At 39.0% G+C, this 72,089-nt stretch overlaps 3 protein-coding genes and 1 long non-coding RNA gene across 4 annotated transcripts; 2 read left to right on the top strand and 2 right to left on the bottom strand.

The window, feature by feature from the left end:
* Positions 1 to 24,644: 24,644 nt before the first annotated feature.
* Positions 24,645 to 26,110, top strand: LOC128359481 (transcription factor Adf-1-like). The gene is made up of 4 exons (XM_053319973.1): positions 24,645 to 24,774; positions 24,918 to 25,190; positions 25,563 to 25,676; positions 25,824 to 26,110. The coding sequence occupies exons 1-4, from the start codon at positions 24,645 to 24,647 to the stop codon at positions 26,108 to 26,110; spliced, it is 804 nt and encodes a 267-aa protein (XP_053175948.1).
* Positions 26,111 to 26,804: 694 nt separating this feature from the next.
* zgc:194221 (uncharacterized protein LOC100191015 homolog) lies at positions 26,805 to 28,376 on the bottom strand. The gene is made up of 2 exons (XM_053319972.1): positions 28,066 to 28,376; positions 26,805 to 27,693 (listed from the first exon to the last, which is right to left on the bottom strand). Exons 1-2 carry the CDS (start codon positions 28,374 to 28,376, stop codon positions 26,805 to 26,807), a joined length of 1,200 nt encoding a protein of 399 aa, XP_053175947.1.
* A 15,451-nt stretch (positions 28,377 to 43,827) lies between these two features.
* Positions 43,828 to 50,076, bottom strand: LOC128358320 (uncharacterized). The gene is made up of 3 exons (XR_008321398.1): positions 50,007 to 50,076; positions 44,110 to 44,306; positions 43,828 to 43,936 (listed from the first exon to the last, which is right to left on the bottom strand). It is a non-coding gene; the product is annotated as an uncharacterized LOC128358320 (long non-coding RNA).
* n4bp1 (nedd4 binding protein 1) lies at positions 49,653 to 68,783 on the top strand. The gene is made up of 12 exons (XM_053318553.1): positions 49,653 to 50,112; positions 54,124 to 54,351; positions 54,582 to 54,755; positions 55,981 to 56,522; positions 56,778 to 57,135; positions 57,589 to 57,921; positions 58,466 to 58,701; positions 64,043 to 64,173; positions 64,652 to 64,748; positions 65,461 to 65,568; positions 67,864 to 67,965; positions 68,158 to 68,783. Exons 1-12 carry the CDS (start codon positions 49,798 to 49,800, stop codon positions 68,534 to 68,536), a joined length of 3,003 nt encoding a protein of 1,000 aa, XP_053174528.1. The 5' UTR covers positions 49,653 to 49,797; the 3' UTR covers positions 68,537 to 68,783.
* Positions 68,784 to 72,089: the final 3,306 nt, after the last annotated feature.

The following is a 72,089-nucleotide window of genomic DNA, read 5'->3' as shown; positions in this document are numbered from 1 at the left end:
TCAGAGTATGTATGCTGTGCTTCTGATGTGGATATCGTGGGAAAACAGAGCGTCACTGAAGGCAGAAAGTGTTACCTCCTAGAGAGTAAAGTGAGTGGACTGATATACAGATCACCTCTTTTTCTCCCAGACACTAATGAGCAATTTTCAAGACTTTGGGCTTTGTCTCAGTTACTCCTGAGCCATAACTTTGGTAGGATTTTGTGTTCCCCTCACAAAATTCTCACCTAAGTTTGTCTTTGCTCCACACTTAACAATGGTAAATGTCACAGTACATTCAGGTGGTTTCCTCATATTGGCTTATGTGTGCCTCTCTTCATATAGATCTCAATTTACCTTTACTCCAAGCTAATCAAGGCTACCTCAAACATTTCTCCAATGTCAGAGTACAGAATTCCCTTCACTTTATAGCATTCCGGTGTAAGTCCTATATGTTTTGACTTAATATTGAAATTTAGAACTAGAACTACTAATTATGAAATTGTTTTATAGTTAGTTTATCTTTTATTTGCAAAAGTGATTTCCTTTATGTACTGTAAGATATTCCAACTATAGCAATATTACACACTTTACACTAGGAGTGTACACCATAAGTGGGCCATAATAACTTCTTATACTAATGCATTGTTCTGCAACAAAAGTGGCTTCTTTCATAGAGTTAGAAATCACCTGTAGAAAAAAGATATCTATTACAAAATTAAATGGAAGAATGGCGGAATTGATTTTACATAAATTATAAAAGCTATTTCATCATGAGGAAAAAAGATCATGTATACAGCATTTTTATCATACAGATGGTAAATGGACTGTACTTATATAGTGCTTTTCTAGTCTTTTCAACCACTCAAAGTGCTTTTACACTACATGTCACATTCACCCATTCACACACATTCATGACATTCACACTGATGGCAGGATCTACCACACAGGGTGCCAGCCTGCTCATCAGGAGGGAACTCACATATTCACACACCGTTGGCACAGCCATCAGGAGCAACCTGGTGTTAAGTATCTCGCCCAAGGACACACTGAAATGTGGACTGGAGGAGCCAGGAATCGAACTGCCGATCATCCGATTAGTGGACAATCCACTCTAACCACTGAGCCACAGCTGCTCTACCACCTGAACAGGAACTACCCGAAGAAGTCAGGAAAACAGATGAGTATTTTATATTATGGTATTTAAAATTGATATTGTTGTACAATTAGGATGTTTTGCTGCATTTTAAGATAAGTAAGTAGAGGTGACAAAACTATTCTAAAAGGTGTTGGTACACCCAGTCATCTTAAACTTGTGGAATTTGGTAATACAGGTTCAGATTCAGCTGTTTAACCACACTGGGAAGTGGAAAAATAAACAAAAAACCCTAAAGTACCAGCCAAAGAGTCAAAAGGAAGGTGAATCCAACCTCTGCACAGAAAAGCTTTAAACTACTTGTGTAAATGTATCCTTCAGTTATTAAAGACAAACATTTGATAATGAGGGACTACTATAGGTAATACTTTGTACTTTGTAACTACTCATTTTTATCTATCACTTTGCTTGAGGAGGTACAAAAAGGTAATTAGAAGGTAATGATGTAGTAATGATGGACTACCTAGGAGCAACTCGAATATAGGAAGTCTGTATTTTTTCACAATTCATCAATTATCAGGTAATTCCTGATTTGTAACCTCACGCATTTCTCAATGAATTACTCATGAACTAAAGTTTAGTGAGAAGTTACTCAAGAAATACCCTTTACCTAATGGTTTACACAAAGTTAGTTCCTCATTTGTTCCCTGGATACTACTCAAAATGTTGTGTACCTATTTGTAAAGCATCCTAACTCAAAAGCCCCATCCTGGGTTTGACACTTCTCCACATCATCATGGAGATATAGGTTCTACAGTCAATGCATGCCTTCTCACCAGCCAACTTCTCCCCCTCCTCTCCACATGCCATCTCTAGCCCGCCTGTCCAGGTACCGGCTTCCAACCCTGCCAATTTACACCCCACCTCTTCAAGTGCTAACAGTCAACATGCTGACAGACATACCACCCACCCACCCAAATCCACAAGTCGCGCCCACCAGCCCATCTTTCCATTACTCCTCAACACTAAGTCTGCCTTTTCATGGTTTAGCCACCCACATATCTTGAGAGCCAAACACCAGTCCATCAATCGACACAAAGGCAACTGGCCCTTCTTCTTTCAGAGCAGCAACCATGCAATCGTTGCAAGAAAGAGGTTGAGAGATTGGGCCAAGTGAAGAGGAAGGTCGACATTTGGTAAGACCTCAAAACAGTTTTAGTTTTGGGTGGACAGATTTTGGCAGACAACTGTAAGAGAAATTATGTCTACTACTACTACTACTACTATATCTACTTTTGTCGATATGTTAGTCAATGTTTGTGCTTGTGTTGTTGGCATTAAGGACTGAATTACAACAAAAAAACAGTTAAATGAAGGGAAAAAATCCCTATCCCCGAATCTTTACTTGAATAAAAAGCAAAATCAAGACAGCAGATGCTTGGTCCAATTCCAGACTAGGATACCACCCACTGACAAAAAAGCACCATTAAGTATGAATACAATGTGGTGCATTGATGACACCTAAACATTTTACCCTTCATGCTTACATTTAAATTCACTCACATTGTGAGCAAGGTGAAGAAACCACAAGGTAGGAGTGAAACATGTTTTTGCATTGAGGTTTTGAATTGTGATTCTGTGTCTCTCTTTTTTTAGATCCCAAACGACTCCAGGAGCTTCAAAATCTGGTGCAACTTGTTGGACAGCCCCAGCAGGAGAAGTGTGACTCAGATGGTGAGCAGTAACTGTTTCTAGACAGTGGCCTGTTCCTTTCAGCTAAAGAAGATACACTTTGTCTCTTCCATCTCCTGTTTGATCACTTCTCTCTCAGTAACAGAATGTCGTAATGCTGTGACCTTCGGCAAACACAGGAAGGTGCCAGAACGAAAGTAAGTTTCGGATTGCAACATGGTTGATGGCACAAGTTTCCACTTTGACACACATCTTTGACATTTTTAATTTATTAGTCTCTTTATCAACTAAACCAAGTTTTGCATTTCACACCATAAACTCATTATACTCAATATAATTTATTAATCAAAAGTGTTAATCCTGAAGAATATGTGCAAATCTATGGTTCATCCTAAGAATTTCAAAAGCTCTGCATCTGCTGAAGGGAAAATAAAGCTTTTAATCTAGTAAAAAAAGAAAAAAAAGATTTTTTTTTCTCATCATATCCAAGGTAGCAACACAGCTCTATGTATTATATTTTAACAATCATGGTTTGTGTTTTTGTTTTTGTCACAGCCACTGTTTGTGCCCTGAAGTGGTCATTGCTGGAAGGTTGAAGGCGAACAGACCAGACAAAGCTTTCATCAATAAATGTAGGAACAGGGCCATGAAAGAGTGACTGTTCAGTGTTTGGTGCTTTCAGATCTGAGGTCCACTTGCTATAATCATTACTCCTTTTCATACTGGCCATGGAGGATCCTTCTAAATAAGTACAAGTGAGAGTTAGTGGGAGATAAAAATCCACAGTACTTGTGGGCAAAACTTGTATTTGAAGACAATAATAAGCTTCAGCAGTCAGAATTAGTAAAATCAAGCTGTCATCTTCCCAAGTTACAGATATTTTGGCACAAAATTCACCCTTACAGCTGGCGGGACAGTAACTTAGTAATTAAATTTGTTCTCCAAAATTCATGCTTGCATACTCACTTAATTAACTGATTCTGATTCTGCACTAAAAAGACACAGAAGGACTTTGGACCACATCACTTACATTGAAAGTGCATTTGAAGGGGCTCTTTAAATGGTTGGGATGATGAACGAGTAGAAAGATTACAGCTAGAAAAAGGTTTTTTGCGTTGTCACATCTTGGGCACTTAAGAAGTTGTTGAGGATCCAGATTGAAGTTTTAAGTAATGCCGTTAATTCAGCTTTTCAAATATTACATTTTTCAAACTTGCACCATTTCTCAGTTGTCACATTACAAAATATGCACAATTTTTATCTTGTGTAAGTCTTGAATGTAGCTCAGTTGTTTCTAATTTTGAAATTATGAGACAGTTCATGCTCTCATTGGTTGCTAAGGGACATCTCAAAATGATCTCAATGAAGACTCCAGTTCAAAGATCTCATATCATGATTACAATTATTCTTATTATTGTTGTATATAGTTCATTTACTTTCATTTGGCTCAGCTCTAGTCAGCTCTATTGCTCTATTTGAAATTATTTAGATAGTCATGAGACAGTAATACAAGCCTCTCATACACTTCTCAAATGTTTCTCAAGGGAGACTCCAGATCTATCTCATTTGTGTCTTTGGGAGAAATGAAACAAACAAAGCTGATCTTATAATGAGAAGGTTCAAATCAGTCTCACAAGAAGATAAAAAACACATTTTTCCCTAAATGTGTCCAAAAACATCAATTCTGTAAGTGTTTCATGTAATAAATGCAGGAACAAGCAGCTCAGTGAAATCTGACTTAAAATTAGAGAAATGTTGCGATGAAAGGAGTAAAATTAGAAATAAGCAAAAAACATATTTCATGTTTAGTCACACTATATCCCGCTGTCACCATCGACACTGACCAGAACAAAAATGGACAACGCCACAAAAAGAATCCACGTTTGATATTAAAATGAACACTATAAATAATCATCTGTATTTAAGAAATCGGTGTCTGCAGTGTGGGCAACTTGCAATGCTTTAATGGTATCATAGATGTCTTCTGTGTAAGAGGCAGGCATTTCAAGTGCTGCTTCTGCAGGTGAAATAACACCTCAAAACACACACACACACACACACACACACTCACACACAGACAAAACACACACACATACTGTATACAATCTGCAAAGACGCAGAAGAAAATATCTGCCAACATTGTTCTCGCTTGCTGACGGCCTCACCACACACAACGTAGAAAATCTCTCAACTTGAGTTATCTGCTACCCAGAAACACTTAAAGGCGGTAAACACACCTGTCCCATCTATTCTCATAAACATTCACACGCAGGACAAACACACACATATACACACACACACACACACACACACACACACAGATTCAGAGCTTGGCCTTGTCTGGTGCAGTCATGGCTGGCTGTGGTCTAACAGAGATATATGAGAGAAGCGTGCTGTGTGGAGAACAACATTTATCTACAGCCCCTTCCTTTTGTATGCAAGGACACCTACCAACAGAAACAATTGGCTTAGCTCTCTTCCAACTTTTTCACTGTCAGTTCAGTTCATGGAAAAGTATTGTCAGGAAAGCAGCAAATGAGTGTACACTGACACTTTTATATGTCTGTCTGTATATCTGTCTGTTAACACTTGGGCCAATGGAGAGCTATGGAGCTATCAGTGGTCAGTGGATGAGTGATTGTTTGGGTGGAAACAGTTTGCAGGCAGAAGCTGCTTGGAAATTACTCACTTAGAAGCACAGACAATAAGGTGAACTTCCTCTGATTCATCAATAGTAATGTGTGCATTGTACCGGACTATTGTGGTGAAGACAGAGCTGAGACAGAAGGCAAACCTCTAAATTTACCAGTCTACGTCCCAATACTCACCTATGGTCATGAGCTTTGGGTAGTGACTGAAAGAATGAGGTTTGAGATCTGAAGCGACCAAAATTAGTGTCCTCCAGAGAGTGTCTGGGCTTAGCATTAGAAATAGGGTGAGGAGCTGAGGAGGTTTGGGCATGTGGTCGAAAGCCTTCTGGACGCCTCCCTGTGGAGGTGTTCTAGGCATGTCGAACTGGTAGGAGACACCAGGGCAGACCCAGAAAACACTGGAGGGACTACATAGCTCTCCTGGCCTGAGAATGCTTTTGGACCCTCCAGGAGAGCATTGCCAAGAAGAAGGATGTCTGGGTTTCCTTACTCAGCCTGATACCGCGACCCGGCCCCAGATAAGCAGCAGAAAATAGATAGATGGATGTTCCTGAAACAGAAAGTGGAGCATCATTTGTGTCTGTTTTTACACACAACTGTTAAATTAACTATTTAAAAACTGTTAATGTCATCTACTCCTTCTCCCTCACTGAAAAATCTATGAATATGCAAAAATTATAAAATGGCTGGATGTTTGAGCTTCACTGTGCAGAGTGTGTTTTCACATTCATCTGCTGCAAGTGGAAAGTTTCTCTGTGCTCAATGAAAATCAGATATTAAAGGATGGGTCTATAAGCATAAGTTGTGACATCACAACTTTTGAAGCCAATCATGGCCCAATATTCAACTTAACGCTAAGCACATAGTGTACAAACACTGAGAATGGACATTACAGGGAAGTAGGAGACATCTTGCGTCCAGCAGTTAAAAATTAAATGTATTTGCATATTCAGAGAGTTTAAATGTTGATGGGGGAGAGCAGATGCCATTTCTCAGAAACGTGTTAGTGTTCAAAAGTACTGGAAGCTTCACATTTGCACATGACACTTGTTTAAGGTGAATACTGGACCATGATTGACTCTAAAATAGTTGTCATGTCACACATCGTGCTCACCTTAAAGGTAGAGTCAGTGAAAGTAGAGGGGTAGAGTCTGAAGAAACTCAACACCCATTGAATGGTGTGGCATGACCAGTTCACATGGAAAGTGCTGTCAAATACGCTTCCATTTTATTAAATATGTCAGTCCACATTGTTCCACACTTTTTTTACACTCCAGGTCTCTCCTGTTAGAGTGTAATCTATTTTGGTAATTTACATCTATGAATTAAGGGGGGGGGGGGCGGAGCTTCCAAAGAGCTCAATCTTTTGAATCTGTCTCGAGTAACAAATAAAGCATCTGTATTAATAATTCTGCATAACTTTCATAGCCATATTCTTTCATAATGGAGTGAAGTTTTGCTTATATCCAAACCACTACTATCACTATTGCTCTGCTTGCTAAGAGTAGATATAGTTATTACTACAACCCACTACAACTAAGAGTCAAAACTGTTTTATATGATGAGTGGGGTTAGTTAGTCCCCCAAATTACATTTTATTGGATAAATAAATATTTAGGCAGAATTAATCATTCTTAATGTTTTAAAATATTGTTTACATATGCCCAGAGAAAACTAACACAGAGACTCAGAAAGGCTTACTCATAGACAAATGAATTAGGGTGCTTCAAATCAGCATCCATTATATTTATGATTAAACTAAACATCACAGTGATAGATGGAAAACTTCCAGAACAGTGGAAACTTGATTAGGAAACACTGGTTTACCATAGAGCATCACTGCTGGTATAAATATCATATTCAATAGCAATTATCAGAGTAGCACAAAAGTATCATCCTTATTGTAATTGCAACTATTGCTTGTTGCATCTCTTTTTGTCCTTTTATAATCCAAATGTATCCCACAAAATACTGCGCAGGTCAAATTTCTTTACCAGCATTTTGTGGAAATGAATAACCAATAACAGGCAATTTCACATCTCAGTATAGCTATCATAACTATTACAGTAAGAACCTCATGCTACCAACAGTGGCGATTCTAGACCAAAATTACCAGGGGGGCCAGAGAGGGGCCGACATGTTTTGAGGGGGGGGGGGGGGGCGTGTACCTTATATTCTTCGACCTACTTTTGCCAAATATCAGCCTTTTTCTAAACCCAGTGTTGCCTTTTTATATCATTGGCTGCTCGGCACAGGGGCCATAGGGGGGGCCAGGACCATTTCTACAGGGGCCCTGGCCCACTCTGGCCCCTGTCTAAAATCGCCCATGGCTACCAAAATCCCATTTTGTGTGATCCCATCGCTGCCATACAAAGCACTGACTGGTTGTATTTCAGTATTTATGACTGAGGAGCTTCTTTAAGCTAAAGTGAAACAAAGACTTGTGAAAGAGCACATCTCTCACAAACACACGATTTACCCAGCATGATGCTGGCCCTGCTTTCATACCCTTATACAACACTGTGTGTGTGTGTGTGTGTGTGTGTGTGCGTGTGTGTGTGTGTGTTTAGACATGCATAGGAAGGTTTAACAAAAACACTTCAACTCCCTTATTCGAGTTCCCTACTGTTCCGCTGTCACTCACACTCACACACACATACACGCACACACACACACACACAGCAGTAGGCTCTCAGTGTGTGAGTGACCCAGACATTTGGCATCTTTCGCGTCAGGGTGCATTTTCTTTCTTTCCTCTCATTCTCCTTGTCCAACAGAGAGAAGAGAAGGATGAAGTAATGAAAGGAGGGAAGCAGAAGGTCAGTGGAAGACAGAGAGATGGATAGGGCATAATGATGATCCCAACAAAAAAAAAAAAAAAATTACAAAGACAAGTGGTGAAGGTGGTGGTGGGAGATGTTGGAAGAGCAATGGAGAATGAAATGAAAGCAGGTTGTGCCGGAAGAAATATGGAGAAGCACTGAAGCAGGTGAAGAAAGAGTTTGATGGAAGACATGTAGAGTAGAAATGTAGAGAACAGAGACAAAGTGAGAGTGTCTGTCCCTTTGTCATCCCTGATGGAGACAAAGATGTTTCCTAGTGGCTCACTTGTGCTGTTGTTCCAAATCCAGACAAGACCCCTATAAATATGTCATCCCTACATTCTCCTGTCTGTCACTATCAGCAAATCAACAATAAATGAATATGTATCATTCCCAAATACAGTAGCAAATGGCTACTTTTCAGAATGTTTTGTTATTAAAAATTAGCTTTTATTGTGTAACTGATTTGTAAATAGTGTTCACATCATCATTCAATTCGTAATTGCGCCAAGGAAACTCTTTTTACTTTTCTGAAAGCACTGATATATCTGAGTTGACACTTCATATTAGAGAATTGCTTGAAAACCATGCAAACATATAGATGCCTCACATCAAATAAAGTCAACCATTCAAGATAATTAAACCTAACTTGCATGAAATAAGCACTTTTTTAAATTCACAGATTTTTTTTACCTTCACATGATCACCGCTGCAATCATGCAACTGTCTTGAGTTGTCTTAATGTGAAGGGTCACTTCCAATCTAACACATACTCATAATAAAATGACTACATAGATCAACTGTACCTACACAGCAGAATAACCCATAGGAGTGTTTTTTAATATGCCACCTCTATTGGTAGTAATAATAAAAATAATGATGTTTTATGATGTGACACCACTGTGGTTAGGTTTAGGCACAAAAACCACTTGGTTGAGGTAAAGATGATTATGGGTGTTAAAATGATCACTTGAAACATGGTGTGGGATAAAGTTACTTTCATATAGTGATACAACCCTCATCATCATGGCAACAGTAAACACCACAACAATTGAAGTTACAATTAATAAAACAAACGGTTGGAAATGGGCAGTGAACAGCGGTCACTTTTGCCATCTGTCATTCTTGTCATCTAGCCAAGGGTCATCATCATTAAACACATAATAAATGTAACTACAGGTCGTTTCTGCCATTTGAATTTTCGACCTGTACTGTCATTTTCCTTGTGAGGGTAGGCTGTTCAGTTTCTAATGAAGAGGAAGAGGATGAGGGCCACATGTAAAAAATTGAGTTCTGAATAACATTGGTTTAATTTGTTCGTTTGTCATCACACAAAGTGATTGATATCAATTGTCCATTGTCCATCCAATAAGAGACGACTCTGGGACATGGTATATAAAATATATACCGTATGGATATAGAGATACATAAAAGCCTGTCTTACAAAATAAGAAAAAAAATCTTAATCTCTAATCTTTTTATAAATTTTAAAAAATAATTATTTGATATTTTTTATAGTATTTGATTTTATTTAGGCGTAGAGAAAAAGACTGCCAGAAAAGGAGACTAATTTCAGTCATTTTTCTTGTGTTTTGTTGATACTTAAGTTCACCTGTCAAAAAATCACCTCTGTCAGACTCTTAATTACAACTAGCATGCTGACATAAATGAGGTTTTCTGGCTCCGCTGCTTGTAAATATGGCTTGACTGATGATATGACATGAACACAGCATCAACATATGCCACTGGCCTCATCTGTAGGCACACAGTCAAAAAAATAATCATGATTTTATCCTTCCAAATATAACAAAACTATCCAGTACAGCACAGTACAGTAGCATATACCCATTTAATTCAGAGCATGAACAGAAAACTCCTGGAATATATTTTAGGGCGAAATTTTCTAAAGAGACAGCCCATCTTATCTCAGAGATAGAGTGAGTGGAGAAGAGGCAGGACTACATCTCTCTTTAATGGAGGATTTTAAGGATTTAGTTCACTGTGTTTTATTCACTTGTTTTTTCAGGGTTGACCCAGATCCTTGTATAATGTAATGGAGAGCCTACAAGTATGCACAGTAGTGTCCTAATTGACAACTGTATGTACTACCAGTGTCCTAGCCTTAGTATGTACAATATGTAATATGTAATGAGGGAAAACCAATGCTTTTACATAGGAAATATAATTACCACCGAGTAGAAAAAAAATCCCCACTGATATACTGTAAACAAAACAAATGGAGTAAATCTCACCCATGGTCACCACAATGCATTTTCTTTTACTTGAAGAGGTGTAAATTTCACACACACACACACACACACACACACACACACACACATACGCACATACAGTATGTGAGGAATGAGGGTTTTAAGAGGGCAACAATTTCCATCTTTGAAGAGAGTTTTTCACAGCTTTCTGACGAGGCAGCAAGTTTATTTGTGCTTCTTAAGTGTGGGAAGAAGAAATTTGGACATTCATTAGAGCTACTTCGAAGCTGCTGCAGTCACACACTCATTTTTAGAATCCAGCTTTCTCTCCATGTACATCATGAATGTGATTATGGCGCCTTGTGGCTGTTAACAGCCCACTGAATAGTGAACTAGTGCTGGGATGATGAAGAGGCTGCATATGAAAACTGCAGCAGAGGAGACATGAAAGGTAGTGGATCCCAGGAAAACTAGCTAATGGGGATCCTAACAAATAAACAAATAAACAAAGGATCACATTGAACTCTCTCTCTCCAACTGACTGGCTTTGAAAGACACATGCATTGTCTTCCTCACATGCTCACACACACAAACAATAAATCCGTGGTGACGTGCTGACTAAACCGCTCCCTGCAGTTGACCAGCTACGGTCTAGGTCAGAACAGAAACACACACGCAAACACACACACACACTGCTGTTTCCTGCCAACTGTTGGCTGTCATTTGCACACATTTGCACACACACGGGTGCACAGCTTCAGGTGACAGAGATTAATAGCCTTACTGACTGACAGAGTAACTTCCACCTCCTTTGTGTCACTGTCAGCCCCTGGCTGCATCCGTGTCTCAGTGAGTGTGTGTATGTGTGTGAAGCCATTATTAGAAGTATAATTGCAGAGACATTTAAAGTGTTTCCCTCAAGGGTTTTGCCGGCATCCAATAAAGTTTTCATACCGCAGGAGAGACAGAGAGGGAGTGGAGAGGGAGTGACAGAGAGGGAGTGTGTTTTCTACTCAAACTTAAAGCAGGAGTCTAGTATTATAGTCTTTTAGTATTTGTAGTCTCTTTTAATTTAGATGTGCATTAGCTCGTATCTTTGGAATGACTGACAGATAATGAGCAGATTACCACAGCAAAGTAGCTGCATAGGTAACTCATGTCCTTCAAAATACATTTACACATTGCTTCTTTATTTCAGCCAATACATCTGGAGGAATATCTGCCTTGAATATAGTCACTAGTATTGTTTTTTTTCCAATACATCAACTGTGACAGAAGTCATAAATCTGCAAAGATACATTTCTGTACAATTAGGTTGTTGTGTGCACTTTTTTATCGTCGTCCAAAACACAATGGAGTTACGAGGTTTCCACCTGACAGAAGCCTTATCCAATCAGAATAAAATGAAAGTTGTAGCATGAACTTCGACAGTGCCCAGGGGCCCCTGGTAGTATGAATGTAACCTATAGGAGGTTTGCAGAGGAGCTTAAGCACACACCTCCAAAATCTTAAGAAAAGGTTGTGTGGTCCTGTATGTCAAACATGCCAGACATCCATCAGGTGTCATTTACACTTTTGTACCAATAAAAAAATTAAAAAAAAACCTAATGATATAACTAATTAATATAACTAATGATTAGTGAGCTTTAAAGGTGCTGGTATGCATATTTTGTTATCTTCAGACACAGCCAGGTTAGCAGTTTGCCCCTATTTCCAGTCTTTATGCTAAGCTAAGCTAAATTAGCTGCTAGCTGTGGATTCATTCTTACTGAGCAGATATTGATCGTCTCATGTGACTCTCACAAGAAAGTGAATAAGCAATGTTACATCTTTAAGGTGCTGATGATGGATAAAGAAATACAAGGAAAACATTTTGCTATGATATATAAATATATATATGTATTTGGGTGCACATTTAAGTGGCACATGTAGAGAGTTGAGAAAAAAATAGTGACAGCTTTATTCATCCATGTTTTACATCAGATTTCAGAAGAAGTGAAAGTTGAGAGATGGAGAGATAAGGTGAAGGCAGAAGGAGTGAGAAAGGGTGATTACTAGCGCTGTGAATCTCTGAGGATGACAAGGTTTTATTAAAAACAGATGAGAAGAATGCATGACAATTACTCTCCCTCTGTGTTTTTCTTTACCCCCCACCCCCCTCTCTTTCTCTTTCCACCCTCATCCCTGCCTCTCAGTCTGCCACCCACCTCTGGGATTTACATGTCATATTGAGACTGGATAGACTGTACCTGAAAAGTTTACTTAACTAAACAGCTCAAAGCACAGCTCGTCCATTTAGATGAGATGGAATGAGAAAAGGAAAGACACACAGCCTCCCTCTGTCTGTCCGACTCTGCCTCTTTCTCTCTCTCTTTCTCTGTTTGACAAAACTCATGACAAAAGATGTGTGAAATATCCCTTTTCAGTCCTTGAAAAACCCAAACCTTTTCAGAAGCCTTGCCCCATTTCCCCACAAACACATTTTAGATATAGATAGTTGAAGCAGGTAATGTAATGGATAAAAGACTATATTTATTATAATGGAGATAGAAAAGTTAATCATAACTAATCTTTAGTGCTTGGACTCCACAGAGACATCATCCCTGCCAGATACATGGAGTCCAGACTCTGGTGGTGTTGGCTAATGACCTCTGATGAGACTGATAATCCTGCAGAGACTGGGTGCGAATTTGGGAAGTGGAGGAGCACATAACAGCTGCATGCTGGACTTTTGCAGAGAGAGGGATATTTAAAAAGTCAGCAACCAGATGGCTAACAATAAAGGTGTGTCGCTGTGCTATTGGATAGATGTGACCTCAGTCTACGCCCTGGCAATGACAACTAAGAAATACCTAGGGTAACTGTGAGAGATGAGAATGGCAGAATGGAATGGGAAATAAACTACAGCCTACCAAGATAGTCTTCCTGACTGAACTTTCATTAAGCTCCATATGATCGATAGATGCTTTATTAATCCCAAAGGCAAATTAAAATGTTACAGGAGCAACAATTTTTCATTGAGGAAAAAAGTTAAAAGAGACAAATGGAATTAAAGGCTACATTGTATACAATTAGAGTACTGTACTGCACAAGTAAGTACATAGTGTACACAGCATACTACACAAAGAAGTATGTGATTTGAGACAGAGTAAGAGTAAGGCTAGGATGACCACATTTGAAGGGACCCTTCCTCCCATTTTACATGTAAAAAAGTGATACAAAGACCATAGGTTTACAGAAATTAGACCCAACCAAAAACCTGACACCATACATAGACATCTACAGATGCTATACTAGCCCTTACACTGATACTCCAATATGAATAATATGGTTATGGTTGTATGGACACAATAATAAAACTTAATTCATTCTTTAGGCAAGAAATTTTTATGTTCACAGACACATGAGGATTTGTCTTTGACTGCCTGTGACTCTTTTAAGTGGAGGTCAAACAGTATCGGCCACACCTATTGGACTATGTGCTGTATGTAGCGATATATTTCCTGTCTTTGATTCTTGTATGGTTTTAATGTTCATTCATACCCAGTGTTTTAATGAGGTCTTTAGACGGAGGTTATTAAAACAAGGTAACAGTAATTAAAGATGTGGTTCCCCTTCAAGATAATTATAATAATACCAAAAACGGTGTGCCTTTTTCATCGGGTCACTGTAATATGTTTAAACATGTTTGATTACAGAAGTGAGCTGAATTATTTATCTGTCATTATGTTTTTAGTGTTGTTTCTCTTGACTGTGGCGGAAAGATAAGTGAATAGTGAATAGATGCAAACTAATTCATACTGGTGGAATTTTCAAATTTCAGAACAAATGAACAGATGTGTAAATTGATGTTACAGAGGTGGTAAATGTAGACTTTTTGCAGACACAGCATTTTTTTTTTCTTCTTTTATTTACATTACGGATCTGTGTATTTTCTATAGAAGTAAATGTATGTGTGGTTACTGGTATGGAATAACTTATTTTCTTTTTTTACATGCTATGGTAATAAGACATGTCAGCAGTTGAATGCATTTAGGTTGTCTGGAAGTAAATTCATCACCTAACTTTTTAGGGTCATTTGATGTCATTTCCTGTTTTCCATAACAACAATGAACAGTACCCTATTATATAGAGCATATAGCATTGAGTTTATGAGTTATAAATGTACCAAATAACATATCAGAAAATGTTTTTACAACCCTAAATGAATATACATACATACAGTCAAGCCCGAAATTATTCATACCCCTGGCAAATTTTGACTTAAAGTTACTTTTATTCAACCAGCAAGTTGTTTTTTGACCGGAAGTGACACAGGCGTCTCCAAGAAGATAAAAAGACGATGTACAAAAGGCATCATTGTGGTAAAAAAAATATTTCAGTCAGCTTTTATTTACATTTGAACAAAAAGTGGCATGTCCAAAAGGGGTATGAATAATTTCGGGCTTGACTGTACATACATACATACACATACACATGAATGTATCAGTGTGTACTTTACTTGTACACTGCAGGCACACAAAAAATGCACAACAAATTGAGAAAAATTAGGCTATATGTAGCAGACCATGATTTAAAGCAGCACCAAAACATGTAGTAAATATAGACTTAAATATGTAGAGATAAGCACATATAATTCATTTTTCCATTACAACATTTGGACTTGCTGTAAAGAGACAGCTAACCTACACCATGTCACATCTTATAATGAAGGACGAACACATTGTGCAAGAGCTTGACATGCATAATGTATAAAAACACAGTAACTTATGGAGTAACATACAGACTATCCAAATCACAGATGGGGCTTAACAGCAGCTACCAATATCAGGTTAACTGCCAGTGTGGCCTTTGGATCTATAGTGATTTAATTTCTGAGCAAAAACAAACTTTTTTTTCACTTTAACTCTGTGTACGCTTTGCAGTGTATTCCTCGAGAATACACATGTAAAGTGTGCTTCGTGTCCTTCCAGTAGATCAGTTTCAATCTGATTTCTTTCTCCGACTCCTGTGTCATCTAATCAAATCTAATCTGCCTCTGCTATCTGCAGTCACTGCTTCTCCTGCACAGTGCGGCAGAGCAGTGTTACACCGGCACCAAGCTCTGATATCTGCTGCTGCCGCTGATCACAGCCTGTCAATTTAAAAGGCAGAAAATGATGTCTGTCATCTGAATTACTGTACAATAAATGCAACGTACACAACACTGCAATGGCAATGAAACACGACTCGACAGCAGCATCAACAAGGCGTGAAACACCAAAACACAATTATGGCTAAGACAGTGCATTGCCACTCTTAATTCAATCAAAAAGAGTGTTAAGATCATAGCGCACCAGCTGTTGAGCTTCATTAAATCACAACAGTTGTAAATCTGAATAATAAAATTAACTATTAGAGTTTCCACACTGTTTCACACTACGATATCTACACTGATTGACACTGTCACAGGCAGAATCACACACAGTGCTGCCTCAAGAAACCCGACACATCTGCTTGACTGGACTTTAAATTTGACAAACTCAAATGGTAAATGATGTAATCTGACACATCAGATGAGCCACGCTGAAAGGTAAGCTGTAACCCTGCATGCTGACCTGTCCAAGGCTGCATTACACTCTGTTTTAGTGCATTTCCTGTTTAAACTGAGGGGATAATTGGATCTAAATATTTCAGTCATAGAAATCCACATTAGAATGACAGCGACATTGAATGGTCAATTGAATTGAATCCTATGAAATCCAGCAAAATTGAGCACCAGTTATTGTCTGTGTTGGGTGGTGTCTCATATATATAGATGTATGTATTGCCTTTTGAAATTGTAATACAAAATTTGTTTAGGAAAGGATCATCTCCTTTTCCATCCCTCTTTCATCCATCTTCAAGCCCCATCGTTCTTTGTAGCCTTCAGTCTTTCTCTCTCTGGTTGCCGGGGTGATAAATTGGTTGACTCCAGACATTTAGGCCAACGATGGAAATATCACACCCAAATATCACACTGACCCTCGGTGGCACCTCTCATTGCCGTTCGTCTTTGTTCTTCGCACACAGAGGACAAGACAGCTATAGAGGAAGGAAAAGAGAGAGGGACAAAGAGAGATCTAAGGAAGGTTTTTTTTTTTTAAAGAGGAAGGAGAGATGGAGAGGGAGGCAGCAGGAGTGGGAGGGGGAGGAATTAAGGCAAAAGATTCTGACACTGAAAGATCAGGTGTTTGGTTATTGCAATTTTCTCTTCCTCTTTTACGCTCTCTGAGGGGTCCAAAACATCATTAAAAGCTCATTTATACTATTCGAAAATCTCCTCCCCCTCCGGATTGATTAGATGTCTCATTGATCCTCCAGTGATTAAAATGATGATGGTGATTCGTTGGCACATTGACCCTCCAATCAACACAGTCGTCTTGACCAGCAAATGTTTCATCCAATCCCTTGTGTTGTGTCACCTTTTTCATCAAATCTAATGTATAAAAACATGTCCATGCAGTTTTTCTTTTAAATTGTTTTTCCTGCAGAAAGTTAGCTGGATCCTCAGAGGTAGAGAAAGGGTAATTAGACTTTATGTACTGGAAGATTCAGTGTTTCTCTTCTTTTGTCCATCAAAAGAAAGGGAATGTTACATTAGGTAATGATAATGTTTAATTAATTAGTTTTAAATGACACCTCACATTTACAAGAAAAGCTTTCCTAAGTGTCCCACATGACAACAGTTATGATAGTGTATACTGATTAAACTAATTTCAGATAGTTTTTTTAAAGAATAACTTGAAATGTACTTTTTTCAGTTGGTAAAACCAAACAGTGAAAACATTTTTACATTACTGTGTACTCCATGCCACTGTGAAAAAGTCAGGGTCACTTTCACTCCCATTTGGGGATGAAGTTTTTCAAATTTTTTAAAAGGGATGCTCACTTCATAGATATGGGCATGTGATACACAAGCTAGTGTAGACAGCTGTGTGTGGGTCAAAACTGAAGTGCACCTTTTCAATTAGGAGCTGCACTGTTTCATTTCCATCAGGTCAAAATGTCACTTTACTTTTGGTTTATGACTCAGTACCTGCAAGAATGAACATCAACCTTAGCTGTACTGTACTTTGTGTTTAGTCCTAATTAGCAAATGATAGCATGCTATCTCATTAAACTAAACTGGTTAACATGGTCTACCTGCTAAACATTAGCATGTTAACTCTGTTAGTGTATAAGCACTTAGCACCTTATTGTAGCCTCACAGAGCTGCTAGCATGGTTAGTCTCAAATCGCATATTTCTGTACTAACACATGAGTACTCCCATGGTGGCACTCAAATTGTCCAAAAGTTGAGTGGACGCTATGGTCACCATCTTGGCTATGTAGCAGAAAGGGACCAATTTTTTCAAAGTTGTAATGGCGGTCAAGGACATTGTAACATCACCACACTAACAAATGTATTATAAATGTGTTTTTTTGCATTAAGCACCATTATATTGTTGTGCTTGAGAATGCTAATGCCAACGCGAATGCCAATACTAGCTTGCTAACTAGCTATAAGTCATTTCCAATAAGTGCGCAATGGCCTTGTTGATTTGAGACAACACTAACATGTCAAAATGTGCACATTATACGCAAGTAAGTACATATGGTGCACACAGTGTACAGAAGTATGTGATTTGAGACAGTGTTGTTTTTACTTAAGCTTTAACAAGTTTGCGTTGTATTAAATGTAAAAGTTAATTAATGCATTTGTTACTTTCTCTGTACTTCAAATTTCTCGCAACTCTAATCTAAAATTTCTCTAGATGACGAGCTATCACTTATTTGAATGCTGTCCTTCTATTATTTCTTCAAGTTTGCTCACATGAGTATTAGTCACCTCATGAATTACATGGATATATGAGGTGTTATGCTTTTGAAGACAGAAGACAATCTTCAGATGACATTCCAGATAATAACCTTTCTCATTTCAATGATTGACTGATGAATTACTCATGGGGAAAAGTGTTGATTGTGATGTAACAGATTGCAATAGTGATTTCATAGAAGGCTGCTGAGAAACAACAAATCGTTTCTCCTTGCCAAGCGAACAGGCTTTTTTTTGTTGTTTTGTTTTGGGTTTTTTCTTTTTTCTTTTTTTTTGCAATGCTTTGTGTTGCTGCATTTGATCTGTTTTGATTCGTTGACAGTTGGATTGAATCTGATGACAGCTTGGGGCCTCCGATGCTCTCTGTGTGTCTTCTGTAATTGGTAATGCTTGATTTTCCTGTTTCAGAAGCAGAAAACCAGAGCAGCAATCTGTCTATGTGCAGGCAAACAGTCAAACCATCAAGGCATTTTCTCTCAAGATGTAAGAAGTACAAAAAGGGAATATTGCTACTGATCGATCAAACCTAAGATCAATGAAGTCAGTGCAAGACAGGAATTCTTTCTCTGTATTACTGTCTAACACGTACACACAAGTACGTGGGCTAATTAAAGGCGAACGCGAGTGGAAGAGAATCAGACAGGCAGGTGTGCCGATGGGATGAAGGAGACTTTAGACTTAATAAAGGAAAGCGAGCAAATTGACCTCCTGAATGAGGGAACTGTTTCATTACATGTCCCCAGGGTGTGCAGGGTAATAAGGTTAAAGCTAGGGGCACACACTACAGGATTAAAAGACACAAAGACACACAGGCAGGATGGAGTGAGAATAGAGATCAAACCATTGTAGCACCGTAATGACTGTGCTGTAAAACACCCCCAAACACATCCCACAATGCCTCTGGTTTGAATTCAGATCACAAGAATAACGTGTGGTTAAGACACAACGGCTGGCTGCTGTCTTCTCAGCATCCCTGTGTAGCTGCTTTGCTGACAGGGGTACAGGTTCTGAGGACAGAGATGCAATAATGCAGGTCAGAGTTCATGTGGATGAGGGTTGGGTGTCATTTTCTGATTCCGATTCTGCTTGTTGAGTCTTATCGATCTCCAATTTTGATTTCAATAGGGTAATAAAGCAAAACAACACTCATAGCTCATATGTGCTTAAACTAGCATCTGAGTCAGCATGTGTCAGGAGGGCAGCGGTGCGGCCTCCAGGCACAACCACAGGTTCTGACCTTACCTGGCCTGCCAGCAATCTGCAGGTGGGACACACTCTGTCTGCCTTTTTTTATCCTGCTACTGGTGTTGAGGCATGATGTAGACACGTCCTGGAAAATAGCCACGTCCTTGCAGATATGTAGTCTTCATTTTAAGAACCAATAAACTGAATTGAAATTAAAATGTCTTTGGAATTGAAATTTTGGAACTGGTTCTAATTTGGAACTGGTTCTTAATCCCCAATGCTAGTATGGATTGAATGGAAAGACAAACATGCAAATCCCCCTATGAAACTTTAAAGAATATTGGTGACATAGTGGTTAAATCAGTCCTGACACCTAAAATAATCAACTACTGGATGAAATACAAGACAACATGTAATGATTGTATCCATATACTTTTTCAAAGATTAAAATTTTATTCTTCAGTACCCCTGAAGAATGACTTATGTGGGAAAGACTAAGAGTGCACTGGAAATTCGCCACAGCACATGCATAGGTGATAGCACTATAGCTGGACATTTTGTGGATGCAAATCATTCTGGGGTCACCCTGAGATATGTAGGAATTGCATCCCTTCCCTCCTCCAAGGAGAACTCTATTGATTTTTCACTTACAAGCTTGGGACAAAATGAAGAATTCTTTAAAATGAAGATGGTTGGCGTGCCAGGGTTGGGTTGGTTGAGTGGTTAGAGCACATTCCACATAGTCGCAATTGAATCTGGTTAGGGAGCTTTGTTGCAGGTCATCTCACTCTTCCTGTTTCCTGTTGGCCTCTATGCCATCTACTGTTTAAATAAAAAGGCAAAAAAGCCCAAAACAAAATCCTTAAAAAATGAAAAAATTAAGATGGTTTTGACAGCAAAATCCTCCAAAATATGCTATATTCCTCCGAAAAAAAAATTTTTTTTTCTTCACAAAAAAACATACTGTTTTTATATATGCTTTGAGTCTAACTAAAGTATTTTGACGATTCCTTTTTGGAGTAGAATTTTAACCATTGGTGTAAATTGGCATACAGTTGAAAATCAAAGTGGCTCTATATATTGAATAGGAAGTAATTTGGATAGGAAGTTGGTAACATTTAAAAGTTACCAAGAGTCTAGATAGAGGCAGTTACAGTGAGGTTTAGCTAAAGAGCTTAGAGCTAGTGTTATCTGTGTAATCAACAACAACAAAAGAGAGATAAATACCACATTTACATAGTCTACATAGCAATGTTCAAATATAATTTTGAAAGTGTTTTATATTTGCCCACATTTGGATGTCCAAATCAACTAGCAGTAGGAGAAAAGAGAGAGTCTTTGAGGTAGCTGTTAGCATGAGGGTCTGTGAGACAGCTGCAAGGGAAACTCTCCTTTCATCCATCCACTGCGCTGTTACTCTGTTACCCACTGATGTCTATGTTTGCATGCATACTTGTTAAATCTGATTCAATGAAACATCTCCAGGAGAAATCTAGCCCCTTCCCTCGATTATGTAAACCAGCTAAACGGTAAGAAATAATACAGGATAAAATTCACTGTAGCCTGTTACTTACTTACTTGATGTAAACACACTGGTTGGCAATGCAATATGTATATTTAGCAGGTAATATTAACAGTGTTCACCATCTTAGTTTAGTGTGTTAGCAAATGAGAATGTCGTTAAAACAGCTGTTGCTCAAAACCACAAATGTGAACCTCATGGCGGATATAACCAAAGTATTAAGAATTCATCCTCTGGGCACCATGAATGTCTGTGCCATCTAAACAACTGGTTACTTTGGAAATATAATAGGTTACAAATTACTAGTTAGTGTATTTAAAATGTAATAAGTAATGTAACTATTTCAATTGCTTAATTAAAGTAATGTAACTTATTACATTTGATTATTTTTTAATTACTTTTCTAATTTTCTACCAAATGTTTTCAGCTGTTAGGGTAAGTGTACCCACTAAGCACCAAAATCTTTCAAAAAGTAAAACTGTTTTTCATGGATACTGACATGATTTATAAGGGAAATCATTTCTTATAAATAACATTTATCTTTCATTTGAAAATGGATTCATTAGTTCATGTAGAGTTTGGAATATAAAATAAAGATATATGATGATGAAAAAAAGTCAAAATTGGTACTGTGATACCATTTAAGCCCATGTGTGCTCCAAATAAGCCCGAGTCATGATTTATTTACAAAAAATTTAGAAAATATTTGATTTCAAAGAATGAAAAACAGCAATATATGAATTCAATAACCTGTTAAATATTAAAAAATGAGGAAAAAACCCTCTTGACAAAATCTTAAAGGTCTAACTTCAGAAGTAACCTCCTTTGTAATCATCAACATTTTGTCACAGTAACTGTAACAGATTACACTTACATTTATTGTAATTCAATTACGTAACATCGTTTCATGTAACTAGTTAATCTTCAACACTGTTAACCAACCAACAGACCAATATTGCCATCTCTAGAGCCAGAACAATAGATTAAGCTGACCACACACACAGCAATAAATGATCCTTTAGACTTTTTCCCTCCTCCATGCACCTTGGAAGTAGGTAAGGTTGTGCCAGAAACCTCCACCCAGTTTCTATATAAAGGATATATATACATAAATGGTTGGTGATGGCAAACAGGAGCTAGAGTCCTTTATTTTTAATGAAACAGCAGCGTTTTGACCTCCACAATCTGCAATAATCCTGCCTTTCATCGTTTGTCTTTTACAGAAAGATGTGAAATCTTTCTGTAAAAGACAATCTTCCTTTTAGAGCAGCTCAGTCCACATGTACGCATTATAAAATACTCCAAATGCACAGCCGTCAACAATGCAATTGAGCTTTTCGCACTACACTGATGGTTTGCCTCTACACAGGGTGCAGCAGTGAAAGAGAATTTTTGATGTGTTTTCTTTGTCAAAGCAAAGGTTAAACAAAAAAAAAACAAAGTCTCCCAAAGAAAGACTGTTGGAAAAAGTGAGAGCTTTTTAGTTGGCCGAGGTCATCAGTCAGTCCTGAATCTTTTATAGCACAGCTGAATGACCTAATGCTCTCACAACTACTACCACACACACACACATGCACACACACAGACTGAAGATGGACCATGAGAAACACACACACACACACTTGCCCACACTGACTGGAGATGGACAGTCAGTAAAGATAGGCATGCACACACAGTAGCCTGCTGTTACCCCCACAGGCATGTAATCCCTGTCTGGATGGGCAATAAGAATTCTCACACACACACACACACACACACACACACACACACACACACACACACACACACACACACACACACACACACAAACAGTATGCACCCTGAGTGAATAGTGCTGGTTTGAAGGGCAGAGGGGCAGGGTTGAGAGGTGACCAGTGTCCAGGTGTGCCTCACCAATTATATGCTGCTGCTGCCTCTCCATTGCGCGCGCACACACACACACACACACACACACACACACACACACACACACACACACACACACAAAAAACACACACAAACACACCCTTGCACCTTGAATTCCCTTCTCATCTCTCCCAACCACACAATTAAAGCAACTCCCTGCTTCCGCACCTGGTCTCCGACTGTACAGAAGAGAGGGAAGCAGGTACAGGAGGAGAAAGATCAATCTGATATCCTATTTGTATTGTATCTTCCTCTCTTGTCTTGCATCTCGGGTTGTGTCTTATTTTTTGAAGTGAGATGGCAACCTGTGAGAGCTGACCCGTGTGCGTCTCTGGTCCTATTTGGCATACCAGCGACTGCTATTTGACTTTGAAAATATGAAATCCGTGAGGAACAGGGGGATGGGGAGGGTGGGGTGGGGTATGGAGGAGGGGGAGGTGGATGGAAAGAAAAGACAAGATTGGGAAGGAGGGGTCTGAACACATTGATGGGTTTGTGTGAAGAGAAGAAAGAGGGCAGTCGATAGAAAAAAATGTGGAGGAGGCAAGAGAGACAGAAGAAGACAATGAGAGAGAGAGAGCGAGAAAGAGAGAAAGAGGGGTGGAGGTGAGCGGGAGAAAAATTGTTAAACAAACAGAGAAAGTAATAACTGGAGCTGAACGTGAGAACATTGTGGGGGATGAAAAGAAATAGGGGATCGGGAGCAGATCAAAGCAAGGTGGGGTGAGGAGTGAAATGGTGAGATGAAAAAACAGAGCTGAGAAAAGACTGAGAGTGAGAGTAACAAAGCAGGCCATGCAGCATCCAAGGGAGGCAGGGTGGAGAGAGGCTGCTTTCTATCTACAGGGTTAGAGGTTAAGATAGTACACATGCTTCCTATATATTCCAGACTCAGATTCCAGAGAGACCAGAGGAGTAAAAGTGTATAGTTTGTCTGTTTCTGATGGCAGATCATCTGTTTTGTTCCCATGCTCACGTCTCTTTTACAGTGATGGTCTATAGGGAAAATTCTTTTTGGGCTGTGTCACATGCCATGGTGTGTGTTTGGGGTTTTTTTGGTGCTGTTTTCTTTTTCTCTGTCTGCCAGGTACTGCCCTCCCCCTTCCTCCATTGGTGGCCGCAGCTGTGTCTTATTGCCACCAGCCTCAGTGTAAAAGCTCCAGTGGGTGCCAGTGTTCCATTCGGCAGCTTTATGGCTGTTGCTTGTGTGTGAGTCTTTGAGATAGTGCTCCCGATTAGTGATTAGTGGTTATTGTTGCTACTTTTCTTAAATTGTCTTCCTTTTTAGTGAAGTCCGATTTATCTTTTTTTTCTAAATCTTAGATTTTGGTACTTTTACATCAGTTGTCCTCTTGTTTTGCCCCTGATTATCTTAGTTATTACTTCCCTCTTCCCTTAGACCTTTTTGGAGTCGTAATCATTTTGGGGGCTCATCCGGGATTAACCCAAGATCCCTCGCATCCTAAAGCCGTGTTCACACCAAGAGCGTTGGACGCGATTTTGCGTCGAGATTACATGTAAAGTCAATGCAAACACGCGATTGACTGCTTTGCGGCGCGATACACGCGTCACACGCGACGCGATGGACGCGATGCTGCGAAAATCGCTTCAACGCTCGAGTTGAAAATATTGAACTTTTGCAGCGACATCGCGTGACGCCATTCCGCAGCAGCCTATCAGCGTTGAGATTCTCCTGACGTCGCTGACGTCACTGACGTCGCCGTCCTGGATCACTCTTCTACAAGATGGAGGACAAATTGATTATTGCCGTTACAGCTCACCCCGTGCTTTACGACACGTCCTGTCTCCTTTACCGGGATCGGTATAAAAAGGAGCAGGCGTGGAGTAAAGTAAGCGAGGTGGCTGGATTACCTGGTAAGTTCTGTAAATATGTATTTGTTGCGTGTTTGCAGCTATTGGTTAGCATTAGCATAGCCCCAGTTAGCGTAGCTGGCTTTCCCGGCATAAAGTTACTGGTTTACTAGATTCAACAGTTAATGTACGTGTGTTCTTGTCAGTTGATGTGTGTCGCAGGAAATGGAAGAGCCTCAGGGACACTTATATGAGGGAGAGGAGGAAGGTGACAGAGACGAGGAGTGGGTCAGCAGCAGGGACAGCGAAGAAGTGGAAGTACTTCGCGGTCCTGTCTTTCCTCGACCCCTTTGTTGCCCCCCGTGAAACAAGCGGGAACATGGGGGCAGGGGTCGAGGAAGATGGGGCCGTGGAGTACAGCGTAGGGTCCATGGAGGACGAGGGAGAGACAGCAGGCCCATCAGGGATTACCATCGGAGGTTTGTTGATGAATGAACACGCACACAGAAACGACATGGAAACTAGTTTCTGTATAAAATGATAACTGACTTGTATTGATGTGTCAGTACAGATACTTTTTTCACAGCCTGCACTAAAAAAATGTCAAAATAACTAATCTGTACTCTCACCTATACCAAACCTGCAAGTTAAAATGTGAAGAATGAAGGGCACTAAAACATCATTTGCTTTAAAGTGTTGTGGAGGATAGATATTGCTATGGCTAGAACAGTATGATGTATTAAATGACTGCATCTGTAAAATGCTTTATGTGTTGTAATTGTTAGAATAACCTAGTCAATTAATATACTGTATAAACAAAAAAAACTAAGACATGTTTGTCACTACTACAGCCCAAGCAGATTCTGACATTGAGCCAGAGTCTGCTGGTGCTCCCCCTGATGATGGTCCAGCTGTCTCTCCCGCTGCTGTCTCTGCTGCTTCCCCTGCTGCTTCAGTGCCAAGAGGTATGTACAAGACATATTTAAGATAGTTTAATAGATAATTAATTTAAGATATTTAAACAAATATTAATTTGGATATTGAGTTACTTCTAACTATTGCATTTTTTGGAAAGTAGTAGTTTCATAAACTGTTTTTTCTATTTCATACAGCGACAAAGAGGTCCAGGAAGAGAGCCAGGGAGGAGGAAAACTCCGCCGACTCCAACAACAGACGGGCGGAGTTGGAGACTCTCGTCCTGGACACCCTGAACGGCCTGAAGCAGCAAGCTCAACCTGCTCCCCAGCCTCCCCCCTCAGAGGATGAATTATTCCTCAAAAGCCTGGTTCCTTCCCTGGAGAGGTTGTCACCCCAAAGGAAGGCATACGTTAAATTTCAAATTCATAAACTTATTTATGAAGCCAGCACTGTTGTGCTCAATTTGGAACCTGCCGAGTAGCTGTTTAGCAATGGGGCAGCAATCACTGCAGGGAACGTATCAGACTTTTGAGGAATCATTCATTTTGTTCATGTGTCCCTGAGGCTCTTCCATATGTTATTTATTTTTTATTGTTTTTGTACATATATATTTTTTATTTTTTTTATGACAATTTAATTAATAAAATATAGAAATCTCAGCTGTCTTTCGTCTACTCTTACCTATAGTGAACATTCTCACCAGACTTCAGATATTTGTTGCACACCCACATTGTGTACTGTAAACTTTGATTCAAGCTGTGCAGAGGTTATTCACATAAACTAAACAACTTATTTTAACCTCTTAAAACACACTGTTCCATCTACGGGACGGGTCAGAGGTTGGGAGGTAGCCACAGCATTATGTGGGACACTGACTAATCATTTACAGGACAAAACAATACCAAATAATATCAGATGGAACCACTGATATGATAGTTAGCATATTTATCATGTCATGCACATTTTATGTTTATTGTATTGTTGCAGACATGCCAAATTAAAGCTTTATTATCTCACAATATGATATGAATTCATGAACACCTGCATATTATTTTTGGTGCTTATATACATCACATTTTTATTTCTGTGTCAATATATAGTATTACTGCAGGATGTTTGTTCAATAGCGATGTGTGGGTGGCTCTTAAAAGAGCCGTTGGGGGAATGCTTGTGCATTAAACGCTGGGTTGCCATGGGACCGCTCCCTCTGCGGAGAAGTACTCTGCAAAGGTCTCCCGAACCCGGACGGCCTCTCTTGCAGCGTTGTTTGCTGCAAGTCTTCCCAGACCTGGCAGCGGCTCCACCTCACAAGCTGGTAGGTTGCCCATCGTCCCAGGCGTGGTCTTCCGCAGGAAGTTGTGCAGCACACATGTCGCCTTCACACACTTCTCTGCAACCTGTGTACGGACCTCCAGGGAACGCCGGTACATCCTCCACTGGGCTGCCAGGATGCCAAAGGCATTCTCAACCACCAGCCGTGCCCGGGACAGCCGGTAGTTGAAGATCCGGCGGTCTCTGGGAAGGGTGCGCCCGGGGAATGGCCTCATGAGGTTTCTCCGGAGTGGAAAGGCCTCATCGGCAACCAAGACGTGTGGCTGGGGTCCTCTGTGGTCAGCTCCTGGTAACGGCCGGTCAGCAGGCAGATGGAGGGTGCCAGAGCGGAGTGCTCTACCAAAAGCCGAGTTGGCCAGGATACCGCCGTCGCTCGTCCTTCCGTAGCCCCCGACATCAATGACCCTGAAACAATACTGGGCATCGACAACAGCCAGGAGGACGATGGAGAATGTCCCCTTATAATTAAAAAATTGGGACCCGGAGTTGGCAGGGGCTTGAATGGCGACATGCTTCCCATCCACAGCTCCACAGCAGAGAGGAAAATTCCACCGCTCCTCAAACCCCTCTGCGATGGACCTCCACTCCTCTGTGGTGGGCACAGCCATGAACTCCCCCACGAGGCAGTCCCAGATAGCGGACACCACATCAGCCACGATCATGGACACAGTGGAGACCCCAACACGGAAGCTGTTGGCGATGGTCCTGTAGGAGTCACCAGTGGCCAGGTATCTGCATCATAGAAAACATTAAATTAAGCTGAGTTGTAGCATGCAGTGATACTTTATGTGGCAGTTTATATTTTATAGTATATATTTTATTTAGATCAGAAAATACACAAATACATAGGCCTACAGCATGCATCAAATCCATACTCAAGACTCAAAATACAAAACATATTATTGTGTATTTTTAAAGGATTAAACTACAATCAATGGCTTTTTAAGAGAGTTATGAGAAAGTCACCTATCAACACGGTAACCAGTTAAACCGAAACACCGGCTGTGAAGCAACATTTCTCAGCAAAGCAGCAGCAGCTAAATCTCTCCGTCAGGATAAAGTGAATATTTATTGATTTTAACACAACAATACACAGCTACTCACCGGAGACAGATGGACAGGCGCTCCGCAGCTGAAATGGAGCGCCTGTAGTTGGTGTCCTGCCTGGAAATCCTGGCGCCAACCCTCGCTAGCAAGTCCTCAAATTGAGCTACGTTCAGCCTGAAGTACCGCTGGAAACGGCCATCATCCAAACGGAGCTCCTGAATGAGCCGGTGGTACTCGCCGAGCTCTGTGCGCCTCCGGAGGATAGTATGCACCCAGAAACGACGGCGGCGGTTGACCCTCCGACGGGTGTCGGACGTCCAAAGTAGGTACAGCGCAGCGATGGTGGTAAACGTTGTTATCTCGTCCATGGTTGAAGAGAAAAGAAAGCAATGTTGCTGTGTCGTCAAAATGGGCGGGCTCGCGATGGCGCGATGACGCGATGACGCGAATGTACACAAAATGGTCACGCTTCAAAACTTGAGCGACAGCGCGACAGATTTTCATTTGTCGCGCCGCAAAATCGCGTCCAACGCTCTTGGTGTGAACACGGCTTAAGGAAGACTTTTACCCCAAGCCCCCAGTGGGATTTTTTGCTGCAGTACCACGAGTGGCCACTGGGAAAAGTTGGCCTGGAGGCTAGGCAGTGGTGCCCTATCCAGCTCTTACAATACATCAATAGTAGACAACCACAAAATAATGACAAAATGACACACTGAGCTCAGCACTCTTGACTGCATCCTCCACCTTACCTACTGAAGATACCACCGAGTGAATTCACCTATGCCCCGTAAGATCATTCCAGTACATCTTGCTAACACATTATCATATAATGTGTTAAGCTCCACTCCACTTTCCCCTCTTCTCTCTCTCTTTGTGTCTTTCCCTCTAACTCAAAAATGCACAGCTGGTAACTGCAGGTTTGCTTATGTGTGTATGTGTGTTGGTAATATAGGTGTGATTACAGTTTAAATTAGGTTTCTAAAGTGGAGCTGTCCTTGTTGCTTTAAGTTGTTAATAACATCTCTAATATTGGTGCCATATGTGCACATATTTATTTGTCTTTATTTGTCTGCCATCTGCTGGGTTGGTAAGCATATACTATATGTGTATTGTGGATCTTTGTGTGTGTGTGTGTGTGTGCGTGCGTGCGTGCGTGTGTTTGTGTGTGTGTGAAAAAGAGAGACTGGCCCCCCGGATGTGCGTAACATCATTAACGATGGAACCGTCGTCTCAGGTAAGTGAAGTGGTCCATCTCTGTCAGCTTAGCTTCTCACCTGCCCCCTCCCCATCTTCAACTCCCATGGCTATACACACACACACACACACACACACACACACACACACACACATATACTGGAATAATGATGGGCACACACATGCAGCACAGAAATGAGATGACACTTTGTGAATGGACAGATGCTATCCATTTGGTTTTGTGTTCGTTTTAGCTGCGGACATTTAACTACACTTCAATTGCAGATAGCACAGATAGTGTATTAAAGATATGCTATGTAGGATTTGTCAGTTGGCATTCGTAAACACATCGCATTCAAAATTGGCCCCTCCACCCCACGGCTACAAGCAAGCGAGTGAGAGGGAGTATCCATAGTCATGCGACCTAGAGAGTGAATAAAGAGAGCAAATAATGCTGGACAGAAGAAAGCTGTGAATCAGGTAAATAAAATGTTGCTGTGAGGGATTTTGGGCCCCGTGAAAAGATATCACATTGGGTCCCCACCACCAGGCACAGGCCACGCCAACCATGAACAATTACTGTAAACCCAACTCCAATACCAAACTGACCCATGCAAAACTTTCAATGACTCTACCTTTGCAGGCTTGTACTGTAACTCCCCTTTAGTCCAATACTAACTGTACAATATTTACTGACATTGAGCTGTGAACAAACACATGCATGCAACATTCTGCATACAGTAGAATTCACTATTTGATGCTACCTGATATCCCTTGTAAGTAATGTGCTTTAGACCTACTTGTACAATCTAAATGCCATCTTAATGGTAAATTCTTAAATGGAAAATACTCTTAATATGAATGAAAACTATAAAATAAACTTAAATACAAATGAACCTCCTAAATTACAGTAAATTACCATTATCATCTTTAAAATAACACAAACAAAATCAGCAGTTCATTTTTGAACTAAGTATGTATATCAACTAAGTATAAAACCAATTCTTATTACTGAAAAGGATTCAATAAATGTTCTTTTTTCTCACAATAATAATAAAAAGAAATTCCCAATGCTGCTCACCTCCTTTTTAGGTAGGGCTGGTTCATTATTATAGGGGGACAGACAGTTTACCTGTACTAATTAAATATCAGATAAAAGAGGAGTGAAATGCAAACACTCTGAATTTTCTGTAAAGATATGAGCAGAAACTAATGTTAGGGCAGCAAAAGTAACATTAACCTTTGTCACTGTAAACTAAACTAACAGATTCATTTCCACCACTCATGGACTAAACCTACCTTTTTATGAAAAAGTGGGTAACATATTGTCGCCCTCTCAGTTCTCTCTCTTGTCTTTCTTTTCTTTGTTTTTCATATTTGGAACCCTGATTATATTTTATGACGCTGTTGAGACATTACTCTGGTATAGTGCAGCTCCTCACTCGTAATTCAACGCTAACAAATACTGCACTTTGGAGACAGGACCAAACCATTTCACGTTAACAGACTGTGGTGTTTGTTGAATACAGAGGCTAGAAAGAAAAAAAAAGAAAGAAAAAGAAACAATTTTAATGAGTACAATGCAAATAAAATATTCATTTAATGTATATTAATGATGAATGATGACTTTTGTGCTAATCATTTTTCAGGGCACCTGTCAGTCACGGGCCCTTAGACTTGAGAGAAACTTTCCATCCCCTTATGGCGCCCCTGTCTCTGTACCCAGACCTGCTGCTCTTAATGCATCTAATGACACACAGACAGAGAGCAGAGCGGAATAGAGGAGAGAGACAGAGACAGCAATGTAACCTGATTATTATGCGTTTAGTCCTCACCTCACACCCTGCACACTGCCATTGGCTGGGGGCTCAATGCCCAAAGCTTGATGCCCAGAAGCATCCCGAACACAGCGGAATAAAAAAGACACAGGCAGAGGGAGAGTCTATACATTGTTTTTTTTAGGGAAAACCTACATAATATACCCTTAAAGTGCCTAAAAATTGCTGTTTTTCTCACTGCTGTGGAAAATCGAGCTCTTACTCTAAAGTGCTTTTTTATAGATTTTTTCTATCCATGTCTATATATTATAAATTGTGAAGCAGATTTTGCAGAGGCGGTAAACTTGAAACACTCGGACTTCAATATTGCTTGTATATCCTTCATTATTGTACCAACATTCCTTTTTTGTGTCAGTGTTTTCTTCCTGCACTGTTAATGAGGTGTTTTTGCATAATATTTGTAATGTTCAGTGTTAAACGCATACTTACACACTTGTTAAGTGAGAGATAATGGAAAGGAAAAACAAAGCCCACAGGGTAAAGCGCTTAATGTGAGATGTAAGAAAAAGATATGAATCATTTGACATTGAAAGTGGATTTATAATTTTTTGATATAAGCTGAAAAAAGCAATACCTCAACAACGCTGATGATGAACAATACGATGATGATCTACACACTGAAATGAAAGAGTCTGACACCGGTAATGCAGAGGATAGATTTCATCATTGGCTGCCCTCATTGCCCACTGCTGGTGATCAGAAGAAGCCAATTCACCAGAGTGCTGAATGCTTCATCATCCAGGTCACCATAGAGCAAAGTGGGTTCACCCTCAGCTGCTACAACAACAGATGCTCTCAGTTAGAGTAGAATAGTGTACTCTATACTGTATGTACTGCAGTAAGGTGGATTGTAAGTGTGCAAAGGCCCAGGTAGGGAATGACTGTGTAGCATGTCTGACTTTCATGCAGGAGAACATGACTGGGTTGCACCTTCTAAACATAAATCCGTCACTAATGTTGTGTCTCAAATTGTGTACTTCTGTACTTACACTTAATATTTTGTGTAGAAGTATGGAAAAATGCTGTGCACTATGAGTACCTGGATGGTGCACTCAAAACAGTCAAAAAGTTGAGTGTGGAACTATGGACACTTCTCAGCCTCAACGGTCGCCATCTTAGCTGTGTAATGGAAGGGGAGGAACCACTATTGAAACAGGAAATGGCAGCTGAGGATGTAATTTAGCAGTATGTTAGCTAGTATGTAAGCTAACTAGTTAATCGTCATTTCTGATATGTGAGCAATGGCCATGTTTGATTTGAGTCAACACTAACCTGTCAAAATTGGCACACTACGCAAGTAAGTAGCCTACGTAGTGTACAGAGTGTACTACACAGAAGTGTATCAACTGAAGTATGTGATTTGAGACACGGTAAGTTTGTGTGAAAATTCTTTCTTAAGTTTTCAGCATCTAGTCACTAGTTTCAGGATAGCGATGTACTAAATCAAGTTACAACTTAAGAAATATCACATCTACTAGTTTAAGATCCGAAAGATGAAATAAAGGTAACTGCGATCTTTAAATGTGGGTATATTTGTTTTACACGTACCTGGAGAAATATGTGTTTTATCCAGTCTATGGTTTAAGGTCATCTTCTCTGTGAAATGTAATGTTAAGTGTCAGGTCTATGTGTTAACTACATCCCATATTACTTCCTTTAACCTTCAGTCTAATATTCAGTCAAATATTATCAAGCTAACATTAGCTTTGTCCTTTGGTGTATTTAGCTAGCTTATGCAACAGTTCCAAATTGCAGCTATAGCCTAAATATTTAGTAACAACCAATCTCTGTAAAAACTGCAAGAGCTAGTTTGTGTGGTACAACCAGATTTAATTTAGTAATGAGTAATTCTCCATTTAAACACTTGCATTATAACTAAGCTAAGTTTGAACAAATGAACAGCTGGTGCAACCGGCTCCTCAAGTTCATGCATTCCATCACAGCTTGTAGTTCTCATTTTTCATCACATTTACTTTAACCAAGTGTTTTCATTGCGTCACTTAACTATAGTTGTTTTGCAATAACCATGATATTTCCCCAACCTTAAACATACTGTATAATTGAAAAAAACATTGGACATTACAAAAACATTTTTACTGAACATGATCTGGGGGTATTCAGAATCATCCAAATACTGACGTTCTTGTCTGATGATAGGGTTGTTTGTCGGGACACTATCATCACATACAGACTGGGGACAAATTAAACGTGTCTTAGTAAGGTGTTGGTACACCACATGTCACCAGAACAGCTCCTGTGCTTCTTTGCATTGGTTTTACAGTCTGTGAACTCTACTGGTGGGATGAATGTCATTCTTTCAAAAGATATTCCTTCATTTGGTGTTTGATGATGGTGGTAGAGAGCGCTGTCTAACATGTCGGTCGAAAATCTCCCATAGGTGTTCAATTGGGTTGAGATCTGGTGACTGTGAAGGCAAAAGCATATGATTCTCATTATTTTCATACTCTGAGTGACTCCTCATGTTCTATGGATGTCAACCTGAAAGAAACCACTCCCATCAGGGTAGAAATGTTTCATCATAGGATAAAGGTGATCACTCAGAACTACTTTGTATTAGGGAAGGCAACAAGTGGATCCAAACCATGCCAGTAAAATGCCCCACACAGCATAACAGAGCCACGAGATCTCCTCACTGTAGGGGTCAAGCATTCAAACCTGTACCATTTTTTCCTTTAATTTGCCACCCGTCTGTATGTCTTTCACTAAGATACAAAAAAAGTTAAATACACATTTGCCAATAGTACTTTTCATCATTAATCATCACTAAAGCATCAATAAATTGCTTGTAATAGATTTCACTTCTGTTATGTTTTGAAGCATGCAGGCACGTATATTTGTCTTATATGTCATAAATTCTTAATGCGTAAGGAGAATCCAGACAGCCACAACACACACACACCACAGAGCTCTCTGTAGGTCTTTACTTAATGAGCTTCAAATGCAGCTCTCCCCTACTGTGCTGAATAGAGAGAGAAAGATGGACACATTAGAGAAGAGATGAGGGAGGAGGGGAAAGCAAACCAGACAGAAAAAGAGGTGTAGATGAAGGAAGTGGAAGAAGAGATGGGGGAGACAAAGTGGGGAGGAGAATGGAGGAACGTGATGTCTGAAGTGTCTGGATGAGTTATCACCCTATTTATGTTTGTTAGTCTTCATGTCGTGTTACTGTGAGATGTTAAAAGGATTCTTTTTCGATGTGGAATTTGAACTTTTCAGATGAATGTGGATCTGAAAGGGAGGAGCGGCATGTACTAGAGTTCCTGTCATTGTTAAGAAAAAATGTAGTCTCACATCGAGCTTCAAAGAACCCGAAAGAGTAAGAACTTCATGTGTAAATGCACCGCAGTCACATTGAATCTTATCTGATTTGGACCAATTTAAAGTCTGTTCGTCAAAACTGTGCACGTGTATGTATATCTATATAAACTTTTCCTAGATTTAGATTCATTTTGTGCATCTTATCAGCTGACTCCTTCTACTTTTATTACAAAGCACAAAGTGGAAATAAAAGATGGGGGGGTTGGAGAGAAAGACAAAATGACTGGTGACACCTCAGTATATTACCCATAAAACAGTTTATGTGAGTGATTACCTAAGAGTTTTTCTCTGTAGCCTTTTATTCACCAGACGTTAAGCTCTGACACTTTGTTTTTTTCACTGAGCAAAAGCTAAAAGTCTTTCAATCAGTTTCTAATATGCCACAGTGACAGTGCTGCTGCCTCAGTGCAACACGACATGTATTAAAAGTAGCTTGTCTTGTGTTAAAATGTTGTTCCATGAACATATATTGTAAAATAATATTCCCACTCCTGGCAGCTGTTTGGCATTGATTTCTTTTAAAAAAATGCATACATCTAGCACAAACGGTTCACGTTACAGTGGCTTTACATGTGTTTCAACTAATAACTTTTCATTGAGACCATTATTGACAATGCATGTTTTGGTTCAGTTTCTGTTCGTGTCATTTAACTGCCCCTTTAAATTTGGCAGCTCTCCACACTGGCTTCAGACAACCCTTTTATTTATCAGCTGGGTCCTACTAAGAGACATTCATTTATATTTGGTAATTATCTCACAGGAGATTAACACCTGGTCCACAAAATACTCAAATATTTACAACCGGATCATAAAACATACTCAACCCCTTTTTAGGCACGTAATTGCTTCAATAGACATTTAAAACAGCATTCAAACTTGAACAACAACAACAACACCTTGGCACAACAGGTCACAAACAATTAGTTTTAATTAGTTTTTCTCATTTAACACTTAAAATAAACAGAAATGTTTTGAACAAATAGTAGTTCCTGTATCCTTTTTAAAAGTGTAACAGACGTAATGATGAAGATGTGAATTAATGCTACAGTATGCTTCACTACAACACAGACATCTCCAAGCTAGCTTCATCTAATTAATAATGGAAGTGTCTATGCAGTGTGTATGTGCGAGTGTGCATCTTACTTTATACGGCATGGTCTTACCACATGACAAATGTTGAGAAGATGAAATTCATTTTCAAAATTGACTGTTTTCCCCCGTATTTATATATTATATAAAAATAATATGATTTAATTGTACATACATACATAAGATCAAATATGTTACCGTTGCAGTGACAAATAAGGGTTGGCAAGATGAGCAATTCCAAAAATATCTTTAAAAAAAGATAGATAGCCTTTATTGTCCCAAGGGGAAATTCGTTTTCACAATCTGTCAGAAACCCACCGGACACAAACAATATACATACACACACCCACTATACAAACACCACCAAACATTGAGAACATATAAGTACACACACACTGCACAAACACCACCAGACATTGAACAATCGACACATATATCACACTGAGGAGGGCTGGGTCCATATGGGGTTATTGGGGGAGATTATTGAGTGCTGAGATGGCAGACGGGACCAAGCTCTTGCTGAAGCGTGCCCGTCTCCATCTCAGAGTCCTGTATTTGCGACCAGACGGCAGCAGTGTGAAGTGAAGGTAGAGAGGGTGATCCAGGTCGTTAGTTATTGCTGAGGCCTGTGACTGCTCTGTGGTTGAGCTCGGTGAGGTTGGGTGTGGGATGGTTAATAATCTTGGATGCGGGATGTGTTATTTTTGTCAGTTTGTTTCTGTTAGTGATGGACAGCATGTTGTAAAAACATGGTGAGCAGTACAGGAGGATGGGTTGGATGATGCTGGTGTACAGTAGTGACAGAAGGTGGGGGGGCAACAGAGAGGGAACGGAGTTTTCGAATGATATGGAGTCTCTGTTGGGACCTTTTGAGAATGTTGGTGGTGTGTTGATCAAATGTCAGTTTATTGTCTATGGTGAGTCCGAGGTATTTGAAGTGGCTGACCTGTTCAACTGTTTGGTTATGGATGAAGGTGGGAACCAGTCCAGATGGGGGTGTGCGTGAGGTATGGATGACCATTTCTTTTGTTTTGACCACGTTCAGTTCCAGGAAGTTATTGGTGCACCACTGAGTGAAGTGAGAGATGGAGCGTTGGTAGGCAGTAATTGGGTTATTGTCACTGAGCAGACCTACAATGGCAGTGTCATCTGAGTATTTGTAGAATGTGGTGATTGGTGAGGGGCTGATGCAGTCATTTGTGAAGAGGATGTAGAGAAAAGGGCTGAGGACACAACCCTGCGGGGCTCCGGTGTTGGTGATGATGGTTGATGATGTGACTGTGCCTATCCTTACAGCCTGTGGTCTATTGGTGAGGAAGTTGTGAATCCAGCGGATGAGGGGTGGAGATATGTTGAGGTGACGGAGTTTCTCATTTCTAAAAATTGTCTTGAAAGCAGCATCAGCATTATTTTGTGTTTTTGTTGGTTTTACAACATTTTTTACCAAAAGTAAGACCAAACGCTGCTGAAAATGTCAAATGGTGTAACCACAAAAGAATGATAAATTGAAATTGTTCCCGGTTTACATGATTCAGCAGATTAAATGTAATATTTAGAACAATTGTATTCCATTACCTTGATTAAATATAGAAAGTTATAATGCCAAACTAGTTGGTGTTTTATTGAGAATTTAGTGTTTTTAAGCAAGTTGAATTATTTGGTATAAAGTTTTTATGGTTACATTTTTGCCATAATTCTCTAAATAATTCTCTCAAAATGGATTAAAATGTTATGCTGGTTCCACAAAAAAAAGTATGCGTGCAAGTTATTCATAAGTTTATTTTAACATTTTAACCCCTTTAAATTTGACTAAACCACACGGACACAAAAACCCCATCACTGAGCCATTTAACAATGAAATAGTGACATATTCCACATGTATTTCACTGTTAAACAAACTAAGCTTAATATTGAATATTGAAAATTGAAATGTGATTGACTCTCCACTTACACTCACACCAAGGCAACAGCCAGTCAATGTCACTGTGTCAGTTTGTCTTGATTGACAGATTTTATGATGAAAAGTGGCTTTATTAAACAAAACAGACTACAGTAACATGAGATTTTGAAATAAAATTTAAAAAATCACTGCAATAATTGAGCTTTAAGAATGTATGGGATTATTTCACAATTTGATGGTTATATTGGGCTATTATTATATACAATAATAATACTTAATATTTCATTTCATATTGACCACAATAATTGTAATTAAGTGAGTTGGTGGAGCTGGGGTGAAAAGAATACAACTGTGACCTCATCATCTTCATCTTTTTCATTAAACAAACATGATCAGTTGTGAATAAAGCAGTGATTGATATGCTTGTTTTTCTTCTCAGAGCATGTGTGCTTAGAGTCTTTTTCTTGCTGCTGAGATTTTTTCTCTCTTTCTGTGTGTGTGTGTGTGTGTGTGTGTGTGTGTGTGTGTGAGGCTTTCTGCCGTCTTTTCCATTTAACTTCCTTCTCCTGAACACTATAGTTTGTGTGAAAAGCGCGTTGGCGCACTGTGGCAGCCTTGACATGCTCAAACACACACGTGGTTAGTATGTGTCACTACCTTTGTCTCTCTCCTTTCTTTCTTTTTTCTTTTTTTTTCTTTTGCTCTCTCTGTGTGTTTTCGCTGTCTTCCTTTGGCTCTGCATGAACCGACACACACTCTAACACACACACACACACAGACACATACACACACACACACAAACACACACACACACATATATATAGACAACCCCCCTGTCCCATGTTCTCTGTGCTGGTGGTGGCTCCAGCCCCAATTACCTGGTGGCTACTGCAGCAGGGCCCTAAATGGGTTTTAGCACCGAACTGGCATGTCTGCAACGGATCGCCCAGTGGGAGGGAAGGAAGAGGATGAGGAGAGAGAGGGGGGAAAGAAAGGGGTCGAAGAAGAGAATTCTAAGCCAGAGAGTAAGAAAGAGGTAGGAAACGATCCCCCCGAAGCTGAGCTGTACAGAACTATAGGAAAGAGAAGACGAGTTAAGAAGTGCACTTGTATATTAACACATATTACAGGTGTGTGTAAATCTCTCTCTCTCTCACTGTGTCAAATATTCCATTCTTCATTTTTTTCCTCTCGTCCCACAGTTTCAACATTATTTATCTCTCTGTATGTTCCGTTACGTTCTTCTACATTTTCCTCCTTGTCATTCACTCTCACGCCTCTTTTTCTCGTTTCTTCCCTCCTGTCTCTTTTCAGCTCGTGAAGAGGAGAAGGATAAAGAGGGAGCATAGGGGAGGAGAGGAGGAGGAGGACGAGACAGAGGAGAAGGAAAGCGAGCAGAATAAAGGCCAGGAGTGGGTGAGAATGAAAGAAGCTGTCATTTTCTACACAGCTTAAGAAAATGATCTTACTGAGCCTAATGCAAGATACAATTTGTGTGATTTATACTACACAGAATTCAAATAAAACATTTGCATTATTGGTCTATTTTTGTATCATAGGAATACAAAAAAAAACAAAAAACAAAAATGCAACATCAAAGGAATGGCAGCCTCAGAAACCTTAATAAAACTGAGCCAAAATCTATTGAAAGACTCAAGATGACTTCTATCTTTAATATCTTTAACAATACTTATGAAATAGTATTATTAGTATTATTAGTAGTATTAAAGCAGCTGTCCTGCACTCACTCAAATGTATTGTATTTGAAAGTATTATTTTACAGACCCAATACAAACAATTGCATATATTTCATCATACCCTCATGTAGAAACACTAACCCTTGCTATTTGGCATTGATAAGCAGTATTAAAACCATAATAAGACACTGTAATGTATTTATAGATATATATTAGGAAGGAAGACATTATTTTTCATGTATTTTTCTGAAATTATAACTTCTATTACTAGTGTCCATAGCTGGTAAATGATTGCTATTAATATTTATAATAGGTTGATAAAGATATAACAATAATAATAATAATAATAAATCTCATAAAACCTTAACTTAACTTTATTTATGTAGCCCAATATTACAAAGTGCTTTACAAAATAAATAGAGATAAATACAGAAGTAATGGTACATAATGTGTAAAATAAAACTAATAATAATAAAACACACAGAAGTAAAACAATAACAGAATAAGATGATCAATAATACAAGATAAGATTAAAATAATAGATGAAGCATATGAATAAAATTAATAATTGTAAGTAATGAATGCACAATACAGTTTAGGTTATTGACACTGTATTGTCAATCAATTATTATAAGTCACAGATGCCACATAAGAGGTGTGCGTTGCAATCCATTATTATGTGATTATTATTATTGCATGAAATTGAATTGTGTTTTTTGTGTGTAGCGAGTATCATGATAAACATATGAATGGAAGAAGCTGTGGCCTAAATTTCAGCTTAAGTCATTATTAATTACAGACCTATATTTTAACTGCAATTTCCAAAAAAAACCCCACATCATTCTTCCTTTAAATCAGACCAGTGGAGCAAAGAAAAGCTCCCAAAGACTTGGTTTCAAACCCCAAGTACAATATAATATATTTTATAATATTATATTAAATATTTGGGGTATTATTAAGAGTTTAGCACTGAAAACTCATCTAAACTGCTTTAACTATGTGGGTGTGGTTTGACTGACAGCTGCCTGAAAACAAAAATAAAAACCCACCAGTATTTATTAGATATTGATTGTAATAATGCACATTTGTAACTGATTACAGAAGTGACATCAGCCCCAACTGTGAACATTTTTATATCCAGATTCAAAACTTTTCTCTTTTCACATGCTTATGATTGAGCTCTTTTAAAGCTAATTTTAATCTTTCATGTTCTTTTAATTATTTTAATGCAAATCATTTTAATATGCTGCACTCTCATATTTTATTCTCTATTTTAGTCTAGCTTTTTATTTTTATTTCTATTTTTCTGTACTTTGTTATATTTTTATTATAATTGGGTTTATTAGGTAATTGTTTTTAATTGTCCAATTTTCACTATTATTTAACTAATTTATTAACTAACTTTTTTATTGTATTGTATGTTTGTATGCTTCCAGTTCTTACTGTTTGTTTTTATGTAAAGCACACTGAGTTGCCCTTGGGTATAAAAAGCACTATATAAATAGCCTTGCCTGGCCTTGATGCACAGAAATGTATGATGTCACCTTTTTTCCCCCAACTGAACTGGATGATCTAAAACATAAAAAAGACACAGACCTTTCTGAGGTGAAAGTGAAACTTGGCAGGATTAAGAAAAAGTTTTTCGGGTCTTTAAATTGAATGCCTGCCCCACAAGATTATCAATGAATGAGATTTATTCTTAGCTGTCAGGGTGGCAACACACTCTAGTGTTCACAAACAGTGGTTGAAAAATCCAGGAAGTCATTATTCACTGTTTGGTTAAACATGAATAGATGGAGCATCCAGAGCCTCTGTGAGTACTGTAGTTTGTATTAAGAGCTGACAATTGACATTTCACTAATTGCTTCCCATCGAGTGGTGTAAACTAAAGCTTGTTAACTGTCTCAGAGATTTATCAAGTGTTTTATCTATTTTTTTCATCAGTTGAATTCTGTTATGTGTTTATATTGTAAATCATGTCTCCAAACCCAACTTCTTTTTATGGAAATAAAGTGCTGAGCTCAATGGCTCCAATAGAAACTAGAGTCACATGGTGGAGAGATGTACAATGATGAAAAATGCAAGATGGAAAAATATTTGCATATTCAAAAATCTGGATTTTTTCAGTGTGGGAGGATTTCAGGGTATTTTTAACAAATAAAAAAAAACACATCAGACACAATTTATCATTCCAAGCAGAGTCTTTTAAATGTCTTCAAACATGACTGGATGGTTAGTATCAAAAGTAAATATAAAAAAATACATGCTCAATATCCCCTGCCTAAGAGTTATTACTAAATTATTATTATTGTAACATGTAACTATCTTTTTAATGTTGCAGTTGGTCAAAGTAAAGTTCATTTTACCAAAGGTATACATTGTTGGTTAGTTTAATCTAATCTTGTGTGTGTGTGTGTGTGTGTGTGTGAGAGAGAGAGAGACAAAGGTAGTGACACATACTAACTATATGTCAAGTGTCACGTGTGTGTAAATGTGTGGACTTGTAAATGTGTTCATGTGTGTTAGTCACGTGTAAGATGAATAATTATGATAACACTTGAATATTACCCTGACACCATCCTAGCATATGTGTTTATTATTTCATGTATTAAGGCATTTATCTAGGTAGCAAGATACAATGAGAAAAACACTATGATGGAAGTCATAAAATTACATTAAAATAATTGTAGAGGTGTAAAAAGTACAATATTTCCCACTGAGCTATAGTATAAAAGGATATAAGTAGTCAAGTATAGTACAAGTACATCAAAAATATATTTAGGTATTTGAGTAAATGTATTTGGTTACTTTCATAACTGTATATCAGCACATATGCTGTAGGTACTTAGAGCATATGTGTGTCTGAATCTGGCTGCTATATTATTAGTATATTTTATTATTACTGAAATCGATAACTCATTTAAACAGAATGTTACCTACAGCTTTACTAGATCAAATCAATGATGTATTTGCTCAAGATTTCTATGGCATTGCTCCAACTCTCACTATATTTAGTCTACCTGATCATATCTGTTGGTTTATATATATAGAATAAATGAATGAACTGTTGTAGAAAACATGATTATACTATTGAATGACTCTGATTAGAATATATAATTACAATAAGATCCCCTATGCCCATGAATAAATGCACATATTCACAGTGCAATAATAGAATGAATGAAGAAATGTAAAAAAAAAAACTGGATTCATCATGTTATTTTACAGACTTGATGACTAACTGTACTTCAAGGCCAATACTGCCTACTGTTTAGAAGGCTTTCAGTGAGCTTTAGACCTTTATGTTGGGAAATGAAATATGCAGAAGATATGACAGAAGAGTTCACTTAACAGATCATAAAAAGAGAGTAGATAGTAAAAAGGAATTTAGACTTTATTGTGGGTGTCTGGTCAAAATGACAGTGATTTCCACATATTATCAAAGTCTTTTTTTCTCTTTAAAGCTGCTATAATCAATATTTTTATATGAAAAAATGATCAAATAGAAATATGTGTAATGTATTTTATTTGAAAACCCTAGAGAGAGTTACCACCCTCTCAGCTCTACTGAGTGCTTTAGCTCCTTTCAGCTATTTGTTTTGGTTTTCTGGCCTTTATCATTTCATTGAAATGTCAGTCTCTGTTTCCAGGTGCTGCAGGCTGAAAGAGCTCAGTGTCTGCTGTACAACAGTTTGCTAACAAGCCCACCATATCAAATTAGAGGTGATAATGTGTTTACGGTTTGTTTTAGTTTCTTTTCTGTGGCTTTTTTAGGTGGCAGATTGCAGGTTTATTAAAAATTAAATTAAAACAATAGGATTTTATATCACTTTAAGGGCACTTTTTGCACACTGAGTATTTTATTATAATGTATTACATGTATATATTCACATATTTGTTTTATTAGTACAATTTTGAGGTAGTAATAAGGTTATTTTGAGGGGTGGGGGTGTTCAATTGTATAGTTAGAGATGTGTTTCTATGTGATATTACATGTGGCTGTCTTAAGTGTGGCTGTAGCTATCTACCTATCTGCCTATGTCAAACTACACAATTCACCATCCTGTAACACCTTAATGGAATATATAGATATAGATATTTCAACCTTCCAATTATACAAACAAAGTCAGAGTGTCATCAGCATTCCTGGATTTACAACCCCATGCAAACAGGTGTATAGGTCTTGTTTTTGTCCCAGTCATTCCATAAAGTGTTAACATTATTGCTGCTCACACCAGTTTGTAGTTCGTGGTATCTTATTAGAAATGAGATGGAAATATGAAGTCACATGTCTGACAGGTAACTCTACCATTAGACAGTTTTGGTGACATCTTATGTCAGGTTACCAGCAGTGTGTAGACCTACAGGAGAAAATTAGCAGTGGTAAGCATTAGTTCTCTTCCATCTCCTTCAGCCGTACTGTTTTTGACTCTTAAACATAAACGGCTTGTACATGTTCTTCTCTTTTCTTTCTTCTCACCATTCGCTGAACCAGTGTGACAGTGTGTGTGTGTGACTGTGTGTTTTTTTAACATCTCCATATTTTCAGCATGAATCTCTTGTGTTCTTCTTTAGCACGTGTGGGTGGGTGTCCGTCTGTGTGTGTCTGTGTGCCTGTGTGTGTGTGTGTGTGTGTGTGTGTGTGTCCAACGCAAGTCCTACACTCTGCATCACCATTCATCTCAATTTAACAGTGCTCAATGTGTGACTCCCTGCCTGTGTGTGTGTATATATGTGTGTGTGTGTGTGTGTGTGCAGCCATCAGAGCCTGTAGATGTATAAATCATTGGTCGAGATTACGGCTGTTTTATTATTCATGATGCAGGCCTTTTATTGCCAGCGATATTTATCTCCCCGCTATCTCCCATGACCTGCAAGAGAAAGAGGGATGAGGGAGAGAGGGAGAGAGGGAGAAAGAGGGAGGAGAGTAAAGTCAGTGTGTTCCTGTGTTCGGTGGGGGTGGGAAGCTTTCGCTGAGCTGTACATAAATACATTTGTTAAGTGGGCGGGTGTGGTTGAATATTTGTGTGTGAGCGAGTGTTACCTTCAATTCTCCAACTGCGAGGCCCAGAAAACCACAAGCAGGAGTCCTACTTGTTCCTCTTTTTGTCTTTCGTTCCTCGTCTCCTTCTCCATTCTTCTGTTTAGTCCCTCTGTCTCTCCTGCATCTCATCTTCTACGACTTCAGATACTCTCATACCATCAGTGATGCTGGGGTGTGCACTTGAAACTGACTTAACACTGACTTTTCAGCCTTTTTATCCCTCACATACTGTTCATATTCTGTTTCATAATTAGTCTCTATGATTCACATTCATAAACTCCCAATCAGTCATTAATAAATGTTCGATCAATCCTTCTGTTTGATTAGTCTTGTGGAAAAGAATCACTATTTTATGGTCCAAGAAAATTTGATAGAAAATAAAATAAACATAAGTCAAATTTGTGTGTATCAGCTGCACAAAAATGTAAAAAAGATACATTTTATTTCCATTTTCATATACTGTGGTTCACATTAGGAAAAAAACAGCAAAAAAATGTGAATATGATGTTTTTAAAGCTCTCAAATGTAAAAACAATGAGCGAGGTTTGACCCTGAACAGTATGCAAGGGTTTAAAGCAAGTGCAGCCAGTTTCTATCTGTTACCACGTTGATCATTAATGAGCGCATTCAATAAGCTTGTAGAGCACATAAAATGTTGGCAAAACAACAGTGGAAATGTGGCTGCTGATACAGAACAGCTTGAAGATGCGCCGCCTCTGAAACGTTTCCAGTGGAGGTTTGAACTGTGACAGAGATGTGACGGATCCACGGTGCAACCAGCATGCCACACATCCGCATCTATAGTGGACGTGAGCGGTGAGGTTTGATTCATTTACAAATAAATAATAATGCCAGCTTCCGGGCTCTCTTTAAAGTTCCTCTCTTGGGTTATATTCATTTCAAGTAGTGTCAATTTTAAGTGCAATCAGATTTTAAGTAATTATTAATAAAGATCTAAGACCTAATTCTGCCTCCGAGCCTCCCTTTGGATATAAATTATCACTAGAAAATTCCACTCGCATGAATTCTCAGTTTCTGTTGGGTTTCAATTTCATCTAGCGAGGCCATTTTTACTAAGTGGTCCCCAAGATGCTGTAGTCTAACTCTGTCTACCTCTCTCTCTCTCTCTTTAACACACACACATACACACACACACACACACACACACACACACACAGAGAGAGAGACACAGACACACACAGGCAGTCATGTGGAACTAAAGAGGAGCATGTGTCGCAGGTCAGCCTCCCTTTCACCTCACAGGTGGCAGTCACAGCTGTTCACACACAAACACATATTTATAACTGCAGTATGGAGCCCCCTGGTGAAACACTCATGAACTGGCCCGGTTTACACTGATTCACTGGTGATTCTACATTTACAGTATGATTACACTTTTTAATCTTTGGCCTCACACTGTTTGACAGCTAAACCTGAATTTGACATTTGATTATATTTTGAGGCTTAAGAATGAATACACAAAAAAAAAAACTTTTTTCGTGCCGTTCTTTTGGTTACATGTCCAGAGTTGAGTACTGTTCAATCACATTTGTCACCACTACACATTTAATACAAAGGCTGATGAGATAATAGTTAAGCAGGTTTTCAGCAGCTCAGTACTGCACAGCACCAAATCAATATCTCCAAAATAACAGTAAAAACTACTACAGTCTAACTCTAGATATTGTTGTCACCTTTATATCTGCCTTCCCCCCCCTCCCTCTCTTCACATAACACAACACAATGAACTTTAATAAAGATAACATTCCTTTGCTGTGTGCATCTGGACCTCAAATAATGAAAATTATTGATTTGAAACATCTTTAAGTCGATATTGGTCTCTGACAGGGAACAGAGAGAAGCCAGCTCAGTGTCAAGTTGCCATTCAGAAGCTTACACCACCATCTAGTGGTTGATGATGGTGATGCAGGGCTTCAATGTGCAGGGATTGTACAGGAACAATGAGTTAGTAGCATGTGCTTTGTAATTAATATTGTATGAATGTGTATAATATACTGCATGTATTATGAGATGCCAGTCTATGTCATTTGGTAATTTTGTCTATGAATATTTTTCCCCAATCTATGTTTGCATTAATCCCAAATTATTGCATATATTAAACAATTTGGGATTAATAGTGACTTACTATTATTTACAATTTTATACTATAGTGTTAAATAAATACTTTTTTGTGCTAGTTTTTAAACTTTTTTTACTAAATTGTTAGATATAGACAAAATAGATTTAGCTATTTTTGACACATTTTTACAACAATTTTACATACTTTTTTAAAACTTTATTTACACTTTATTACTAGTGTTAAATAAATACTTTTTAAAACCTTTTTTACACTTTTTTTACTAAAGTGTTAAATAAACGTTTTTTTTGGAGGGGGGGGGGGTCAGTTTATTACTAAAGTGAATCATTTTCATGACATTATCTTTTCCACTAAACTTGGTAAGGGATGTAGAGTCTTTTTCAAATGTACCATAGCCTTGTTTGTCCTTCAATGACTGACTAAAGGAGTGGATGACATCACAAGGTGAAAAGTGAAAAGATAAAAGATATTGATCTTTCCTATTTCCTATTCTTCTCTGTCTATCCCTATTAGGCCCCATTCCCATCACTCATGCACCTGCAGGTGGATGTTACAATGCTGAAGTTTTATTTTGTTTTATTTTTGGTGGCAGCTGCTTTTATTTTATTTGACTGTATTCATCATACTAATATTTTATCAGTGGGGAAGAGCTTTTAAGTCATTCCAGTGGCTACCACATTATTTTAATGGTATGCTAATTTTGAGGTTCAGTTCTTCAGGTATTGTACACTCCAAGTTTAGATTTAATAAGCAGCTGCTGGTGATTTATCCTTCTGATCAGTTAGCAATTGGAACATTTATTTCCTAGGCTGTGCACACACACTTGCAGGGGAATTACACTTTCTTAAAACTTACAATTAAGCTTTAGCAGAGGATAAAGATTACATATGAAGAAGAAGAAGTATGTATATGTTTATTATATGTTAATTCACAGTATATTATTTGCATGCATGGGTGGGCAGGAGGACTGAGTCTTACTGTATGTTTGACTTAATTAACAGTATTATAACTCATTTCACCATTAGTAACTAGACAAAGTGTGTAAGAGTGTAGTCCCACTTTGGAGCCATTAGTAGTATCATAGACTTTTCTCTCATTTCTAACCAAGAACTGTTTAATACTCTTATGTATGTGTTTATATCAATGTAATTAGATTTCCTTATAATAAAACATCAGCCTGGGTGGTTACTACATAATAGGCCTTCGTTACAGAAGACATTTTAACATGTCAAAGTTGGAAGAGCACAGGTGTAAATAATCAAATGAATAATGGATGAATTATATTATGTTACTTCAGTTTTAAGAGCACTGGTGTTGTACATGCTGGCTGACTATCATACTATCATAGCTTACTGGAACACTTGAACCAGGTCCATTGTTAATGGTATTTGTAACTCCTGTGCTTTTACAACAATGAGGCAAAAATGTCTGAGTTGTGGAAAGAAAAGGTGTATTAGATATTTGAACCATTTCTAAACAGCAGGGTCAAATGTTCCCTAGGCTAAAATTGTCTGGAGTGAAGTGTGGAAAAAGGCTGAGTGAGATTGTGTAAGTGCAGACCTATTGCAAGTGTAGGGGCAGTGTTAGTGATGATAGGCCACTGAGCTCATTTAGAGGAGGATGTGGTTTTACAAAAAAAACAGGAACTATTACGGCTTTTGTGATATAGTGAACCTGACATGATAAACAACGTGGGATGGCACATACCAACCTGGAAACTGAATACCTCCTATAAAGAGTGAAACCTACTTTTGAAAGAAGAAAAATATCAATTATCAACTATTCCTCTTACAGATTCAATTGAATTCATGAGTAATACACCCTTCCACAAGTCAATACACTGGTGATTATTCTACTGCTACTTAATGTAGTCTGGCTAATAAGTGGCTACAGTAATGTTTGTGAGCTTTAGAAAGCATTTGCTACAACTGGTATTGATAAGCATGGTGAGACACTTGAAAAAATATGTTGAAATAAATAGTCTGGTTAGAATTGAACAGATAAAAACATGTGGCTTATGTTGCGTCTGCTTTTGAACTGCAGAATGAGATTTGACATGATGTACTACATCAACATGTACATGATGTACTGATGTACATGATGAACTGATGTAGATCTTACTTGATTATAACTTTAACGTCACATTTGTTCAATTCAGTTCCAGGTGTCACTGTCATTTCACACACCCCTCCCCCCTCGACTCTCAGTATCACATCATCTATCTATCAATACATCGCCTCTGTTGCCATGGGAAATACAATAAAAGAGTGTTGGTCTCTAAAATCACACAAATTTGTAAAAAAGTTATATTCAATGTATTTTAAGTTGCAAATAATCATAATGGATAAGAACCTCACTCTATGAACGAGTATTTTTTGATAAACAATATTAATTTCAGTTAAAGGATGGATGTATTTAGGTATTTAGAAATGAACTAGGGTCATGAATATGGGATTTAAGAGATTTGAGTTTACATTAGTTTTAAAACTACAATGGCAGGCTGTTGTACATGTAAATGATAACTGTTAGACTTCCTACATAATACTGTTTTATATGTCATAGTCTTGTGAAACAAAATACCATCATCATCATCTCTCACATATGTCCACTTGAAACACACTCGTCAATTTAAAAGTCATCTGGGCCTGAGACGCATTTATATTGCAATTTATGTACTTTATGTGCAATTTAGAATTCCTCTTTATATTAATTGTTAGATGATATATTGTTTTTTGTAAGAAAAAAGAGTTGCACGTAATGTCTTGAATTTAGGGTGTTTAAAAAAAATTAATCTATATTATATTGTGTAGCACTTTGTGCAAAACATGATTGTAATTATGAGTACCTTGTATTTATGGTGATTTATAAGTCACACGACTAATTGATTTTTAACACATGTGGCAATAGGTCTGAATAAAACACCTGAATTCAATAATTAAGAGGTGTACTCTTATCCACGGTGCAGCATATATCTCAAGGTACATTTTTTTTAATTGTATTGAACTTGAATGAAATGCAGACTCCTGCTGTACTGACTGCAGCTAGGAATGCCTTCACACAACCACGAGAGGGCGCAGCTGCATGTTTACTGTTTATAGATAGTTTGGCCTGTCAGGGCCTCTACAGCTGCATACTCACTATTCTAGCAAGCAGCCGTCCGCTGCTCATCAACGCTGTCTAAAAACCTGTTCTGTCAGTGCAGAGTTCTTGGCTTCATCTCACAGGATCTACCACTACGTTCTTGATGTCGTAAGAATATAAGTCACTTTTTATACAGTAGCCTACAGGTTGTTGTCATAAGCCCTTCACAGATAACCATCAAGTATTCGCCGAGTTGAGCTGCACTCGCGACTGTCGTGTTTTGATGACGCCTTCACTGGGACTTTCCGGATACGTCACTCGGGGCTTCCGAGTATATTAGCTCGCCCTACCTCTATGTTCATGTCGGTAAGACACCGCAAACGACGCTGCGTTGCACTGAAGTACACACCAAAAGACACCATGAAAACGCCAAAGGGCCCCCAACAGCGCCGAGAGCTTTGAGTACCGAGACGGCGTTGTGTGGAGCGACGGACCGACCGAGAGGCGGAATGTCAACAACGCGGCCCCTCCTCGGGATGAGACGAGTCACCGAGCTAACGTGCCCGGAGCAGCCGACCAGCAGGCTCCCCGCGTCCGCCGCGAGGCAGCAGCAGGAGGCCTCCCCGACCGTGGACGAGTTTACCGTCTTAGAGGATAAAGAAGAGGAGCTGAAATGTGCCAAGCCTCGAGTGGAGCAGGTTTTTAAAGTGACGTTCACCATCATCGGTCTATTGGATCACACGGGACAGCAGCACGGCAGCAAAACATCCCGGCAGATATGGCTGCAGCTCAGAGGAAACAGAGAGGACGTGTCCAAAGCAAAGGTAAGGGACCCGTAACACACTTTGTATTTTCTGTACCGGCAGCTCAATGTGACGCACAGTTAAGTGTTTTTCTGTTGTTTTAATAACAAGCTCAGACCAAATAAGCACCGCCAGGCAGGGCAGGCTGTAACTTGAACAGGTGTCTGTCAGTGTCCCGTGATTAGCAGCAGTTTCATCACAGACATATTGAACTCTTATAACCCCAGAGCTTAGAGATGATATAATACTGACATTAGACATATGTCAGACACTTTTGTTGTGTTTTTTTCCTAGTGCACAACAGGTAAAAGAGATAACTACTTAAGTTGTTGTGCCATCAATGAATGTCAGGACAAACTATGTTTCCCCTTAGACATAACACCCACCCTTTATTTAGTAAGGCAAAAATGTCTGTGAAAGTAACAGTGGTCATAACGTTACCATAACATCATCATATCACTGATATTGAGAAGAAGCCGCTTCAAAATGTCATGACATTTTGTCAGCTTGTAGGTGGAAAACAAGTCAGCAAAAGATGCCATGAATTCAGGCACACCTGTGTGAAGTAGCCAGGTCACCTGTTTTGAAAGTAGTTAGTGGCTGTTGTACATTTAAATGAAGACAGGTGTTCACATTCTGCTGTTGTTTGTTATCAGACAACATCATATTGTTTCATATTCATGTGTAAAGCCTGTGAAACCAAAATACTTTAATTAATGAACAAAGTATGTGATCGGGGGAGGAAAGTTCTATCTACAAGCAGAAGATAAGATATTTCTTTATTAGTCCCACAATGGAGACATTTGCTTTCAAGTCTTAATCATGAGTAAACAGGAAACGCAAAAAAAAAAAAAATAACATCGGCAGAATCATTTTCAATTATTACACAGCTGATTTGAGATTAAACAATGCATTACAAAGTATAAAATATTCAGTCTCTGCCCTGTCATTTCAATGTCAGTCACCATGTATTGTGACTGTGCTGTCATTGTAATGACACGGTTGACATAGATAGTGTAATGTGCTAGCATCACAAGCCCTCACTTCACACACACACACACAAACAAACCCACTTCACAGCATTGTGGGTCCTAGCTGGGGATGTTTCACTTGATGCTGATTTGTTGCAGAACTCTATCTGAATTATTGAAGATACTATATAGAGATGAACTTAACACCTAAATAACCCACCAACAGTGTCATCAAATTGATCTGAAATTGCAGAGCAGTGCGGTCACACTCCTAGATAAGCAATGCTCAGTGTGACTGTACCGCCATCATCATCATCATCATCATCATCATTATCATCTCTCACATAAGTCAACTCGAAACACACCCTTCAATTTAAAAGTCATCTGGACCTGAGAAGCATGTATATTACAGTTTAATGCCAAACATCTGTCAACATCTGTAGAATGTTGGTTTTTTCTGTCTTCTGTGTGTGATTTCCCATAAGAGAGAGAATATTTCACACTTCTGCATCTTGTGTCACGGGCCTTCTCTCTAACCAGCTGTTCTAAGCTCTGCCAGTCAACCGAGAATGTGATGTGGAAATGGTAATTTTTACTGTCAAGCCCGTTCAGTTCATGATAAGGACGACATAAGAGTCATAAATTCCTTCCTGTGGGGCCTGCAGGAGTAATCACTGTACAGCCACTTTAAGTTATACTGGAGATTACTGTAATTTGGGAAATCACTGCTATTATTCCCATGGCAACCTTTCTTCCAATGTAGTTTCAAAAATGAACTTTGCTCAGTTTCTTGCAGCATCTGTACGTTCAAAGAGTAGCTGTTTGCTCGACTTGCAGACTACATTTTTGTTTTATTCTAAATAAATCAGCAAATATTTGGTTCTTAAACCTGGATATGTCATCTTTTGCCTCGCTTCATAGGTGTGTTTGACTAAACAGGGCAGAGCTGCAACAAGTAGTGGATTAATCGACTAGTTGCCAGCTGTTAAATGAATCTGCAACCAGTCATTGAGTCCTTGTTTAAAAAGAACATTTCCTAGCTTCTCAAATGTGGACATGTTCTGGTTTCTTTGAGTCTTCTGTGACAGCAAACTGAGTATCCTTTTGAGGTGTGGATTGTAAAATACTGTTGAGGATGTCATTCTGGGCTTCAGGAAACAGCAGTTGACTTTTTAAAGACCAAACAACTTGTATTCAAATGTATTCATAGAGGATAACAATAAGAATCATTAGTTGCAGCCCTAAAACAGAGGGCGAGTCGCATAAGTGATGCCTTCAGGTCTCAGAAGCCGTCACGGTTACATGGAAAGTATGTTGTCAGTTTAGTTTTTGTCTAGTCAGTCACGTCACTAAATGTTCATGTTGAGGGTTAGGGTTAGGGTTAGGTAACAAAAATGATGGCTTCTTATAGAGCTGGGTGTCGGTACTTGATGCCTTTTTAACGTGTCGATATTCAATACCTTTTAAGGTATCCACTGAAATAAATTGATAGCAAGTAGTATTGAGACATTTCCCATCAAACGATACCTGCAATCCATCCTTTTTGCACCCAGAGCTAGAAAATATGACTATTTGTATGGACTTGCTCACAGCCAATCAACACAAGCGTACTTTGACTTAATGCGACATGTGATTGGCCCACTGTCACAGCAGCTGTCTGTGTTGGTGAAGTTGTAATTTAATGCTTCTATTCACATGATTGGTATCAAATGAGGTACTCCGTTGGTATCAGTATCACTTTAAGGGTACTTGGATTGGTAACGGTGTGTTTACTGGTCTTGAAACATGGTGGGAAATTAGCTTGGAATGAGTAAAGTTGTAAACACCTGAATTACAGGAAAAAAAACCTCCTTTCTCGTGTGCTAGTGTGCACTTAGTTTCAGTTTTATTTGTTCCAGGTTTTGATTTCTCTGTTTCACAGTATTCCCATATGATTGTTGCGAGTCAGATTGTATTTGTGGTGCTTAAAACATTTAAAAAATTGCCATTAAAAAACTTCAACAACAGTAAACAGTGTTTCTGTTGCTGGGGATAAACCACACACACACACACACACACACACACACACACACACACACACACACACACACACAGGACGCAGCCAGTAAAGAACAGGATTTCTAAATTGGGGACATTTTGTGAGGGTGCTGGTTTAGCCCTTGCTGTAGGTTTATTCCGTCGGGCAGCGCGGCTGGGACTCGGCCTGTGATCACATTGCGCTTTCGGTTAGTAATTTGTCCTCATGAATATGCATCAAGTGAGTCAACAAATGTTTAAATACCTGCTGAGTAGCTTTAAGGCTTTGGCACACATCATCCTTAGCTTATAAACCACACAACTCACACTTAACACTACATTTCTATTTTTAAGTTGTATTTTCAATTATTAAAACCCAAAGTACCAGCAGCTAGGTTATCTCACGGAGCTGCCGTAAACCCCAGGTTATTTTATTGGTTGTTTTCATTTTTAAAAAGCCACACCTAGATATTTGAGAGCAGGTTCTCTTTCAACACCGACATCCTTTCTGTTTCTCCCCCCTCCGCTCCCCTCCACTCTACTGCGTCACTGTTGAGTCATTTTTTACATTCTCAGTACTGACTCCTTTTACACATACAGAGATGTGAGACATCTGTAAGGAAGTTACAGAACCCACCTGCAGCTGATTCATCCAAACATTTCCCACACCAGGAGATTCCCTGAATCAATGACAGTGTTTAGTTTCAGCACGTGTCCGCTCTGCTGCACTTGTAGTGAGGTGTGGGGGCGTATGTTTGTGTGCTTCTGAACTAACAGACCACATACAAGCACTTTTGGAACTAGCCCTGTAAAAGAAAAGGTAAAAAGTGTAGATTTAATTTAGCTTGATGTGCTCTGTGCTGAATTTTGCAGAAATGAATGTAGTTTTGACCAGATCATGGTTCATCTACTGTGTCTATTTGCACTGCTCTCTCACTACATTAACAGAGCTGTGAATGCATTTATACTTGTTGTTTTTTTTTTTTTTAATTAATGACATCATTGTTCTCTAATATGCTATTATCTTGTTCTCCTTGTCGCACAGGAGTACGTGAGGGGGCTGTGTGACCCAGAGCTCCAGAAAGAAGAGCGGTACCCAGTGGACATGCACTGTATCTTTGCCGGTGCCTGGGGCCTCTTCCTGGACAGACTCATACGAGACACGAGCGCTGAGGTCCTGGTGCCTGAGCCGGGACGCCTGCGGCTATTGGGCCGGGCTGAGCCCGTAGTGATGGCCCAGAGCAGAGTCCAGCAGTTTGTAGCACTATTTCAGGTAGGGTCAATCACACACAGTCCTATTGGAGCTTTGAGGTAAAATGGTGGAAGGACACACAACCATAGAAATAAGTTTAGAAATCGTTTTGTGTGTGTGTGTATTGAGAATCTGAAAAACACATTTATTTTGAATATATTTTGAAATCTGCAAGTCTAGCAGTTAAGGTAGAGTTTACAGCAGCTTTCTGAGTCCCACTGAAAAGCAAAATGTGTGATATGTGTGTCCAGGAGAAGCGAAGTCTACCAAGTGACAGAGAGCCAGCAGTGAAACGAGCATTCAAGTCCTTTGTGGAGGAAAGAGATGATAAGTACACTATGGAGCTTCTACTGCTGCCCAGTGCCCTGAAAGAAGAGTTACTAGGACTGGCTCACAGCCCCACCAGCACAAACACATCCTCCCCGGTGAGTTTATACATTTATTTTAATGTGGTTTATTATAGTACAGCTTACCCACAGTCTCCAACAAAAACTATGAAGCTCTTAGAGTGCCTTTGGATAACTGCAGTGAGTTTAAGAAAGTGGTAGAAAATAAATGCTGACTGTATGATTTTCACTCGACGATTTTTAGATTTTAAGAGATAAGGCGGGTGTAATGCACGCTTACTCGAAACTTCGGAAATGCATTTGCTGCAACAAAAGCTGAACCAAATAGCTCCAATTTTAGGATGCGTGTTTGTGGTTAAAGGACGGAATTCGGTGACATCTAGCAGCGAGGTTGCAGATTGTAACCAAATCCTAACCACATAGAGAACCCACAGTGACCGCAAAACTCATGAAAAACATGAAAGGCTCCCTAGAGTCAGTGGGGCTTTTTTTTTGACCGTTCTGAGCTACTGTAGAAACATGGCAGGCCCCGTGGAAGAGGACCCACTCCTTATGTAGATATAAAAAGGCTCATTCTAAGCTAACAGTGATTTTACACTAATTGAAACGCACTTAGTGTTGGTCCATTTGGTTAGATGCCACTAAATTCTACACTGCACCTTTTAAGTAGTCAATTTGCAACTAAAGTGCAAGTGTTTGTGCTAAAATAAACATACCTATATTACTTTATTATTTATTAATAAAGTACAAACTAAGTATATGTATAGAGAGAGAGAGAATAGACATCCTTTGTACATGCATGTACTTGTTATCTTTATTGGGTTTATTGTAGTAAATTAACTGATGTGAATTTACTTCCCGCTTTTTTTCCATGAAGGTCTTTTTGTCCTCAGCTGCAACGTACATTTATATTAGTCACAACAAGGCAGGTTGTTATTGTCTCTCTTCTAAGCGTGAACTATCTACACATTGACCACTTCAATCTCAGGGTCATTAAATATTGACATAACAAATCAAATATGTCAGGGTTTAAACATGAGAGCTTCAAAGGTTTTGACTACAGTGATCAATGAAACCCTGTCACAGAAATGTTTTTTTTTTAAATTTTGAAAGTAGTAGTGAAGTAAGTAAAGAGAAAACCCTAGCCTTTCCTGTTACCATACTCTGGTTCTGGTTCTCCATGTGGTGTGTGTGTGCAGGAAAGTCCATAATGAATCCTGGCTACAAGCGTTTTTGTTTGATGGGAACTTTTTACTTTCTAAACCAGAGGTGATTACCATTACCGTCGGTTTTCCTCTTGCAGGCTCAAGCCAACCAGACGCTGCACCCCAGTATGGCGGAGGTCGACCAAGACCGCTCTCAGAGCAGCACCCCCGTGACTGAGCTCTCCAACCGCATCCTGGACACTAGCTTCGAGGAGAGAGGGAGCGGAGGGGCGGCCTGTGTAGGAGGCGGCAGCAAAGCAGCACCAGGAGGAGGGATCGGTCTGGGCCCCGAAGCCATCCTGCTGAACGGCACCCGGCCCTCGCACAAGCGGCGCTCGTCCGAGAGCGAGACTCGGGACACAAAGAGACAGTACTCTCTGGAGCGGAGGGACGAGTCGCCGGAGAGAGCGAGGGAGAGGGAGCGACAGAGGGACAGGGAAGGCAGGGGGGGAAGTAGCAGCTGTAGATCCAAAACTCCCTCCGCTTCGTCATCCCTCTCCTCCTCCTCCTCCTCCTCCTCTTCCTCCTCAGCTAAAGCAAACACAGTGGGTCCCATCATGCTGGACTCCAGTGAGGTGGCAGACGACGGGGAGGCAGTCAGCCCAGAAACCAACCTCCGCTGCTTAGTCAATTTCTTCAGGTGAAAGTCATCATAGTTTGAAACGTTTGCATAGGTTTCAATTCATAGATTAGTGATCTTAGGAAATACTTGTTCCCTGAAACGTTATCAGTTCCTCTTATCATTAGTCAAGAGGAACAAAGGGGAGTGCAATTTTGCATTTCAACTTCGTATCAAAGGTTTTGCGTCTTGCATATGATTCATTAACACTGTTGTAGCTTTTTGTGAGTGCAAAATAAAACGGAGGAAACTTTTTTTTTTTTATTTCATTCTCAGAACTATGGGTTACCAGCAGGAAGTGGTGGAGCGTGTCGTCAAGGAGACGGGACAGACAGAAGATACCTTCCTCCTTCTGGAAAAGATTGTGGAGGAATCAAAGCGTTGCAAAGAGGGCTCAAAAAGAGGGGAAAAAGAAAGACTATTGAACTCTGTGCAGTCACCTGACACTCCCTCCTCCTCCTCCTCCTCTTCTATGACAGTCTCTCGGTTCAGAGAGAAGGAGCGAGAGCTGAACAGAGCCTTGGTAGACCCAGGCAGGTCAAAAGAGAACATTAAGCCCAACCATTATGGAGGCAGCAGTAACGGACTGGGGCACCGGAGGCAATGCAGCGGCAGCGAGACCAGCACTCAGCAGGTATCATCCATCTCACGAAGACTGCAACCTCTTAGTTTAGACGTAATTTTTTTTAGTATTCTTAGATTGATGCATCTTTTCCTTTTGATCAAACATAAAACCAAATCTAATGCACCATGAGCTAAGGTGAAAAGTTCCTGTCAAAAGTCCCTTTTTCAAATCTCCAGCTACCTTTTTAATGCTTTGAAATGATAGATGATGAACTGTAGATGCAGAGTGAGTTATTTGTCTTTACATTACTCGTTTCACATGACACTGAACTTATGACTTATGGGCCAATGGCTAGAATTTCTATAAAGACATTACTTTCTTGTTGATGTACATTATTATCTATTAACAGCAAATAAATAAAATGATGGGGTTAATTTGTTTCAGAAGTTTATAAATTGGTGTTTATTATGCATGCCTTTTTTGCTCCTTTTTAAAATAAAAAAAAATGCCATCTCATTTCAGGCCATCACTATCAGGAGGAGCTCTAGTGCTCAAGGAGGAGCGGGAAACTACGAGGTAATAACCATCGACGACGACGACGTCATCCCCACAGATACCAAAGCAGCAGACAGCAGGACATCCAGGATGATGACGGTGGCGCACCTCGACACCCAGTCCGGATCCAGAACAGACTACCTAGCGCGGGGAGGGGGCGGAGTCTCACAGAGGGACTACCTATCGAGAGGCGGGACCCAGACTTTGGGCGGATCGGTGAAAGTTGAGACAGTGACAGCGCTGCGCAGCACACCTCAGTGGCTGACCGCTACCACCACCTCCTTGGCTTCGACCCCCAGTGTAGGTATTACTTCAATGCGCTGGTTCTCCTTTCACGTTGCCATGACTCCTGTCCACTGCAGTGATTCATTACATGTTGATGCAGAGGTAATAGATTAACTTCCCAAGGCTCGTGTTAGATTTGGGAATTTTTTTTTAATAAGGAAGGAAAGTTAGTCAGGTTTAGTCTACATGACTCCTGTTGAATCATCTCTGGCTGTAGACCAGATGTTTAATGAATGAATTTTGCCTCTGAATGGAACTGACAATGAGACAATATTCATATTTTGAAATATAAACAGTTGAGCTAATAGACAGTGGAAAAATGTCAGAAGTTAATCTAAATATTAAACACCTGGCCTTTACCGTGTCACTTTTCCAAAAGCAAATGTTGCGTTACTGAGCTGGTAATGAACTACGATCTTACCGTAAACGTGTCCACACACAGCAAGGACTCTTTTGTTTTTTTTGTTTCGTGTGACTCATATCATGAATCACTTCCTTATCTTTGTGCATTTCACACAAAAAACCCAACAACAACAAAATGTTTAATTTTCCTCCTCAGTCAGCTCAGACCATCACCCGGCCCTCGGCGTCTCACTACCAGACCATCGGCCACATGGGGTTTCATGGGGGCGGAGCCAGGTACCCCCCTGCGAACGACCCCCAGGCGCCCCCGGTGACCGGCCTGGCTCGTTTCCACCAATCACTGAGGACTCCTTACACTCTGAAGCTGCCCAATGAGCCAGGACGCCCAGAGCTCAGACACATCATCATAGACGGCAGCAACGTGGCTATGGCGTGAGTCCACACACGCGCACACACACACACACACACACTTATATGCATACATAAGCAAATACAGTATAAGCTGTTTTAACACAGAAACACTGTGCTGGTATAAAGCAGGATCTGTCTTGGCATGTACATATAACAGGAACATTTAAATCAGGCAGGAAAACACACAAATCACTCTTTGGAAATTCAAAGAAAGTTTCCTGTTGCAAAAAGAGAATTGAGAACCACATTTGGTGTGGATTCCAACAGCAGAAATAACCACAAAATGCATCAGATAGACACACTAAGCTCTCAAGATTGCAGCATGCACTTTTATCCCCCTATGCAAACGGTGAAATAAAGGTTTTAGTTTCATCACCTCAGAGAGCAGAGAGTGCTCCGTCACTGCAGTTTCATTTATGTAACAATCTCTCTCGTATCTCTACACTCAAGCCATTATCACATTTCTCAATCAGGTGTCAATCTAACAGCGTTGTAAGTGTCGATTAGGGGATTTTTGTTTCCATTTTTGGCAGTTAACATAATATTCAGATTCAAGTTCAACTCAACAAACATGCGTGTTCTTATCACCCTCAGCATCACTAGCACTACATCAGTGTGAAATCATATGAAAGCTTTTGGAAAGTTCAGTATTTTAACATATTACACACATAACATATTTTTCAACATATGTTCCTGTTATTTCCTGTGTAAGTGACAAATAGGGACATTTTTTGCAGTTTCAGTGTTGAGAGAGAGAGAGCGCAAAATGGGCTGTTGTCCATCAACGTACGTCCACTAAAAGTGCTTTTTTTTAACCACTGACAGGCTCATATTATTATTCTAAGTGCCTTAAAGGAATTAAAGGAATAAAAAAATGTTCTCTACTTTTCTTTGTTGCCACTTAGACACAAAATGATGTCCAGGTTGAAGAATTTCTCTTTAACCACTTTACAAAGCAGGGTCAGAATCAGAATATTTATTGCTTTCTGTAGAAATGAGGGCAGCAGGAAACACATGTCTGATGCTGAATACAAAAAAAACAAAAAACACAATGCCACCTTTTAAGTTGTGAAGAACCACAGTGATGGTAAATGTACGTTTTGCAGTGACAAGACAGGTGTAGGCTGGAGTTTACTGGCACTTTACAAGGCTTTATCTATTACCAGTAGCCTAGATGTGATTTGGGTGAGTTCACTTTTTTTTTTAAGGGATGTTTTTTTGTTTTTTTTTCTATGTGAATCACTTCCTCTGATAAAAAGGAGATGCACTACACTTACTATATTTATTTTGATTGATGTCCCCACACACACCATGTTTTTCCTTTTTCACATATGAGCCCATCACCCTTCCCATCAACATCAGCTAAGGTCACACACACACACACACACACACACACACACACACACACACACACACACACACACACACACTGTCAGCTCACTAACTACACAAACCACCTGTTACAGTGCGTAGGTGTCAGCTACAACTCTTGCTGCATAGGTGCACAAAAAACTCAATCCACACATTTACATTCTGTTACTCATCACCTTTGTGTGTGTGTGTGTGTGTGTAGCAGAGTGAAAGTAGATATAGCAACATGATATTGATGAGTGGGGTGTGCTGTGGAGGTGTTTTTGATAAAGAAACACCTCTTCTGGTAATTTAAAAAAGAAAAAAAAATCTCTGTCTTTCTAGACTCAAGGTTTCGGTTTTATCCAGAAATTGTGCAACAAAGAGAAACCTTCACACTATTGCACATCATTCGAGGAAGGACAGTTGAGCCAGCTCTTCTTTATTTCTTCTTCTTCTTCTTCTTTCACACTCACACTGCGCCGATGTGTCGTCACAGGCTTCTCGTCTTTGTCCTTTACTTGACTTCTCAATTTCACAACGACTTCCTTTCACGTTCTGTGTCACACCCCCCTCCCCCCCCACTCCCCCGCCCCATTCCCTTTCATCCTCATTTTTCACTTAAAGCACGCCTGGCTCAACATCTGTCATACAGAATGAATAAAAAGTTAAATAAAAGTATCACAATTTATATTTATCAGCTGTTTCTTTGTTTTTAGTTTCCTTTTTATTGAAATGACGGCAATACTTTTAACGCAGGTTTCAGGGATCAAGACAAGAACCCGATGCTTTTATTAAGTTTTGATGTTACGTAAAGTTCTTCCGATGAGCTCTTACATGTTTTTTATTTTATTTTGTTGTCTTACGTTGAGGTTTCCACAGTAATTTTACAGTTTGCATAATCTCCTCCCGCCGTGTTGTCATACATCACTTTCTCTTTCAACAGTCGCTGGAACTTCCCTAGAGTTTGCATCGCTGCTCTGAAAACGATCTAGTACTGTAGCGCGCTTGTGTGTTTATGACTGTGTGTTTATGACTGTGTGTGTGTGTGTGTGTGTGTGTGTGTGTGTGCGCGTGCTCCCAAAATACTCATGTAACACCACGTCCTAGAAAACAAGTGTGGTGTGTAATCAGTTAGATATAGTATACAAGTGCTGGGAGAGCTGTACTTCTCCACAGTGTTAAAATGTAACATCAGTTCATACATTCAGGTTAGACAGCCTGAGCAATGTCTAACTTCACTGACTTCACTTCTCTGAATGTACAGTACTCTATCTACTCGTGCACACTTGTCATTTTTGTTAATAATTTAATAAGGGTTTACATTGAGGCCTCTTTCAGTATATTGGTACTGTTCCTCTTGTAAATTCAAGTGTAGCAGCATCAGCAGCTGAACCTTTGGGGTCTTGTTCAACTCAACAAACATGTATGTTCTTATCACCCTCAGCATCACTAGCACTACATCAGAGTGAAATGATTTGAAAGTTCAGTATTTTAACATATTACACACATAACATATTTTTCAACATATGTTCCTGTTATTTCCTGTCTAAGTGACAAATAGGGACATTTTTTGCAGTTCCAGTGTTGAGAGAGAGCGCAAAATGGGCTGTTGTCCATCAATGTACGTCCACTAAAAGTCCTTTTTTTAACCATTGACAGGCTCCTATTATTATTCTAAGTGCCTTACAACATTAAAGGAATTAAAGGAATAAAAAATGTTCTCTACTTTTCTTTGTTAGTCTCTCGCTAAATACTTGACCAGCTTCAAAAATTGTCATCCCCATTAGCCACTTAGACACAAAATGATGTCCAGGTTGAAAAATCCCATAGTTTCTCTTTAACCACTTTACAAAGCAGGGTCAGAATCAGAATGTTTATTGCTTTCTGTAGAAATGAGGACAGCAATGCCACCTTTTTTTAAGTTGTGAAGAACCACAGTGATGGTAAATGTACGTTTTGCAGTGACAAGACAGGCTGGAGTTTACTGTGAGACTTTTTCTTTGCCAGACTTACCCTCCCCACCACCACCACCACCATTACCAGCCCACTTCCCATACCAGCCACCCAAGCTCATTCGCTGATCAAGATAGCAACTGAGCACACAAGGAAGTAAAGCGCAGACACAACTGTCAGAAATTCACATGACGAGGAAGCAGAAAGGAGAAAGAACACAAGCATCATTCATAAAGCCACATTTTGACTGTTTAGTTTTCAGTCAATTTTGATATCTTTCCATCACCCAACACAGATAATGTGGGCTATAGTTACGTCTAGTTCAATTTAAAATAAAATAAAAAAAATCCACCATTCACACAAGGAAGCTATTTTAGTTGTCCATAAGAATGAGAGTGTGAAATTCATGTGAAGAGAACAAATTCATGTGAGAAGCGTGTTTTGAAAAAGCTACACACAGCACTTAAAAAAAATTATTATTGCAATCGTTTCTTTTGAAAAAAAAAAAGATGATTCCGGAGAAATTATGTCACATTGCAGCATTTAGCAACATAGTCATGGTTAGAAAGAGTTTTCTGTGTTATTCTGAAGCAATCAGCGGAGGGGTTTTTGCGGCTCAGTGACGAGACAGTGTTTCCTTTTTAAACACCTGAGACCATCCAGTAAAGTACCAAAAGATGCAGCGGTAACATAAATAGGCCTGAGCACATGTAAAAATAAATCATAGCATGAGGACGTCGCTGGCGTGTGGTTTTGCAGCTTCCTGCTCCGTGGGATCGGCTGATCTCGGGGAGTTTCTCATCTCTGTCGATGTTTGCTGTTTGTGATGTTTGTGTTTTGGTTTGGTTTTTTTTTTCTTCTTCTTCGTGGTTTTTCTGTCCCAGCTACCCATCTGTTAATGTTACAGCTGTCTGACGTGCGCGTAGAGTTTGAGCACGTCAGCACCAGCGATCTGGGTCAGCTGATGGTGCGATGTGCAGCGTGTATGTGCGTGTATGTGCGTGTCTGGGTATTTTCGACCACTAATGAAATTGTCAGGCTTGTCATTACTTTTTAAGTTTAGCGCTATACTGGAAAATATTTTGTGCATCTGTCACTTGCACACAATGTTAGTGTTGTCACTACTATTACTCACACAAGTGGCTTTTTTAATGGTATCCTAATGTATTACTTTCTGATCTTTTTTTTACATTACATCATAGTTGAGTTTGTGCTGTGGTGATATGTAGAGATGCTGACACATGGCAAACACACTGTGTTTGCCATGGAATATACATACTGTGGAATTAGTTACACAGCAAACTGTCTAGTAAAAGTAAGTATTAGCACTGATATTAATATGGCAAATTAGATTGTTGTAAAACCTGCACAATTTATAGATAAATACCTGAATTTAAAAAAGTAAAATAATTTTAAAAAATTAAAATTAAAAATAAATACAAAATCACAGTAATAATTTCACTGAAATTGCATCTACTTTTATCCAATCATCTGCAGTTCTGTCAGAACACACAATGTACACAAATATACTCCTAATATTATCATATGATAAAACATAATAAGATATTCCTTCATTTTTCCCATGATGTGGAAATGTACAGTATTGCAGCAGCAAGGTGGATAGTAAAAATAGAAGTCAATAAAAAATAAAGAACAATAAATAATAAGCAAGTACAAAATCAGTAAGAACAATACAGTAAAATAATATTAACATTATGTACAACAGTAATATTGGTGTTGAGTGATAATACACCTGAGTTTGATATTGTTATTGTACAGATTTAAAGTGAAATATATGATTTACATACATATTGCACAGTTGAACTGAAAGTAGCAGTACACATGAAATACTAATATTGCACAGTAGTGAACATTTAAAAATGCAGTTTGTCAAATTGTCCAGGTTTGGGGGGGGGGGGGGGGGGGGGTGAGGTCTATTGAGAACAGTGCTGATTGTACAGTCTGATGTGTGATATCGCTCCCCCACACACTTTAAATGATATCTCTGATCCACCTTCTTACAGTACCACTCCTCTTTTTGTCTCCATCTGACCAGTCACGGCCTTCACCGCTTCTTCTCCTGTCGAGGAATAGCTCTGGCAGTGGAGACGTTCTGGAGGCGAGGCCACAGAGAGATCACCGTATTCGTCCCTCAGTGGCGCCAGAAGAGAGACCGACTCACAACAGGTACACACACACACACACACACAAACACAGGGCATGTATGTACACTTCAGGTACTAGCACAGCACGTTGTTTTTTCATGGTGCTGCTTGTGTAACGAAAACACATTTTTTTTGTAATGAAACTAACCGTGAGGTTAAAGTGCTGACTTTCAGCTTCCAGAGTGTTTGTGACCTTTCTATACACACTGTACCTCATAGTCACTCTGTAGTTTCAAATGATTCAAAACAAAACCGTCTTAATGCTTGCAGATGGAGTTTGTGTGTGTGTGTGTGGGGGGGGGGGGGTATGAGTGGGTGAGTAGATGTGGACTGCTACAAAAATATATCAATATCACATAAATATATCTCTCTTTACTATATCCTGTTTAAAGTGAAAATATTGTATTTATGTGTGTGTGTGTGGATCTGTGTGTGTGCGCTCTCTTGCTTTTACCACTTAATTGTGATTCCATATTAATTTAATCCTCACTTTCTTACAGAGCAACATTTTCTAAACCAGCTAGAAGACCTGCGGCTGCTCTCCTTCACACCCTCCAGAGAGGTCTGCGGTCAAAGAATATCCTCGCACGACGACAGGTACAAACACACACGCAGTCTCAAACCTTTTTATAGTGGAGAATTCACCTTTCTATATCTAGACATTGAACACATGTATCTTTAGTGCTGGGGACTTAACCACTGGGTTATCTCTGGGCATTTTGGTTCCATTATGAGCTTATCTCTCTACCCACACAAATATCTAACACTGCCTCCCCTTCTCTCACCCCGCCAACACCAACAATAGTCATAGTGTATTTTCATAATAGAGATGAATAAGCAAACTAAGTGGAGAACAGATCTAACAGATGTCTGATGAAAGGCGGTATATATTATGATTAAAAATGCTGCTTTGTCATTTTGGGCAGGTGTTAAAACACGGATGTGAGTTTAAGAAGCATCCGATCTTGAAACTGATGATCAGCCATATCATTCTTCACAGATACTACACTTGAGGTCAATTTCTATCAGGGGAACTGAAAATGAACTCACTTAAAAACTCCTGAGTCAGCATGCAAGGTGTTCTCCCGTGTGTGGATTTCCCTCCGCGGCCGAGCCAGGAACGATCCGTTGACCTTTTGAACGCAGGGAAAATCCTGAATGTCTAATACCCCTCCTCCTCCCCTTCTCTTCCTTCTATCTCTCTCTCTCTCTCTCTCTCTCTCTCTCTCTCTCTCTCTCTCTCTCTCTCTCTCTCTCTCTCTCTCTCTCTCTCTCTCTCTCTCTCTCTCTCTCTCTCTCTCTCTGTCAGGTTCCTGCTCCACCTCGCAGAAAAAACAGACGGGATCATCGTAACCAACGACAACCTGAGGGACTTTGTGGACACCTCGGACACCTGGCGCAAGATCATTCAGGAGAGGTGATTGTGTGTCACACGTTACACAGCTCAGTCATTCACTTCTATGTTCCATGACCCAAGCGTTACGGGAAAGTCCGCCACGGCAACACGCCAGCTACATGACAAATGATATTTACATTAAGCACTGACAGCAAAGCGCCGAAAAGGATCAACACAAGTACACAGAGGCTAAAGGAGGAAGAAATATAAATCAACACTAAAAAAAACATCTCAGCGTCAAACTGACTGTACACGTATTTAGTCATTTTGGGGTTTTTTTTTTAGTTTCAGTTTAGTTTATTCGGTCATTAAATTCAAATTCACATGTATAAAGTAAAGTAAATAATCATATGACTTTCATCTCCATTAGAACTGGTGACAAGCCAAAACAGAAAAATAATAAAAGTAAAAATGTATAAAAAAAAATGAAGCTGTTTCTGAGAAAAGGTTGAAGCGTTTGTTTATAGCACTGACCCTTTTTACATTTAGTCATTCAATATATTCCAATATTCATAACAAATATAAAACATTTACAATAAATGGCTATAATATACAGTGTAAATATACACATAGAGTTATATATTACCAAAAGTACCAGGTTTCTTATACATGACATCATTCATTGCAAAATTCATATATATAATAATATTTATGCCTCAGTATATATATTCATATATTTGTGAATCTTATTTTGAAATATATTTTTTAATCTATGTAGTAGTATCACACATTTTCAATTCTTTTTCAAGCATATTTCACAAATGGATTCCTATATTTGATTAGAATTCATTCTACATGCTGATTCATTCATAGTAGGAAGTGAACAGCCTCTGGATACAGCCTGGAAGCATCTGATTTTTAACTTGATATATAAACTGTGTCATTTAAAACTCCCCCAGATCTGTAAATGGAGTCAGGTGCATTGTTTAAAACGTGATTGAACAGATGAGTTTTTAAAAGTTTTATACACACATAGTTTGGTAGTTAAGTGTTTTATAGTAGAATTTACATTTTATTCTAATCAAAGCCTTTGTTTTAATCGAGTAACATCTTTATCTTGATTTAATAATAATGAAAAAAGTTAGAAAAAAAAAAAGTTAGTCCTTTTTTAAAGCCTTCTTAATTTAAAAACATCACATTACTTCATTTCATTATGGGTAGCAATGATGAATGCTTACCTCTGATGTCTCATTGACAGCTATGTACTACATCAACAGAGAGGGTTTTAATACAGAGAGACTGTGGTGTGTGTTTCTGTGCTGCAGGGATGTGTTGCCCTCTGTTGGTTGTTATATTGCAGCTCTCAGATCAGGACCCAGAAACTCCCTTTAACCCCTCACATACTGTTCATATTCTACACCCCCACAGGATGTTCTGGGTCAGTTATGACAAGGTCTAGGAATCCCCTCTTAAAAAGCGTCTATACCAAATTTTGTCTATTTAGAAAGCACCCATAGTCAATCTGACTGATCAAAAAAATAATGATTAAACCTTGATTTAATGTTTCAGAGAGCAGAGAGAGTGTATTTTTTAGGTTTTATACCACTCATATTTGGAGAAAAAATAACTACTATCACATAACATCATGTCCTATTTTACCTAAGGCATGAAAATATAACATAGCAAAAATGATTGAAATGTATTTTATTGAAAGTGAAAATGACAAGAACTTAATGGAGCTGTGGGGTTTGTTGTTTAACCATTAGAGCCATCAGTCTTCACTGCTACATCATATTAAAACTATTAACTTTTCATTTAACTAAAAGACATGTCAATAGATACGGCACAAATATGACCCAGAACAGCCTCAATGGACAAACATTTGTAGCACCTGTACATAAGTATAACATTTAAAAAATATTTACATTTTTGTGCATTTTGGGCCAATTTAGTAAAAATTTCAGAGTAAAAGACATTTGGGTTCAAACTTGACAGCAACAGTATGTAAGGGTTCAACAGGCCTGACACACTCTGCTGTCAGTCAGTCTGCAGCTGCACTCTCTCTTACTTTCTTTATGTCATTGTTGTGTTAGTTTGGTCTAGTAATCAGGAGGAAGATTGTGAAGATCATTACAATGTGCAGCATCTATCAGTGGTTTAATTCAAGTCTTAATTAAAGAAATGGTTTAGTACCATACACAGCTATGGAGTAATCACAGGCTGATTAGACATCTTCAAACCAAACACACACTATGGAAGTTAATATACTAACACTCCTCACGGTGATCAGAGGTCATTTTTCTGATTGTGTTGTGAGTTTAAAAAGATCTCACTTGATGAATTAGTCCTAATTATTGATTTTTTTTTCACCTCCAGGTTGCTTCAGTTTACATTTGTGGAAGACCACTTCATGATCCCTGATGACCCTCTGGGGAAGAACGGACCTCACCTCGACATGTTCCTGCGCAAAGACTACAGGTGTGGTTTTTTATAAACACTCACATTTAAACTTCCCAGGATGTATAAATGTTGAACTATTGTTAATTAATAAGTGATAGAAGTGAAACAGTGAGCCTATTAGTGATTATCTTTGATGAATACTCATTTCTGATTACAGGGGGATCATCCTCTGTCATACACCCTTTCACACTCTTCCTCATTGTTTCCTAGGCGAGCTCCGGCCAGTCCTCCCCCCATGAGACCCCCAGACATCCGGCCGTCCTCACAGCAGCATCAGCAACCGGTTTACGTCCAGGCCGTCCTCTCGGCTCCCCGGACCCCCGCCTCAACGCCCCAGCCCCCCGCCTCCCTGATGCCCCACTCCACCACACACTGGCCTCACTCCGGCCCACCGGAGTGGCACCCGCCGCGTCGATCACCCTCCCCCTCCCCCTCGCCCCCTCCGCAGCGGTCACCGGGGGAGACGTCGGAGTTAAAGAGGAAGCTGTACGACATCTTCCCCGACCAGAAGCAGCGGATAGACCGCATCCTCAGTGACAACCCCTACATGAGAGACCTGAACGCCCTGTCTGGGCTGCTGCTGGGATAACTCACCCACTCAGCAGACACACACACACACACACACACACACGTACATACACATGCATACATATGTGTGTCATCATAAAAAATAATTTATTTTACCAGCTCTTCCTGCTTTTGGAGGACGTGGAAAGATTTTTTTGTTATTATTTTACATAAAGACTGATCATCAAACTAGCTGCTATTGGCAAAAAGTATTTTTGGATGTTTTTTTTTTTTTTGTTCTTCTCTCTCTCTCTCTCTCTCTCTCTCTCTCTCCCTCTCCCTCTCCCTCTCCCTCTCCCTCTCCCTCTCCCTCTCCCTCTCCCTCTCCCTCTCTCTCTCTCTCTCTCTCTCTCTCTCTCTCTCCTTTACTCTCGAATTGATTAAGGTGAACAACACTGGGGTCTACAGAACCAACATGTTAAGCAGCAGCTTTGACATTGTTCAGATGAGAATTTAATCCATCACCGTTTCTTGACAAATGTTCAGAGGTTCTATGAATTTTGAACCAGCATCGGGACGCCAACACCTCCACAAACAGACGTACTCAGAGCTTCTTCTTTATTGGAAAGTTTCTGCATGTTTGTTTTTTTTTTTTTTTAGTTTTAGTTTTTTTTAGTTGAAGTTATTTACCATCAGCGGCGGAGGTTTTAAAAGTTATTTATTTAATTTTCCTCGACACACACAGACGAGCTTTAATTAAGAGAGCAGCGGTGTCCTTTCTTTTTATCAGAGGAATATTTCAGGAAGCATGATGAGATCACTGGCTATATAGCATCATATTTACCCTTCATCCATATTCAGACAGTAAACAATACAACTTGAAAAACAAGAAAAGTCCAGTTTAACCTGTAGCAACATTCAAGAAGCACCTTTAGGCATGTGAAAGACCAACATTTTGATGCTGTATAGATGGGCAGTGGCAATGTATAGTTGTTGTTTTGTTTGTTGTTTTTTAAATAAAATTTCAGATATAGCTCACTTTGTGTATATATCCAAGCTAATTTCATCTCATTTACTAATTCATTGCGCTAATTAAAAGCAAGCACTGCCCATTTGTATCACTTCAGAATGTTACCTGTACATTCTGGCCTTTACTCCATCCCAATGATGCTTCAAGTGTTTTTTCGGGGGGTTTTTTAAGGGACCATTCTTTCTATCAGTTTAAATTATTCCCACTCATTTTTTTTTTTTTTTTGCAAGAATTTGTCACTTACAGTCTTAATAATCCAAAAGAAATGATATTCAGGTTGAGTGATCATTATGACGTTACTCCTGCCTCTGTAATCTTTGTCACGATTGTCATATGGCTTCACACGCCTGATGTTTAGAACTGATCTCTGACAAGCTGTGGTAGAACTCAGGTGTTGAAACTAGTTTTGCTGATAATCAGTGATTGAGATAAGAATTTTGATTGGTGGACTCTGATCCCAGGATTTAGTTTTTTTTTTTTTTTAGATACGCCGTTGAACAGTGTTTTCAGTCAATAGTTCATCAGCATTTAGTTCTGAGATGCTTTGTGAGTTATTAGCCTTTGGTTTAAAGTAACACGCGCACACACACACACACACACACACACACACACACAGTATGTCAGTCCATCTGACTTTGGATGGAAACAAACACTACAAGAGCTTGGATTCATTAGTTCGGATGCACTTAAACTCAAAATCACACACAAGTAGTTTTTGTTCACTAGTAACCAAACTACAATCATACAAAGACGAAGAAGTTACATTTGAATCTGGTGTTTATTTGCTAAATTGAATTCATTGCAGGTAATTATTCACTGATGAATCTACACAAAATTCGTAGTGTTTTTTGTTTTTGTTGTTTTTTTTGTTGTTTTTTTAACCCTTCTTCACCCAGAGAATGTAGGCAGAACGTTCCCCAGCTTGCATATTTGATGTGCATCTGAGTTTTGTAAGATACAAACACTTTATCTCCTTGTAAAAAAAAAAATCTGCACAAAAACTTTACAAGGTGTCAAAAAATCAGTTTTGTTCGTACTTGCTATGTTGATGTTGTAAGGATTACTGAAGGATTCTTTTTTTCTCTTTTTTTTTTGTATTATAATTCATTTGTGTATATCGACTTTTTTTTTTTTCCTTTTTTGTAAATATGAGCATTTTTGGCTACAGTGCACATATGGTTGTATGTGGAAAAACAAAATAAATGTGGCAGTCCCCATAAAACCTGTTGTGTTTTTTCCTACATTGCATGCAAACATCTGAGCAGTAAAGCAAGAAAGCAGATGTGAGCTATTCAAGCTGTCCAACCTAAACTTCAGTTTATTCATTTAAAAAATAATGTTTGTACCATCCAAATACTTTTATCTTATACATGGAGCAGAAAAAAATACAGTGTTGCTTAAAAGTTTGTGAACACTTTACAATTTTCTCTATTTCTGCATAAATATGATCTAAAATATGATTAGATTTAAGTCCTAAAACTAGATCAAGGTGACCTGATTATCTCCTAGAAGCAAATGTGGAGCTTCCTTCTCTTGAAACAGGAGTCTACAGCTGCAGCAACTCACAATGTTAGACATTTTAGAGCAGATTACAGCACTGGTTGAATGATGTGATAATAACAAGTGATTACAGTGCATTCCAAGCAGGACATGAATGTAAGATCCATCCTCACTTCCTATTTGGATATTTTTTTAACATCATCAGTGAGTAAAATGTGTGCCTGAATGGTTTCAGTTGTGTGTTTGATACTAAAATATAACATAACATAGGTTTTCTTTTTAGAGGAACAAATATACATGAGAAACAGAAGTTGCACTTATTTCTGACTTTGACTTGGCATGAATGGGTTTCCAGTTAAGGGCGTCAAATATAGCATTGATTAATGAAGTTTTATAACTCAGTTAAGTAATCCATCCACCTGGCACTCTGATTCTGACCTCATTCCTCCATCATTCATTCCTTTATCCCCAACCCTTCAACCCTTTAACCCTCATCCCTCCATCCCCTCATCCCTCCAGCACTAACCCTTCTACTATTGTTGCAAGAAATCTTCAAACTCATATTCAGAATTCTACATTGTGGTTCCACACACTGTTCTCCAGTGAGGATCTAAGAACAGCTGCAAGTGTTGAAATGTTTCAAAGTAAACTCCAAACCTACCTGTTCAGCCTGGCTTTTGATTAAGAATTGTTTAGAGACTTTTTATTATATTTTTTTTGATATTTTAAAATGTTGTTCTACTTTATTTGATGTTATGTTATTATTGTCATTTCATACATTTTTATCATCTTATAGATTTTATTCCTGTTTCTTTTGTCTTTTAATCTCTTTTTAACACAGTTTTAGTCTTTATCTCTTATTTCATTTTACTTTTTTTACAATCTATTTTAACCTAGTTTTTTACTCTAACTTTTAATAACATTTGCTCTTATTATCTGTTATTTTTATCTATTTTATTTTAATTTCTTCTTTTTGTTAATTATTATTATTATTATTATTTATTATCAGCTTGTCAATCAACTGTGAAACACTTTGAACTACACTAGTCTGTGTGAAAGTTTGATTAATTGATTGATTGATCATATGCAGGTTATTGTGAGTTTT

The sequence above is a fragment of the Scomber japonicus genome, chromosome 5, assembly GCF_027409825.1.
Source record: "Scomber japonicus isolate fScoJap1 chromosome 5, fScoJap1.pri, whole genome shotgun sequence".
Taxonomy (NCBI): domain Eukaryota; kingdom Metazoa; phylum Chordata; class Actinopteri; order Scombriformes; family Scombridae; genus Scomber; species Scomber japonicus.
The sequence above is the reverse complement of the archived record's forward strand: the minus strand, read 5'-3'. Positions and strand labels throughout refer to the sequence as shown.

Bases quoted from the DNA above. Each gene is read 5' to 3' on its own strand.
- n4bp1 (XM_053318553.1), top strand. From the start codon at position 49,798: ATGTCAACAACGCGGCCCCTCCTCGGGATGAGACGAGTCACCGAGCTA. The intron at 56,523-56,777 runs GTGAAAGTCATC...TTTCATTCTCAG, and splicing joins TGCTTAGTCAATTTCTTCAG to AACTATGGGTTACCAGCAGG. The intron at 57,136-57,588 runs GTATCATCCATC...ATCTCATTTCAG, and splicing joins GCGAGACCAGCACTCAGCAG to GCCATCACTATCAGGAGGAG.
- zgc:194221 (XM_053319972.1), bottom strand. From the start codon at position 28,376: ATGGACGAGATAACAACGTTTACCACCATCGCTGCGCTGTACCTACTT. The intron at 27,694-28,065 runs GTGAGTAGCTGT...TCTATGATGCAG, and splicing joins CGCCTGTCCATCTGTCTCCG to ATACCTGGCCACTGGTGACT.
- LOC128359481 (XM_053319973.1), top strand. From the start codon at position 24,645: ATGGAGGACAAATTGATTATTGCCGTTACAGCTCACCCCGTGCTTTAC. The intron at 24,775-24,917 runs GTAAGTTCTGTA...TGTTCTTGTCAG, and splicing joins CGAGGTGGCTGGATTACCTG to TTGATGTGTGTCGCAGGAAA. The intron at 25,191-25,562 runs GTTTGTTGATGA...TCACTACTACAG, and splicing joins ATCAGGGATTACCATCGGAG to CCCAAGCAGATTCTGACATT.